Raw genomic sequence first — 72,089 nt, forward strand, 5'->3', positions numbered from 1 at the left:
ATTATGACATTTGTATCATGTGTTTCATTTCTTGCTGTGTTGCAATTTTTTTGCTGCATCCCAATTGTACCTCTAGAGATTTAGAGTGCCGAGGTTACTCACTAATTTTATCTATTATTACCTCTGAGCACCTATATACCAGTGAGCAGAGCTTCCTCTACAGTAGTTCTCCTGATTAGGCATGCCCTTACCTCATGAGCAGGGCATTGCAGCTTTGGTAGCAACCATTACGACATGGACTCTGCTGCTGTGGACCCGGGGAGAGTGAGTGCAGATTCATTGCACCCACACTCCTCACATGAAGGGTCCGCACTCCTAGAAAATGGGGGATACATTCCCTGAGTGTCTCCCCCCCATATTCTAGACGGTCCAGAGTCGTCGTGGGACCCCTTTATTTTTTTTCTTACAATAAATTGGTGAAAGAGGAAATGTTTTGGGGACTGTTTTTTCAAATAAATTTCTTTTGTCGATTTTTTTTTATGTTAGTACTGACAGTTTATGATGTTGGGTATCTAATAGACGCCATGACATCACAAACTGCTGGGCTTGATCTCAGGTGACTTTACAGCTAGTATCAACCCGATTTATTACCCCGTTTGCCACTGCACCAGGGCACGGGATGAGCTGGGGTGAAGCGCCAGGATTGGCGCATCTAGTGGATGCGCCACGTCTGGGGTGCCTGCAGCCTGCTATTTTTAGGCTGTGAAGGCCCAATAACTATGGACCTTCCCACCCTGAGAATACCAGACCACAGCTGTCCGCTTTACCTTGGCTGGTGATCCAATTTGGGGGGGACCCTACTTTTATTGTGTAATTATTAATATTTATAAAATAATTATAAAAAAGAGCCTGAGGGAACCTCCACATTGGATCCCCAACCACGGTAAAGCTGCCAGCTGTGGTTTTCAGGCTACAGCCGTCTGCTTTACCCTAGCTGGCTATCAAAAATGGGGGGACCCAACGTCATTTTTTTTTTTAACTATTTTTTAAATAGAAATTAATGGGCTTCCCTGTATTTTGATTGCCAACCAAGGTAACGGCAGGCAGATGGGGGTGGCAACCCATAGCTGTCTGCTTTATCTGCGCTGAGAATCAAATATACCACGGAGCGCTACGTCATTTTTTTAAAGATTTATTTTTACAGCACTGTGATGTCCAGCAATCAAAATACAGGGAAGCCCATTTTGTTTTTAGTTATTTAAATAAATAATTAAAAAAAATATATATGGGCTCCCGCTGCATTTTTTGTATTGCTAGCTAAGGGTAATCCAAGCAACTACTGGCTGCTAACCCCCACTGCTTGGTGTTACCTTCACTGGCAATGGAAAATCCAGGGAAGCATTTTTTATTTTTTTTGCCAAAAAACTACAAAAAAAGGACGTGAGCTTCGCCATATTTTTGTATGCTAGCCAGGTATAGCAGGCAGGTGCTGGAAGAGTTGGATACAGCGCCAGAAGATGGCGCTTCTATGAAAGTGCCATTTTCTGAGGCGGCTGCAGACTGAAATTCGCAGCAGTGGGGCCCAGAAAGCTCAGGCCAACCTGTGCTGCGGATTCCAATCCCCAGTTGCCTAGTTGTACCTGGTTGGACACAAAAATGGGGCGAAGCCTACGTCATTTGTTTTCTAATTATTTCATGAAATTCATGAAATAATAAAAAGAGGGCTTCCCTTTATTTTTGGTTCCCAGCCGGGTACAAATAGGCAACTGGGGGTTGGGGGCAGCCGTACCTGCCTGCTGTACCTGGCTAGCAAATATGGCGAAGCCCACATAATTTTTTCAGGGGGCAAAAAACTTCTGCATACAGTCCTGGATGGAGTATGCTGAGCCTTGTAGTTCTGCAGCTGCTGTCTGTCTGTATGGAGAAGAGCAGACAGCAGCTGCAGAACTACAAGGCTCAGCATACTCCATCCAGGACTGTATGCAGAAGTTTTTTGCCCACCAAAAAAATGACGTGGGCTTCGCCATATTTTTGTATGCTAGCCAGGTACAGCAGGCAGCCACGGGCTGCCTCCAACCCCCAGTTGCCTATTTGTAGCCGGCTGTGAACCAAAAATATAGGGAATCCCGTTTTTTTTAATTATTTCACTTATTTGATGAAATAATTAAAAAACAAATGACGTGGGCTTCGCCCCATTTTTGTGTCCAGCCAGGTACAACTAGGCAGCTGGGGATTGGAATCCGCAGCACAGGCTAGCCCGAGGTTTCTGGGCGCCTCTGCTGTGAATTGCAGTCCGCAGCCGCCCCAGAAAATGGCGCTCTCATAGAAGCGCCATCATCTGGCGCTGTATCCAACTCTTCCAACAGCCCTGGAGCCGGGTGGCTTGTTGGGTAATCATGAGTTAATACTGGCTTTGTTTTACTAGCCAGTATTAAGCCAGAGATTCTTAATGTCAGGCACGTTTGACCCGGCCATTAAGAATCTCCAATAAAGGGTTAAAAAAAAGACACCACACAGAGAAAAAATACTTTAATAGAAATAAATACACAGACACCTTAGAGACTCCATCTTTATTACCCCCTGTCAGCCCTCCACGATCCTGCTCTTCTGTCTTTCTCGTTCAACAAATGCAGCTCTGCTACGTCACTGCTGCATGGGGGAAGACGCTGCTTCCCGTGGAGCATTCACTCCGTGAAAGCTGCACGAGAAGCAGCGTGCAGCCTTCACTCCGTGAGTGATCAGTGCTGCTAGCGGTAACAACGGTAACGCTGACAGACGCGTTACCATAGCAACGGTGCTCCCGGAGCCGCGGTTAGCGGTGACGTCACCGCTAACTGCGTTGCTATGGCAACGGTGATCTCCGTTAATGACCGGCTGTGTCACGGGGAGTCGATTGTGTGCTAGAGCATGTTGCCGGTACACGACGATACACAAATGTGCACCATGTACCGGAGAGATGCACTCGCAGGTCCTACATGACGCGTCATAGTCATGTGACCAGTCTGTAGCCAATGAGATAATAGCCACGTGACTGGTCACATGGCTATTTTGACGTCACGATAAGTCCTGCATCTCTGCTGGCAGTGCCGGTCACCGGGAGGATTCAGCGATAATCGGATGGAATAGCGGCAGGAGACAGAGTGCAGGAGGGATCGCGGGGACCGGTAAGTGTTATGGCAATGTTTATTAACTGTATGTGTACATTTATAATGCATTTTTATGTGTTTGTGATTGCCTCCCATTATAGCCTATTGGTTCGAGTTCGGTTCGTCGAACGTTCGACGAACCGAACTCAAATAGGAGCTCCGTTCGGCGAACCGACCTCGAGCCGAACCGCGACCGGTTCGCTCATCTCTACTGCTGATCACTTCCAGAGATGGTCAATGGACTAAGAAATGAGCAGTAAAGTATTGAGTTAAAATGTACTTTGTTTTTGAGCATAGAGAAGATTTTGCGAATTGCACAAATGATGATTTTTAGAAGTATTTTGGAATTTTCCGGTAACTATTTTTCACACTGAGACAACCTTGTTAATATACATGATTCTTTTTTGTTTTCAGTGGGTGAGCGCATATACATTAGTTAATTGGCTGATCCTTCAAAAATCATCGGGTTTTCATCAAACCTAGTTAGAGAACATTTCTCAGTTGCTGTCCATCTGTTTCCTTTTGTGTGAATAAGTCAAGGGAAGCCTAAAAGTACCACCTTGAAGAATTTTTAGGCTGGTCTTGACTGGAGATGAGCGATGTTCGAGGTTAGAGGTTTGCCAATTTCATGTTCGAGTGATTTTGGGGGGTGCTTGAGATCGAACTCGAACTCGAGCTTTTTGCTAAAATCTCGATAGCTCGAGTTACGTTCGAGAACGGTTCGATCAGCAAAAAGCCTAGCTATTTACTAGCTGGCTTTTCACTGTAATAGTGTGAGTCACTGTGATTCACACTATTATCAAATTTCAGTGTATAGTGTGCGTGGGGGACGGGATTTAGATCTGTGATGCTGATAGAATGCCGATCGCCATTTTTTTTTTTCCTAAGTGCGCGTGCAGTGGGGCGAGCCAGGATGTCAGACAATCACAGACACACACACAGCTAAGTGTACTTTTTGCCAGACAAGCAAGGGCATGTGTCATAGGCTGTGAATGTCAAATGTCCTTGCCTTATAAGTACGGCCATTTTCCCTCACGCCGCCAATATCTGCTTGGTGCGTGTGGGTGACAGTCACCGCTCACGCTACTCCTGCTGCCACTCCTGCTGTGTACGCTATACACACAGCGCTGTACAGATTAGGGACTACAGTTTTCTTCAGCCCTTTCCAGGGCTTATTTCCAGGCGCGCAGAGCCATAGCTGACAGGCTGGTCTGTGCAAACGCTGTATACAGCTTCAGATAATAGCAAGCATCTGTGTACCTCAGCTCAGGGAATTCCTTACTGCAATTCATCATTAGGAGGGATAGAAAGTGAGGCTTCCTTTCCTGTCCTGGTACCCACAGAAGCCGGGCACTGTACCCAGCTGACCATTTTTGCTACGCTATTTTTATAGCAAACAGTGCTGACACTTAGTGGCATCCAAAAAGTGTCTGCTATACTAATTTTGTGTCCCACTAGTGCAAGCAAGTTCCACCACCTCTGCATTCTACCCTCCAGCACATTTTACTACGCTATTTTTATAGCAAACAGTGCTGACACTTAGTGACATCCAAAAAGTGTCTGCTATACTAATTTTGTGTCCCACTAGTGCAAGCAAGTTCCACCACCTCTGCATTCTACCCTCCAGCACATTTTACTACGCTATTTTTATAGCAAACAGTGCTGACACTTAGTGGCATCCAAAAAGTGTCTGCTATACTAATTTTGTGTCCCACTAGTGCAAGCAAGTTCCACCACCTCTGCATTCTACCCTCCAGCACATTTTACTACGCTATTTTTATAGCAAACAGTGCTGACACTTAGTGGCATCCAAAAAAGTCTGCTATACTAATTTTGTGTCCCACTAGTGGCAAGCAAGTTCCACCACCTCTACATTCTACCCTCCAGCACATTTTGCTATGCTATTTTTATAGCAAATGTTGCTGAACATAAGTGGCATCCACAAAGTGTCTGCTATACTAATTTTGTGTCCCACTAGTGGCAAGCAAGTTCCACCACCTCTGCATTCTACCCTCCTGCACATTTTTGCCAAGCTATTTTTATAGCAAACGTTGCTGAACATAAGTGGCATCCACAAGGTGTCTGCTATACTAATTTTGTATCCCACTAGTGCCAAGCAAGTTCCACCACCTCTGCATTCTACCCTCCAGCACATTTTGCTACGCTATTTTTATAGCAAACAGTGCTGAACATAAATGGCATCCACAAAGTGTCTGCTATACTAATTTTGTGTCCCACTAGTGGCAAGCAAGTTCCACCACCTCTGCATTCTACCCTCCTGCACATTTTTGCCAAGCTATTTTTATAGCAAACGTTGCTGAACATAAGTGGCATCCACAAGGTGTCTGCTATACTAATTTTGTATCCCACTAGTGCCAAGCAAGTTCCACCACCTCTGCATTCTACCCTCCAGCACATTTTGCTACACTATTTTTATAGCAAACAGTGCTGACACTTAATGGCATCCAAAAAGTGTCTGGTATACTAATTTTGTGTCCCACTAGTGCCAAGCAAGTTCCACCACCTCTGCATTCTACCCTCCAGCACATTTTGCTACGCTATTTTTATAGCAAACAGTGCTGAACATAAGTGGCTTCCACAAAGTGTCTGCTATACTAATTTTGTCTCCCACTAGTGCCAAGCAAGTTCCACCACCTCTGCATTCTACCCTCCAGCACATTTTGCTACACTATTTTTATAGCAAACAGTGCTGACACTTAGTGGCATCCAAAAAGTGTCTGCTATACTAATTTTGTGTTCCACTAGTGCCAAGCAAGTTCCACCACCTCTGCATTCTACCCTCCAGCACATTTTGCTACGCTATTTTTATAGCAAACAGTGATGAACATAAGTGGCATCCACAAATTGTCTGCTATACTAATTTTGTGTCCCACTAGTGCCAAGCAAGTTCCACCACCTCTGCATTCTACCCTCCAGCACATTTTGCTACGATATTTTTATAGCAAACAGTGCTGCCAGTTTTAAGGCCATAGTTGCATTGTCAGGGATAGTCAGTGTTGGTTCTTCAGCTGACAATAAAGCTAGACCACCTCTGCAATCTACACCACCTCTCAATTTTTGCTACCACATTTTAAGTGACCAATCTTGTCGCTAACAAAATGAGTGGCAAAAGGACAGATGCTGGTGGAAAGGGGAACAGGCGTGTTGGAAAAGGAAAAAAGTTTGTGTCCGTGGGGAAGGTGGGAAAGCTACATTAACATCTGCTGAAGATAGGCCATCTTCCAGAAAAAGTAAGATGTCTACTACTTTCCGTGGACAATCCGATGTGCTCCCTTTTCTACAGAACAAAACAACTGGAACAAAGGTAGACGATGCACAAAAAAAACACATGCTTGAATGGATCTCAAGTGCTCCAGCGAGTAGCCTCTCCTCCAGCTCAACTTCAAAATCAAAAAAACAACAGTCCTCTGAGTTGTCATCCCAATCGCACTTGCTTTCTCCCAGCTCTCAAGTCTCCACCCGCCCTGCAGAGTATGGTGTAACAGAGATGGCTGAGTCTGCAGAGCTGTTCAGTCACACTATAGGCTGGGAATCAGAAGTCATCTCCCAAGCTACAGTGAGTACAGACCAGGAAATGGTCTGTAGTGATGCCCAGAAGCTTTGTGAATCAGATTCAGGCCCTTATGACCAAGATTCTGAGCATAATGTAGAGCCTCATTCCCAAACTGTAACACCTGTTGGTGGAGACAATGAGGAACATACTGATGACGATGAGACGCAGATACCAGATTGGGATGACAACTTAACTATTCAATCAGGGCAGGAAGAGGTTAGGTCTGAGGGCAAGGGGAGTGCAAACACAACGCTTGATGATAAAGTTCTAGATCCCACATACTGTCAACCCTCAGTCGGGCACTCGAGGAGGTCACCAGAGGCGGTGGAGGAGGATGCAACTGACGCCGAAGTTTCCTTGCACCTTCCTGGACAGAGTCGGAGTACTCGAAGCACGTCAACAAGTGCATCCTCAGCCACCACTCTGCCTCTGAGCACAAGTCGGAGTGGCTCTGCAGGTCGCATGTCCTCTAAGCCTTGCCTAGTCTGGTCCTTTTTTGACCTTGCAAAGGATCTCCCAAATCATGTGATCTGTAAAATTTGTCGGCAATCTATAAGTAGAGGCCAAAACCTCACCAGTTTGACAACTTCTTCCATGAATCGTCATATGAATAACAAGCATAAGTCCCAGTGGGAAGCTCACCGTGCTGCAATGCGTCCTAGCGGAGCGGGCCATCCACCGCCTGCCCCTTCCAGTGCATCCGCGCACTCTTCATCTTCTATGACTGTGGGGACAGCTGTCAGAACTGTTCTTCCACGCAGACTTTCCACTACTTTAACCTCAACAGGCAGTTTGCTTGGTAGGTTGTCAGTTGGTTTGGAAAGGAAAACAAGTGCTGGTGTACAGCTCTCTCAGACATCGAGAGCACCAACTATGGATGAAGGCAACATCATGTCTCCGCCTGCACTTTCCTCACAGACCTGCAGTTTTTCAGGGACACCCTACTCACCACCGTCTCCACACAGCAGCCAGATCTCGGTCCCTCAGATGTGGACAAATAAAATGCCATTTCCTCCGAGCCATGACAAAGTTAAGAGGTTGACTTTATCCCTCTGTAAGCTCTTGACTACCGAAATGCTGCTTTTCCGCCTGGTGGACACAGCGGATTTTCGAGACCTTATGTCCGTCGCAGTGCCCCAGTACCAGATGCCTAGTCGCCACTACTTCTCCAAGAAAGGTGTGCCTGCACTACACCAGCATGTAGCACACAACATCACCGCTTCCTTGAGAAACTCTGTGTGTGACCGGGTGCATTTCACCACCGATACTTGGACCAGTAAGCATGGATTGGTGCATTACATGTCGCTGACTGGGCACTGGGTAACTATGGTGATAGATGGAGAAAGGTCTGCTCAACAAGTCTTGCCGTCCCCACGACTTGTGCGTCAATCCTCTGTATGTCGAAGTTCCTCCACTGCTTCTGCCTCCTCCACCTCATCTGGGTCCTCCACCTCCGACCCAGGCCTGCCTTGTCAGGCCACCTGCTTTGCAACTGCGCACAAGGAATCCTGCACACCTCCTTACTATGCTGGCAGCAGAGCTCAACGGCATCAGGCGGTCTTTAGCTTGAAATGTCTTGGAAATAAGAGTGACACAGCGGAGGAGTTGTGGGCAGCTTTGCTGTCCGAGTTTCATAAATGGTTGTCTCCACTCAACTTGCAGCCAGGGAAGGCCGTGTGCGACAATGCTGCAAACCTGGGTGCGGCCCTTTGCCGGGGCAAGGTAACACACGTGCCTTGTATGGCTCATGTGTTGAACATTGTTGTCCAGCAATTTTTAACCCACTGTCCCGACCTAGATGGGCTTCTGCACAGGGCACGGTCACTCTCTGCTCACTTCCGCCATTCAACCGCCGCAGCTGACCGACTTGCATCACTCCAGAAGTCATTCGGCCTGCCGGTTCATCGCCTGAAATGCGATGTGGCGACACGCTAGAATTTGACTCTCCACATGTTACAGCGACTGTGGCAGCACCGCCGAGCCCTGGTGCAATAAGTTATGACGTATAGCCTGGGCCAACGAGATGCAGAGGTGGGGCAGATCACGCTGATGGAGTGGTCTCAGATCAAGGACCTATGCACCCTTCTGCACAGTTTCGACATGGCGACGAATATGTTTAGCGCTGACAATGCCATTATCAGCAAAACAATTCCAGTCATTTACATGCTGGAGCACATGCTAAACACTATTCGGAGTCAGGGGGTGGGACAAGAGGAAGGGGAGGAAGTACAGGAGGATTCATATGCGCAAGGGATACCAACATCTACAAGGTCCAGATGTTCATCATCACCAAGGCTGCAGGCATGGGACAATGGGGGAGAGGGATTAACAAGGGCACATGGTAGCAGCCAAAATGTTGAGGAAGGTGCAGGAGACCATGAAGAAATAGAGGACGGACTCTTGATGAACATGGAAGACTCAGCAGATGAGGGTGACCTTGGTCAAATTTCAGTTGAAAGAGGTTGGGGGGAGATGTCAGAGTAAGAAAGAATGGTTAGCACCTCTATGCCACAAACACAGCGCGGACTTGGTCCTCCTGGATGCGCAAGACACATGAGCGCCTTCTTGCTGCACTACCTACAACATGACCTTCGTATTGTCAAAATTAGAAGTAATGATGACTACTGGGTTGCCACACTATTAGATCCCCGGTACAAGTCCAAATTTTGTGATATAATTCCAGCCATAGAAAGGGACGCACGTATGCAGGAGTATCAGCAGAAGCTGTTACTCAATCTTAGCTCGATTTTTCCACCAAACAACAGTGGTGCACACAGTGAATCTCCCAGTTGTAACTTGACAAACATGGGACTGTCTCGTCATCAACAGTCTAACCGTAACAGCAGCACCGTATCTGGTGCTGGTAACAGCAATTTTATTGAATCGTTTCATAATTTTTTTAGACCATCCTTTGCAAGGCCACCAGAGACAAGAAGTCTGACACATAGTCAATGGCTGGAGAGGATGATACAGGAGTATCTCCAAATGAACATCGATGCCATGACTTTGCAACTGGAGCCTTGCTCCTTTTGGGCTTCAAATCTTGAAAAATGGCCTGAGCTCGCCACTTACGCCTTGGAGATCTTGTCGTGTCCAGCTGTCAGCGTTGTCTCTGAACGTGTCTTCAGTGCTGCTGGTTGTGTGCTGACAGATAAGCGCACGCGTCTGTCCAGTGACAATGTGGACAGACTAACATTCATCAAGATGAACAAGTCATGGATCCGCAAGGACTTTACTACCCCTGTGTCATCCTGGGGAGAGTAAAGGCTTGTGGATTTGGAATGTGCTTGATGCAAATGTGCCTGTCAAGTTTGCAACTAGGGCACAAGTGATGCCACTGAAGGGGTGTCTGTGTGGCCCAATTTTTGGAAAAAAGGGAGACTCTGCTTGGAGTCCGCTTACTGTGTTTTTAAAAATGAGCCAAGATGAACAAGTCATGGTTCCGCAAAGACTTTGCTACCTACCCCGGTGTCATCCTGGGGACAGTTAAGGCTGGCATATTTTGGAATGTGCTTGATGCAAATCAACCTGTCCAGTTTGCAACTAGGGCACAAGTGATGCCACTGAAGTGGTGTCTGTGTGGCCCAATTTTTGGAAAAAAGGGAGACTCTGCTTGGAGTCCGCTTGCTGTGTTTTTAAAAATGAGCCAAGATGAACAAGTCTTGGTTCAGCAAGGACTTTGCTACCTACCCCGGTGTCATCCTGGGGACAGTGAAGGCTGGCGTATTTTGGAATGTGCTTGATGCAAATCAACCTGTCCAGTTTGCAACTAGGGCACAAGTGATGCCACTGAAGTGGTGTCTGTGGGGCCCAATTTTTGGAAAAAAGGGAGACTCTGCTTGGAGTCCCCTTGCTGTGTTTTTGAAAATGAGCCAAGATGAACAAGTCTTGGTTCAGCAAGGACTTTGCTACCTACCCCGGTGTCATCCTGGGGACAGTGAAGGCTGGCGTATTTTGGAATGTGCTTGATGCAAATCAACCTGTCCAGTTTGCAACTAGGGCACAAGTGATGCCACTGAAGTGGTGTCTGTGGGGCCCAATTTTTGGAAAAAAGGGAGACTCTGCTTGGAGTCCGCTTACTGTGTTTTTAAAAATGAGCCAAGATGAACAAGTCATGGTTCCGCAAAGACTTTGCTACCTACCCCGGTGTCATCCCGGGGACAGTTAAGGCTGGCATATTTTGGAATGTGCTTGATGCAAATCAACCTGTCCAGTTTGCAACTAGGGCACAAGTGATGCCACTGAAGTGGTGTCTGTGTGGCCCAATTTTTGGAAAAAAGGGAGACTCTGCTTGGAGTCCGCTTGCTGTGTTTTTAAAAATGAGCCAAGATGAACAAGTCTTGGTTCAGCAAGGACTTTGCTACCTACCCCGGTTTCATCCTGGGGACAGTTAAGGCTGGCGTATTTTTGAATGTGCTTGATGCAAATCTACCTGTCCAGTTTGCAACTGGGGCACAAGTGATGCCACTGAAGGGGTGTCTGTGGGGCCCAATTTTTGGAAAAAAGGGAGACTCTGCCTGGAGTCCGCTTGCTTGCAGTGTTTTTAAAAATGATCCAAGATGAACAGATCTGGGATCAGCAAAGACTTTGCTACCTACCCCGGTGTCATCCCGGGGACAGTTAAGGTTGGCGTATTTTTGAATGTGCTTGATGCAAATCAACCTGTCCAGTTTGCAACTAGGGCACAAGTGATGCCACTGAAGTGGTGTCTGTGTGGCCCAATTTTTGGAAAAAAGGGAGACTCTGCTTGGAGTCCGCTTGCTGTGTTTTTAAAAATGAGCCAAGATGAACAAGTCTTGGTTCAGCAAGGACTTTGCTACCTACCCCGGTGTCATCCTGGGGACAGTGAAGGCTGGCGTATTTTGGAATGTGCTTGATGCAAATCAACCTGTCCAGTTTGCAACTAGGGCACAAGTGATGCCACTGAAGTGGTGTCTGTGGGGCCCAATTTTTGGAAAAAAGGGAGACTCTGTTTGGAGTCCCCATGCTGTGTTTTACATGATTTTAGAAGGGCATGACATGCCTATATCTGTGTCTCCTCCTCTTTTTCCTCGTCCAGCTTTTTTGTTTTCACATGAGTATTTGTCCTTGTCACTTTCCCATGTGTTTGTGTTGTGTTGTGAGTTGTTTGTCACCTTTTGGACACCTTTGAAGGTGTTTTCTATGTGTTTTTATGTGTTTGTGATTGCCTTCCATTGTTTTCAATGGGATTCGAGAGGTTCGTCGAATGGTTCGCTGAACCGAACTCGAACGCGACCTCTGTTCGACGAAACGAACTCGAGCCTCTAGAGCAGACCTGGGCAAGGGCCTGGCTGAGGGCGTCCTTGCTGGCCGGTCACTGATGAGGGCAATCTGACCTGTTGTCCGGAGCTCCAGGCTCCAGGAGGCCTGTGGTCAGATTGCCCTCCTCACACGCTGCGTGCCGGGTAGGAAACTGTGACCATTATATGCCTTAGTTATTGGTGATTTTTGTTCACCTCTCACACGGCTATTTCTGTAATCTTATATTTTTGGTCACCTCTTCCACGGCTATACATTGTCCATTGTGTCCCATTGTGTGCACCATATATGTACTGGCCCACGTTTACGTACACCTTTTTCCTCTCCCACGGCTATTGAAGGTGGTATTGATTGTTCATCCCCATTTGAACATTTTTAGCACATCATGCGAACTATTTCCACCTCTCCCACGGCTATTGGATATTACATCTGCACCATCATTCTATGCCCCTTTGACCTTATGGTAGTTGTTTTATACTTGCATTATTGCTGTCCTGCTTGTTTGTCATTTAATAAAAAGTACCTCATTGCACAAGATACTCCTTGTCCTCTGTTTTTGCTATAATACAGGTGTGTATATAGTGGTGTAGTGGTGTAGTATAATACAGGTGTATATAGTGGTGTAGGTAGTATAATGCAGGTGTATATAGTGGTGTAGTGGTGTAGTATAATACAGGTGTATATAGTGGTGTAGTATAATACAGGTGTATGTAGTGGTGTAGTATATTACAGGTGTATGTAGTGGTGTAGTATAATACAGGTGTATATAGTGGTGTAGTGGTGTAGTATAATACAGGTGTATATAGTGGTGTAGTATAATACAGGTGTATATAGTGGTGTAGGGGTGTAGTATAATACAGGTGTATATAGTGGTGTAGTATAATACAGGTGTATGTAGTGGTGTAGTATAATACAAGTGTATGTAGTGGTGTAGTATAATACAGGTGTATGTAGGGGTGTAGTATAATACAGGTGTGTATATAGGGGTGTAGGGGTGTAGTATAATACAGGTGTAAATAGGGGTGTAGTGGTGTAGTATAATACAGGTGAAAATAGGGGTGTAGTGGTGTAGTATAATACAGGTGTATATAGGGGTGTAGTGGTGTAGTATAATACAGGTGTATATAGGGGTGTAGTATAATACCGGTGTATATAGGGGTGTAGTATAATACAGGTGTATATAGTGGTGTAGTATAATACAGGTGTATATAGTGGTGTAGTATAATACAGGTGTATATAGGGGTGTAGTATAATACAGGTGTACATAGGGGTGTAGTGATGTAGTATATAGTGGTATAGTATATAGAGGTGTAGTTTATTACAGGTGTAGTGTATAGGGATGTATATTACAGGTGTAGTATGTGGCGGGTGTAGTGATGTAGTATATGGGGATTGTGTGTATGTATGTATACATTGTGTGTATGTGTATATATACTATATACACACACACACAGTATATATGTGTGTATGTGTATATATATGTATATATATATATATATATATATATATATATATATGTATATATATATATATATATATATATATACAGTGCCTACAAGTAGTATTCAACCCCCTGCAGATTTAGCAGGTTTACACATTCAGAATTAACTTGGCATTGTGACATTTGGACTGTAGATCAGCCTGGAAGTGTGATATGCACTGCAGCAAAAAAGAATGTTATTTCTTTTTTTATTTTTTTTTTTTTAAATTGTGAAAAGTTTATTCAGAGGGTCATTTATTATTCAACCCCTCAAACCACAAGAATTATGTTTGGTTCCCCTAAAGTATTAAGAAGTATTTCAGGTACAAAGAACAATGAGCTTCACATGTTTGGATTAATTATCTCTTTTTCCAGCCTTTTCTGACTAATTAAGACCCTCCCCAAACTTGTGAACAGCACTCATACTTGGTCAACATGGGAAAGACAAAGGAGCATTCCAAGGCCATCAGAGACAAGATCGTGGAGGGTCACAAGGCTGGCAAGGGGTACAAAACCCTTTCCAAGGAGTTGGGCCTACCTGTCTCCACTGTTGGGAGCATCATCCGGAAGTGGAAGGCTTATGGAACTACTGTTAGCCTTCCACGGCCTGGACAGCCTTTGAAAGTTTCCACCCGTGCCGAGGCCAGGCTTGTCCGAAGAGTCAAGGCTAACCCAAGGACAACAAGGAAGGAGCTCTGGGAAGATCTCATGGCAGTGGGGACATTGATTTCAGTCAATACCATAAGCAACGTACTCCACCGCAATGGTCTCCGTTCCAGACGAGCCTGTAAGGTACCTTTACTTTCAAAGCGTCATGTCAAGGCTCGTCTACAGTTTGCTCATGATCACTTGGAGGACTCTGAGACGGACTGGTTCAAGGTTCTCTGGTCTGATGAGACCAAGATCGAGATCTTTGGTGCCAACCACACACGTGACGTTTGGAGACTGGATGGCACTGCATACGACCCCAAGAATACCATCCCTACAGTCAAGCATGGTGGTGGCAGCATCATGCTGTGGGGCTGTTTCTCAGCCAAGGGGCCTGGCCATCTGGTCCGCATCCATGGGAAGATGGATAGCACGGCCTACCTGGAGATTTTGGCCAAGAACCTTCGCTCCTCCATCAAGGATCTTGAGATGGGTCGTCATTTCATCTTCCAACAAGACAACGACCCAAAGCACACAGCCAAGAAAACCAAGGCCTGGTTCAAGAGGGAAAAAATCAAGGTGTTGCAGTGGCCTAGTCAGTCTCCTGACCTTAACCCAATTGAAAACTTGTGGAAGGAGCTCAAGATTAAAGTCCACATGAGACACCCAAAGAACCTAGATAACTTGGAGAAGATCTGCATGGATGAGTGGGCCAAGATAACTCCAGAGACCTGTGCCGGCCTTATCAGGTCTTATAAAAGACGATTATTAGCTGTAATTGCAAACAAGGGTTATTCCACAAAATATTAAACCTAGGGGTTGAATAATAATTGACCCACACTTTTATGTTGAAAATTTATTAAAATTTAACTGAGCAACATAACTTGTTGGTTTGTAAGATTTATGCATCTGTTAATAAATCCTGCTCTTGTTTGAAGTTTGCAGGCTCTAAACTTATTTGCATCTTATCAAACCTGCTAAATCTGCAGGGGGTTGAAGACTACTTGCAGGCACTGTATTATAGTAGAACCGAGTTAATTATATTAGTCCGGCCCTCTAAAACCATCCCAACTTCTCATGCGGCCCCATGGGAAAATTAATTGCCCACCCCTGCTCTAGAGGTTCGCTCATCTCTAGTCTTGACTCTTGACCTATAAAAATAAATATATGTTTTCCTCTGCCTAAATATACGTCATACTTCTAAGTCATCAAATACATTTTTTCACATTTTATCATTTGTTCTTTAGAAGTTTATTCTGACAAATAATCTGAATAGCCATGAGTAAGGGTTTATTCTCCAGATTGGCTGTTTCAGTGTGTGTAGGTGTTGTGAGAACTGTAAATTATTGGTTGTTAAAGAAAATTCTTGCCAAAAGAATGTTGGCATTTTACCAAATTAATCATTTATAAGCTGACATGATAAGTTCTGCTCAAAAATTTTGGAAATTCTGCTCTTGATGAACTCTGCAGCTATGACACCACTACATTCCAATGGAATTATTTAGGCGACACAAACACTTAATCTAGACAGAAATAAGTGGCATAGGAGCTGGAAAGAGCAATGCATTGAAAGCCTGCCTGACATTTTAGCAACTTGTCTGTATGAATTCATAATCGCTGCAGGTGAATTTTATTAATTTCCCAGCTGTTTGTAAGTGAATCATAGTACGAGAAATATGCATCATAGATTCTTTCACATACTGACACTTTAGAGCTTGTTAGGGCTTCTTAAGTTCTGGCATTAGTCACTTTACCAATATAATGGAAAAAAAAAATGACAAATGTAATAAGGGTTCTTCTGTTATCTTTGCTATTTATGAAAATTTACTTGTACGTAGAATAAAGGGAATTACTTTTTTCAGAGGAGAAGTATTGAAAAGCTAAATATACTCTTTGTGAGCCTTGCCTCTTTTCTTGCAGTATTTGTCTTTTTCAGACAGGCACTAAATCATGGCAACCTACATTTTTGAGCATGTCTGAAACAGATGAATGTCAGGACAAAGGCCAGTTGTCATGACTATAGCTGGACACTGACGGGGTTAAGTCTGGTGGGAGAGGTCTTCTCAGTTGTGACTCATTTCAGGGCTCACACCTCTTTATCATGGTGTAGATTCCTCTGGAACACCACCAGTAATAGTTCCTGCTCTGCAGAGTGCACAACTGGTGCTTGTGAGTTAGCCCTGATCCGTCCGGCTACCCAGCTTTCCTCTCCCTGACCTCCATTTCCTAGTAGTGTTTGTCCACCCCGTCTACCTGACCCTGGTCCCATTTTGTGTCTCGGTTTCCACCCCCTCATTGTACTTACTTGCTCTCCCGGCCTCTCACCTCGGTAACGTTTCCTGACCTTGGCTCTGCTTCCCCTGTTTGGCTTTTGACGTGACTTTTCGGCTACTGACCCTTTTGCTTTCACCTGTTTACCTTCATTCAAGTAAATAGCTCTACATGTGCTCTATTGGGAAAACAGTTTTTTTCTGACAAAAATCCTGACATGGTGCTCAGCAGAGAGCACTGTATTAATGGGAACCTAGCCTACAATTAGAGAAATGCTGGAGTTCAGGTTGATGAAGGATTCAAATTAAATGGACTTCGTGTTACAAAACTCAAAATCCAAACAAAAACTAAAGTAATCTGTAATAATATGTTCATTACAATCATATTTTTTAAAGGGATTTTCTAACCTTTAAATAAAAGTACCTAAATGACTGAAACACAGACCAAGAGAGATAGGGGCAGAGCAGTCATGGGTCACACAAAGGACCACAGGGTCAAAAATACAGTCAATACAACTTCTTTTGCAAAAATATAACAAATATTTATTTAGATACAATTGTGAGGCAAATCCCGGGATATGAAGATGAATTATGACTCCAGTCATAATCGCTCATCACTCCCTGGCAGTGCCCCCCCCCCTTCTTGTCCTCAGATGTCCAGCATCTGTGAAGCACACACCTCCATGGCCATGTCCTGTGATATGGAAATGAGATGATGTGGGGACAATGGACACAGGATGACTCCCTGCCGTGACCCTGTAGTGGGGGCTGCTAGCTAGTTAGCAAGGCTCTGGAAGTAGCCAGACAGAACGACTCCAGTAAAAAATGGTTCATATCTCGCAAGCCATATTTCCGATAAATATGGCAACCATAAAAATGGTGTCTCCGCATGTGGACGATGCCGGCACCCCCTTTTTATGGGAGCAGGACATTGGGAAATGCCCCAGGCGTGATATCAGCCAATGGGGAACTGGCAGACAGGTCATGAGTCCCCTCGTTCTGTGGCTAAATTCATAACTGTCACAATGAGAGCGTTGGCGTCCGCCTACGACGCTCCCAGGCAAAGTTATGGCCCATATTCCATGTTGGGATATTGTCCATAACTCAAGCCAGGGGTGGAGCAGTGCTCCCTGTGAGGTCACTAAGGTAGGAGGGGACCTGGATCTGCCCAGGTTGATAACCCTACTTCGGCCATTTTTCCAGTGTACTTTCGCTGGGGGCACGTGTAGGAAACATCTGTGGGAGTTCCTGGAAACCTGGGTACAGCGCCCCCCTGTGGCCAGACGCAACAAGGTAACTGCTGGAACTGTGTATGCCTGTTTGTAACCCATGCTTTAATTGTAACTGTACTCTGACATATGTATATTCTGTAGATTCCCTATTGTATATATTGTAGTTTCTAGTGTGCTTTAGGCTGATTAAATTATATAATTAATCTTGGGCTGTTCTGTTATCTCGATCTTGAATCCCACGTCTGTGTGTTCGGCTAATAGTTACCGTAAATCGGTTGGTGGCAGCGAATTGTGCCAAGGATTATTGTGGGGAGGCCAGTGAGATTCGGGGAGATTTTATATATTCCGCCCGAGGAGGTCGGGGGAATATATACCTTACTCTCACCGGGGACCCTTCAATAATCGGCATAAGTAGTATAGCGGCCTCCTTGCTTATGGTCGGGCAATTCCATAATTGGCCTGACTATAAGAGGGGCGCTAGAGAGCGCGTCACGTGCTCTGTCTGTCGGTCGGGAGGTATAAAGGAGGGGTGACCCCCACTTGTTACCCCCCGATTGTGACGTACTGGTAGCCAGCGCGGGGGATTTCTGAGTGACCCCCCCGGTGGTTTGTGACATATTGGTGGCATAGCGGTGGGATCGAGATAATAGTGTGTGTGAGTGTGAGACCCATACTCCCAGACACTAAAGACTGCCTGCAGCAGCTGTGGCTGCTGGGGTCTTCAGACTAGCTCAACACTAGAGTGTCAGAGTGCAGATACTGTAAGGTGTGTGGAGGCATCAGGTGTCAGTTCTGTGTCAGTGACCAAAAGTCTGCAAGAATGGCTGATGGCACCAGGAGCAGAGCTATGCAACTGGCCAATGCTAAGGTAGGAGCCGAAGAGAGGGAGGACGGTGCTGTGGACAGCAATGAGGAGGTTGCCCACGAGTCCTCCAGGAGCTCGACGCCAGAAAACCGTTCTGCCGAGGACATTGCGCAACCTGGCACTGCTGGACAAGATGAGGAGCAGCTCACCCAAGGTTCCTCAACGAGCCAGATGCCAGCCCTCCGCTCTGAAAGGGACAGTGAATCGCCTAGCTCTGCAGCGTGCCGCAGATCACCACGTGCCATTCCACCGAGCCTGGGAGGCTCGGATAGCCTTCTTCAAATGGCTATGGCCCTTCTCCAGGCTGGAGACCAGAAGGGCTACAAGGAACTCCTGGCAGAGCGCAGGGCAGAGCGGCACGCAGAGCGTGAGGCTGCGGAGCGAGAGCGGCAGGCAGCGCGTGAAGAGCGAGAGCGAGAGCGACAGGCAGACCGTGACTACCAGCTGCAGCTAGCTCAGCTCCGGCCCTCATCAGCCACACGTGACCTTCGAGACACCAAACTTCCAAAGGTCCGTGTTGAGGACTTCCCAGTGCTGGAGAAGGATGGAGACTTGGACTCTTTCTTGACTGCTTTTGAACGGACTTGCTTGCAGCACCATCTGGACAAGGACCAGTGGGCCAAATACCTGACCCCCCGTTTAAGGGGTAAGGCCCTGGATGTCCTTGGGGACTTGCCTGCTGAGGCAGATCAGGGCTACGACACCATCAAGCGGGCCCTGATCCAACAGTACAACCTCACTCCAGAGTCCTACCGCAAGAAGTTCCGGAGCCTACAGAAGGGTACAAAGGACTCCTGGGCTGACCACCGGCGGGCACTTGCCCGAGCTGCCGACCACTGGACCCAAGGCCTGCAGCTTTCCACCGGACCGGAGATCCTGGACTTGTTCATCACGGAGCAACTCTTGTGGAACTGCCCTGAGGATCTCCGCCAGTTCATCCGAGACCAGAAGCCAAAGGGGTCCACGGCTACAGCTGCCCTTGCCGATGACTACACCAACAACCGGGCCCCTGAGGCCAGGAGAGCGGCCACCAGCAGCACCTGGAGAGGGGGTAAGATGAACTCTGCGACTGCCCCACCTGCCCCTAGACTGCAGGGGGTGTCCCCCTCAACTCCCCTCTCCAGGCCCGTGGCAGAGCCAAGACGGTGCCACCAGTGCAACCTACCTGGACACTTCAAGGCCATGTGCCCTCAGCGTCCCAAGGCCCCGGCTCCGTCCCCGTCCCAAGGGCCGCCCAAGGTGTATTGTGTGGGTGGGGGTGGTGGTAGGTCCCTGGACAGCTTCCAACCTGTCACCGTCGGCCGGTCTGTGACCATAGGACTGCGAGACAGCGCCTCGGAGGTGACTCTGGTGCGGCCTGAGATGGTGTCCCCCCAAGACTTGATCCCTGGAAAAACCCTCGCTGTCTCCGGGATTGGAGGCACTGACCCGGCGCTGCCTGTTGCTGACATTTATGTGGACTGGGGCGCAGGGCGAGGGGTGAGGGAGGTGGGGGTAACTGATCGGATCCCTGCAAACGTGCTACTTGGGACAGATTTGGGGCAGATAACCTCCCAGTTTGGGCCCCAACCAAGGGCTGAACCTTCAGCCAGTGCTGACAGGCCTCCGGACAATGTTAATGTGTTATCTATGAATGATGTAAGGGAGGAGGGAGTGAACTCTGATATTTCTGCTTGCATAGACACCATAGACACACACACAGCTGCAGCTGTGACAGGGGAGGGGGTCAGAGAAAGGTGTGACAATGCCTCTACAAGTAATCAGCCTGTGAGCTGGGATCTGTTGCCCTCTGCAGGGATAAGCAGAGAGCAGGGTGCTGCAGGGGGAGGACCAGTGTGTGGGGTGGGGGCTACCACAGCAAATGTGGGGTCCCCAGAGATTTCACAGCGGGGTTCTGTTGCTGCAGGAGGGGAACAGGCAGGTGAGATTGGGGCCGGTCCAGGAGCGGAAGTGCTCCCAGGTAAGATCTCGGTGCATGGTTCCCCCACAACCGGGGTGTCAGGAAGCCAGGTAGGTCTGCCTGAACCGGCGACTTGGTCAGGAACGGAGGAGGAGCAGGCACGACCCACGGTCGCAGCGGCTGTGGCCGCTGTCACCCGCAGTGGGAGTGCTGGAAGCCAAGGGGCCTCCCGGAGGTCCGATAGCTCTTCCCCTTCTGACCAAGTGGCAGCCGAGTCAGGTGGAGGCCAGGACACAGGTCCCGGGGTACTGACTGAAGATGTGACAGTCTCGTCGATTCTGGCCACATCTAGTCAGGGGTTTCAGGCAGCGTTAGAAGCTGACGACAGCCTGAAAGCTCTTAAGGAGCAGGCGGCACAGCCTCCCTCGGACTCGGACCCGGAGCGAGTGGTCTGGGACCAAGGACGGCTGTACCGGGCCACGGTCCAGCAGGGTTCACCGGAGGCGTGGCCCAGGGACCGACAGTTGGTGGTACCCTATCCGTTCCGGACGGAGTTGTTGCGGATCGCACATGAGATTCCGATGGCCGGACACCTAGGGATCGCTAAGACCAAGGCCAGGTTAAGCCAGCATTTCTACTGGCCAAAAATGGGGGCCGATGTGGCTGCCTACTGCCGTTCGTGTGAAACCTGTCAGAGAGTGGGGAAGGCGGGGCCACGCCCCAAAGCCCCACTGGTATCTCTGCCCATCATCGATGAGCCTTTCAGGAGGGTGGCTGTGGATCTGGTCGGCCCGCTGGCCATCCCCAGCAGCTCCGGGAAACGCTTCATACTGACGGTAGTGGACTATGCCACCCGGTACCCAGAAGCAGTGGCCTTGTCGTCCATTCGGGCTGACAAGGTGGCCACCGCATTGCTGGAGATTTTCTCCCGAGTGGGTTTTCCCCAGGAAATGCTCACTGACCGGGGGACCCAATTCATGTCCCAGCTGATGGAGGCCCTCTGTAAGCAAGTCCAGGTGCGACATCTGGTGGCCAGCCCGTACCATCCACAGACTAATGGCCTGTGCGAGCGGTTCAATGGCACCTTAAAGCAGATGCTTAGGATGTTGGTCGACTCCCATGGGCGTGACTGGGAGCGGTATCTCCCACACCTGTTATTTGCTTACCGGGAGGTTCCACAGGCCTCAACAGGATTCTCACCGTTTGAGCTCCTGTACGGGCGACGTGTGCGGGGCCCCCTGGCTCTGGTGAAAGAGGCTTGGGAAGGGGATTTGGCCACCCCTGGAGTGTCGGTTATCGAGTATGTCATGCGCTTCCGGGACAAAATGCAGGCCTTGACGCAACTGGTACATGACAATATGGCTCAAGCCCAGGCCGATCAGAAGCGTTGGTACGACCAGAACGCTTGTGAGAGGACCTACCAAGTGGGTCAAGAGGTGTGGGTACTGGTCCCCGTACCACAGGACAAGCTTCAGGCAGCCTGGGAAGGCCCATACCTCGTGTACCAGCAGCTCAACCCTGTGACGTACCTGGTCACCCTGGACCCTGCCCGTGGAAGGCGGAAGCCCTTCCATGTGAACATGATGAAGGCACATCAGGAGCGGGAGGCATGTGCGCTCCCCGTGTGCAACCTGCCCGAGGAGGGAGAAGCGGAAACCCTCTTGGATATGCTAGCCCAGGTTAGGGCAGGCGGATCCATTGAGGATGTGGAGGTTGGCCACCAGCTCTTGGAAGACCAACGGTCCCAGCTGTGGGCCACCCTCCTCCCCTTCCGGGGGTTGTTTACCAACCAGCCCGGAAGGACTGACTTGGCTGTCCATCACGTGGACACTGGGGATCATCCCCCGATCCGGCGTTCAGCATATCGGGTCTCCCTGGAGGTGCAGCAACACATGCGCCAGGAGATTGACGAGATGCTGAAGCTGGGGGTGATCCAGGCATCCAACAGCGCTTGGGCCTCGCCTGTAGTCCTCGTCCCTAAGAAGGACCGAACCACTCGGTTCTGCGTGGACTACAGGGGGCTCAATGCGGTCACGGTCGCCGATGCGTACCCAATGCCACGCATCGATGACCTGCTCGATCAGTTGGCCGGGGCTCAGTACCTGACCATCATGGACCTGAGCCGGGGATATTGGCAGATCCCCCTGACTCGCAAGGCCAGGGAACGCTCTGCCTTTATTACCCCATTTGGACTGTACGAGTCCACGGTGATGCCATTCGGGATGAGGAATGCCCCTGCCACTTTCCAGCGGATGGTCAACACCCTGCTCAAGGGACTTGAAGGGTACGCGGCCGCGTACCTGGATGACATTGCCGTCTTCAGTCCCACCTGGGAGGACCACCTAAAGCATCTAGCACAGGTGCTCAGGCGGATCCACCGGGCAGGTTTGACCATCAAGCCGGGAAAGTGTCAGCTGGCCATGAGCGAGGTCCAGTACCTCGGTCACCGGGTAGGTGAGAGAACACTGAAGCCCGAGCCTGAGAAAGTGGAAGCCATCGCATCCTGGCCCACCCCCAGGACCAAGAAGCAGGTGATGTCCTTCTTGGGGACCGCTGGGTACTATAGGAGGTTTGTTCCATGCTATAGTAGCCTGGCAAAGCCCTTGACGGACCTCACCAAGAAGAAGCTGCCCTCTGCAGTCGATTGGACAATGGACTGCGAGACAGCCTTCCGGGCCCTAAAGGACGCCCTGTCCAGCCCGCCCGTGCTACAGGCAGCCGACTTCACGCGGCCGTTTGTAGTACAGACCGACGCCAGTGACTTCGGCCTCGGTGCGGTGCTCAGCCAGGTGGACTCTGCGAGCCAAGAGCACCCAGTCTTGTACCTGAGCAGGAAGCTGTTACCAAGGGAAGTTGCCTATTCCACGATGGAGAAGGAGTGCCTAGCCATAGTGTGGGCCCTGCAGCGTCTGCAACCCTATCTATACGGGCGCCACTTCATCGTGGAGACGGACCACAATCCCCTCAGCTGGTTGCACACCGTCTCTGGGACGAATGGGTGATTGTTGCGATGGAGCCTTGCGCTCCAGCAATACAACTTCACCATTCGCCACAAAAGGGGCCGTGACCACGGTAACGCAGACGGGCTGTCCCGACAAGGAGAGGTCGCGGACGGGCGCACGGGGGAACACCGGAGTGTGCTGCCCCCTAGCGCCCTCAAAAGGGGGGAGGTGTGAGGCAAATCCCGGGATATGAAGATGAATTATGACTCCAGTCATAATCGCTCATCACTCCCTGACAGTGCCCCCCCCCCTTCTTGTCCTCAGATGTCCAGCATCTGTGAAGCACACACCTCCATGGCCATGTCCTGTGATATGGAAATGAGATGATGTGGGGACAATGGACACAGGATGACTCCCTGCCGTGACCCTGTAGTGGGGGCTGCTAGCTAGTTAGCAAGGCTCTGGAAGTAGCCAGACAGAACGACTCCAGTAAAAAATGGTTCATATCTCGCAAGCCATATTTCCGATAAATATGGCAACCATAAAAATGGTGTCTCCGCATGTGGACGATGCCGGCACCCCCTTTTTATGGGAGCAGGACATTGGGAAATGCCCCAGGCGTGATATCAGCCAATGGGGAACTGGCAGACAGGTCATGAGTCCCCTCGTTCTGTGGCTAAATTCATAACTGTCACAATGAGAGCGTTGGCGTCCGCCTACGACGCTCCCAGGCAAAGTTATGGCCCATATTCCATGTTGGGATATTGTCCATAACTCAAGCCAGGGGTGGAGCAGTGCTCCCTGTGAGGTCACTAAGGTAGGAGGGGACCTGGATCTGCCCAGGTTGATAACCCTACTTCGGCCATTTTTCCAGTGTACTTTCGCTGGGGGCACGTGTAGGAAACATCTGTGGGAGTTCCTGGAAACCTGGGTACAGCGCCCCCCTGTGGCCAGACGCAACAAGGTAACTGCTGGAACTGTGTATGCCTGTTTGTAACCCATGCTTTAATTGTAACTGTACTCTGACATATGTATATTCTGTAGATTCCCTATTGTATATATTGTAGTTTCTAGTGTGCTTTAGGCTGATTAAATTATATAATTAATCTTGGGCTGTTCTGTTATCTCGATCTTGAATCCCACGTCTGTGTGTTCGGCTAATAGTTACCGTAAATCGGTTGGTGGCAGCGAATTGTGCCAAGGATTATTGTGGGGAGGCCAGTGAGATTCGGGGAGATTTTATATATTCCGCCCGCGGAGGTCGGGGGAATATATACCTTACTCTCACCGGGGACCCTTCAATAATCGGCATAAGTAGTATAGCGGCCTCCTTGCTTATGGTCGGGCAATTCCATAATTGGCCTGACTATAAGAGGGGCGCTAGAGAGCGCGTCACGTGCTCTGTCTGTCGGTCGGGAGGTATAAAGGAGGGGTGACCCCCACTTGTTACCCCCCGATTGTGACGTACTGGTAGCCAGCGCGGGGGATTTCTGAGTGACCCCCCCGGTGGTTTGTGACAACAATACATAGCAAAAGAAGTGACAGTACAAAGGCATCATCAAGGAGAATAAATAAAGAACACTGATCAGGCTAAAGTTATGTCACTGATGTAGAGCACGGATCCACGTACCATATAGGGAGTAATGTACAATTATGTCAAATGATGACTCCTCTATGCAACTATGCAAAGACTATAAATTTGCCTCTCATATAATAATATAGCATATGCAAAATTAGGGGGTATTACAATATGTGTCCAACATATTGGGAACTCGTTCAATAGGTAGTTCCCAGTGCTCAGAGGAGCCAGATCCTAGACCAGTATGGGTGAGTTTAAGATGGGAGTTTTATAATTTCCTCTATTATTGTTTACTCCTTTTCTGGTTGTTTATAACATGGTCTAGGATCTGGCTCCTCTGAGCACTGGGAACTACCTATTGAACGAGTTCCCAATATGTTGGACACATATTGTAATACCCCCTAATTTTGCATATGCTATATTATTATATGAGAGGCAAATTTATAGTCTTTGCATAGTTGCATAGAGGAGTCATCATTTGACATAACTGTACATTACTCCCTATATGGTACGTGGATCCGTGCTCTACATCAGTGACATAACTTTAGCCTGATCAGTGTTCTTTATTTATTCTCCTTGATGATGCCTGTGTACTGTCACTTCTTTTGCTATGTATTGTATCTAAATAAATATTTGTTATATTTTTGCAAAAGAAGTTGTATTGACTGTATTTTTGACCCTGTGGTCCTTTGTGTGACCCATGACTGCTCTGCCCCATCTCTCTTGGTCTGTGCTTATGTATCTTGGGTGCAGTCATAATAATATGTTATATTTGGTCGTACATCTTGCCCTTCCTCGTTTGATTCCTAAATGACTGAAAGTATTACCTGCAGGCATTGTAATTACATTAATGAGATTTTCCAAGCCTATTTGATGATTATCCTCAAAATATGTCAATATGAGATCAACGCCTGACACCCCTATGAATCCCTCAATGAAAAAGCTTAGGATGTTAAAGGGAAGGTGCCGCAATTGTAATTTTGTATTAATACTTACTGATTATGGAATTAATTATTTTTAATACAAAATTAAATTAATTGTTTATTTAGTTTTTAATTCTTTTACTCAAACACTGGGGGCTGCCATCTTGGATTTGCTGTGTGTAACGACAGTCGCGACCCCCATTGAAGAAGCCCTCGCGAAACACGTTGGGGTCTGTGGAGCTGCACCCCTCTTTGGCTGATTCGGTTATTATGGGTATGTGTCCTAATTATTCCTCTTGCTGTGCTTTAAGTGTCTGATCACGTTACTCTGGTGCCTTGGGAGAGTTTTAGCTTCTCTCCCCTTTACCATCAGTTTCTAGTATTTTATGCTATGTATGACGTCAAAGGAAAACTGGAGAAAAAACAGGTTTTTTGCCGCGCTTGAAGACCACAGACATTGATGTCAAAACAGATGATTCTTTTTATTATTTCATTCCATCAGGTGAGTGCATCACTTCTATATGATTTTGCCCAATATATCGGGTAAGACCCTATTGCGCCTTTTCTCTCCTATTTAGTTTTATGCTATGTATGAGGCATTTGATCTTAGTGCCTATCATTAATTTATAGCTGGTATTTTTTTTTTTTTTGTTTTCTTTCCACAAACTATGGAGCACTCCCTCTAGAGAGGTAAACTTGTTATAGTATTGCCGTAGACACTTTTTGTTCCCAGCCATAGTATGATGTGTATATTACACATACTCAGCCAGTGGGGTGCATGCTTCTCCTTTTTGTATCTCCGCCATCACTCCTTGAATTGTTTTTAAGTGTGTTTCTTATGCTATTGATTAATAAAATTTTGTACACATTTTGCATTAAGGTAGTATTAATGACTCGTTTTTCTGGTTTATGACAGTTACACAATGCAAATACAGCAGCTCCTGTGCATAGGGGCTAATAGTCGGTATCTGATCTTATCTACTGCACTGTGTCTGCTTCCTGCTCCTGGACTGTCCACCTCACAGCTCTAGGAGAAGATCAGCACCATCTCTATGGAGCCCACAGCATAGACTATGCGCATTGTAGCGGCAGCAAGCGGGAATCTACAGCCTTAACCTGGTATTGTACTATAGATGGTAGGCTGCAATCACCGCTCCCTGCCGCATGTACTCACCTCAGATCTCCACACAGTATTATGGAGGCACAATACTATGGAGCACAGTAATATGGGGGCACAGTATTATTGGGCACAGTAATATGGTGGCAAAGTATATGGGGCACAATATACAGTGGGGCACATTATACAGCGGAGCACTATGCCAGCGGTCCTCAGTGACATTTTCCACAGTTCAGGATCATTTTGCAGTCACCAACAAAATGGCTCTGCACTGAGATCCTAAATTTCATCCTCCATTATCCTTTTGCAAACACCCAGAAGGGGAGGGGATATGTGACATCAGACACATGAGAGTAGATTCCACCCACTTTTTCTGCAGTTGTAATGTGAGCTAGTTATACAGTAGGTTTTCAGCTCCCCCTAGTGTTTAAGAATGGAAAATATCAAACTTTTTAAATTATGTTCTATATTTCGCTCAATTAAAAACAAATTATAATATTTAACCCCTTCACGACCATGGACGGATATATCCGTCATGGATCGTGTCCCGGTAAGCCCCGCCCCCTGCCGCGGGCAGGCGGCGTGGATCGGCACACATATCAGCTGTTTTCAACAGCTGACAAGTGTGCCTACATGTTCCGAGTGGAATCGCATTCCACCCGGAACATTAACCCCTTAGATCTCGCTGCCAAAGTCTGGCAGCGAGATCTATATGCGCGCGGCCATCTTTTTTTCTTACCGCCGCCCCCTCCGGACGTCACGTGAGTGATCACGTGACGTTCGGTGGTTGCCATCGTAGCACAGGGTCATGTGATGACGCCTGGTGCTACGAAGTTTCACTTTCATTCTTCCTCGGCACGGAGCAGAGGAAGAAAGAAAGTGACTATTTCTGCTGTTTACAGCGGTATAGCTGTAATCAGCAGATAGCAATCAGCAATCGGATTGCTGATCGCTATAGCCCCCTAGGGGGTCTAGTAAAATAAAATAAAAAAAGTAAAAAAAAAGTTTTAAAAAATTAAAAAAAAAACAAAAAACCTAAAAGTTCAAATCACCCCCCTTTCCCCCCATTGAAAATTAAAGGGTTAAAAAATAAATAAATATACACATATTTGGTATCGCCGCGTTCAGAAATGCCCGATCTATCAAAATATAAAATCAATTAATCTGATTGGTAAACGGCGTAGTGGCAAAAAAATTCCAAACGCCAAAATTACGTTTTTTGGTCGCCGCAAGTTTTACGCAAAATGTAATAACAGGCGATCAAAACGTAGCATCTGCGCAAAAATGCTACCATTAGAAACATCAGCTCGAGACGCAAAAAATAAGCCGTCACTGAGCCATAGATCCCAAAAAATAAGAACGCTACGTGTTTCGGAAAATGGCGCAAAACGTGCGCCACTTTTATTGGACAAACTTGTGAATTTTTTTTAACCCCTTAGTTACAAGTAAACCTATACATGTTTGGTGTCTACAAACTCGCACCGACCTCAGGTATCATACCCACACATCAGTTTTACCATATAGTGAACACCGTGAATAAAACATCCCAAAAACTATTGTGCCATCACACTTTTTTTGCAATTTTTCCACACTTGGAATTTTTTTGCTGTTTTCCAGTACACCATATGGTAAAACTTATGGTTTCATTTAAAAGTACAACTTGTCCCGCAAAAAACAAGCCCTCATATGGCAAGATTGATGGAAAAATAAAAAAGTTACGGCTCTTGGAAGAAGGGGAGCAAAAAACAAAAATGCAAAAACGGAAAGTGCCCCGGGGCTGAAGGGGTTAAACAAAACATTAATACTTTACATTTTTTCCATTTTGATGGCACCTTTCCTTTAAAAAAGCTGTATCCTGAAAATGTTAGTAGTATACCTCTAATAAGTATCAGCAATACCCAACTGGTCGAAGTTGACTGCTGTGACCCCCACGATTAGAGATGAACAAACGTGAGGTTCGGTTTTCAAACCGAAAACTAAATTTAAAAATTAAGGTCTAGGTTCGGGGTTCGGATGCTTTATGTGCCAACAAAACTTGTGTGAGCAATGCTGTGCTCAGGTACGCTTGGTGCTCAGCCCTGTGTGAGCCGCTTGCAGTGTTTGAACACTGCACACTGGGGGTAACAACAGCGTGATCACATGTAATGTGCAACAAAAAAAAGTTTGAAAAAGAACGCCCACCCTCCCCCAAAGTGATTAACTTATGCCTGGCTGTATGTGGACGAAGACTCATACTGCCAATCAGTGACTTCATCTGGTGTTCGAGTCCGGACCGAACCTGTGGAGCTAGGCTCGTTTGCTGCCGACGAACCGAGCTTGGATGAAACCGCTCATCTCTACCCATGATCACTGGAATGAAGCGGCAGAGGGCCAAGAAAACACTGTGCAACGTTTTCTACAAGTAGTTATGCTTATATTTTTACAAGCAGCTGCATGAATATCCATCCATGTCCTAATTAAGTAGATTAGAGCCAACAGAAGATCGTATGGTATTTTTGTAGTGATGCTACCATATAATTCTAGGTGGGTTTTTTTGTATCCAGCATCTAAAACAATTCCTAATATTACCATGCTACATGTTATATATGTATATATATATATATATATATATATATATATATATATATATATATGTATATATATATATATATATATGTTACATGCCATATGTTTTTGAGGTCAACAATATTGATATCATAATGGTTACCTGCACAGGTAACATATGTTCAACAATAGAAACTATTTCTCATTGGGAAAAATGTTTACAAAGTCAGGTTAGCATTTTCCATAAGTATATAAATACATACATATACCGTAGTTATGGGAAAGGCTATATATACAGTATATATATATATATATATATATATATATATATATATATAGTACAGACCAAAATCTTGGACACACCTTCTCATTCAAAGAGTTTTCTTTATTGTCATGACTCTAAAAACTGTAGATTCACATTGAATGCATCAAAACTATGAATTAACACATGTGGAATGAAATACTTAACAAACAAGTGTGAAACAACTGAAAATATGTCTTATATTCTAGGTTCTTCAAAGTAGCCACCTTTTGCTTTGATTACTGCTTTGCACACTCTTGGCAGTCTCTTGATGAGCTTCAAGAGGTAGTCACTGGAAATGGTCTTCCAACAATCTTGAAGGAGTTCCCAGAGATGCTTAGCAATTGTTGGCCCTTTTGCCTTCACTCTGCGGTCCAGCTCACCCCAAATCATCTCGATTGGGTTCAGGTCTGGTGACTGTGGAGGCCAGGTCATCTGGCATAGCACCCCATCACTCTCCTTCTTAGTCAAATAGCCCTTACACAGCCTGGAGGTGTGTTTGGGGTCATTGTCCTGTTGAAAAATAAATGATGGTCCAAATAAATGCAAGCCGGATGGAATAGCATGCCGCTGCAAAATGCTGTGGTAGCCATGCTAGTTCAGTATGCCTTCAATTTTGAATAAATCCCCAACAGTGTCACCAGCAAAGCACCCCCACACCATCACACCTCCTCCTCCATGCTTCACGATGGGAACCAGGCATGTAGAGTCCATCCGTTCACCGTTTCTGAGTCGCACAAAGGCATGGTGGTTGGATCCAAAGATCTTAAATTTGGACTCATCAGACCAAAGCACAGATTTCCACTGGTCTAATGTCCATTCCTTGTGTTCTTTAGCCCAAACAGGTCTCTTCTGCTTGTTACCTGTCCTTAGCAGTGGTTTCTTAGCAGCTATTTTACCATGAAGGCCTTCTGCACAAAGTCTCCTCTTAACAGTTGTTCTAGAGATGTGTCTGCTGCTTGAACTCTGTGTGGCATTGACCTGGTCTCTAATCTGAGCTGCTGTTAACCTGCGATTTCTGAGGTGGTGACTCAGATAAACTTATCCTCCGCAGCAGAGGTGACTCTTGGTCTTCCTTTCCTGGGGCAATCCTCATGTGCGCCAGTTTTCACAATTTTTCGGACTGACTGACCTTCATTTCTTAAAGTAATGATGCCACTTGTTTTTCTTTACTTAGAATTTGTATTATGGCAAGAAAAAAGCAGCTAACAGTCTGTTCAGTAGGACTATCAGCTGTGTATCCACCAGACTTCAGCACAACACAACTGATGGTCCCAACCCCATATATGAGGAAAGAAATCCCACTTATTAAACCTGACAGGGCACACCTGTGAAGTGAAAACCATTTCCGGTGACTACCTCTTGAAGCTCATCAAGAGAATGCCAAGAGTGTACAAAGCAGTAATCAAAGCAAAAGGTGGCTACTTTAAAGAACCTAGAATATAAGACATATTTTCAGTTGATTCACATTTTTTTGTTAAGTATTTCATTCCACATGTGTTAATTCATAGTTTTAATGCTCTCAATGTGAATCAATAATTTTCAGAGTCATGAAAATAAAGAAAACTCTTTCAATGAGTAGGTGTGTCCAAACTTTTGGTCTGTACTGTGTATATATATATATATATATATATGTATATATATATATATATATATATATATATATATATATATATATATATATAAAACAACCCACCATCGCTCTCACAGGGTTTATGCTATTTTGTCAAAACTTCTGTATCATTTTTTATCCAGCATTGCAATGATGAGACACCTGCTTCTGGCTAGAAAAATGTACAGTCATGTTGCCAACATCTGTACAACATGCTGATTCTCACAAGCAAAATGATTAGAATTCAATTTAAATTCCAAACACCATCAATGTATTTAGAAAGATGCAATAATTGAAATAATTTGCAATAATACCGTATATTCTCAGTTTCAGTCAGTATTTCTGGGAAAGCAACCTGGGAGGTTCCGAAACGCATCTAGTGTGCTGATCTATTCTATCAGCAATATATCCAATTATCATCTGCATGGGTATCCAAGTCTGTATCAGGACATGGATTCATATAATTGATCCTGCTGGGTTTTCTCCTTGGAGATAGTGGAACTATCTACAGAAGTTGAGAATGCAGATTTTAGTGAAATCTGGTTTTAAATTCTACCTACAAGTGCATTTCAATAAATTAGAACACAGTGGAACCTTGGTTAACGAGAACAATCTGTTCTGGGAGAGTGCTTGTTAATCAAGTTACTCGTTCAGCAAAGCAAGATTTCCCTTAGGAAATCATTGCAATGCAGACAATTCATTCCACAGCCTGTTAAATGTCCCATCCTGGTCCCCTATTGTGCCATTCCACACACGTACAAACACACACAAACACGCACAAACACACACATATTATGCTCACCTTACCTTCCGTTCCCTCGCCAGCTTCCTGTAACTTGTAGTTCGCCCGTACAAGATGTTTATTGGGTAACCATGCGACCAATGGCAGAGCTTCCTCTCCCAGCGCTCTGATGTCAAAGGCAGGAGCCGCTTGCCTCTGATTGGCCAGCGCGCTGCCTTTGAGTAGTGGCTGACAGGGGAAGTTCCTCCCTCGTCGCAATGGTTACTGGATACACATCCTGTAGCGGCGAACTACAAGAACCATGAGGCCGGCGATGGAACGTAAGGTAAGGTGAACATATGTGTACCTTCCTTTCCATCGCTGGCCTCATGGTTCTTGTAGTTCGCCGCTACAGGATGTGTATCGGCAAGCTTCATGATGAGGGTGGACCTTCCCCTGTCCGTCGCTATGCAAAGGCAGCGCGCTGGCCAATCAGAGGCAAGCGGCTCCTGCCTTTGACGTCAGCACACTGGGAGCAGAGGGTCCGGGATCGGTCGCGATGGTTACCCGATACACATCTTGTACGGGTGAACTACAAGTTCCAGGAAGCCAGCGAGGGAATGGAAGGTAAGGTGAGCATAATATGTGTGTGTGCGTGCGTGTTTGTTTGTGTGTGTGTGTTTGTGCGTGCTTGTGTGTGTTTGTGTGGACTGCAAGAGCGGGTTAGAGCGCGGTGGATGTACGGAACCGGAAGTGTGTGCGGTGAGTATTTTGCTCGTACAGCAAAGCTTTCTCGTAAACCGAGTTACAAATTTACAGCAAGCTTTGCTTGTTCAGCGAAATACTCGCTAACTGGGTTACTCGTTAAGCGAAGTTCGACTGTATCATCAAAAAGTTAATTTATTTCAGTAATTCAATACAAAAAGGGAAATGCATACATTATATAGAGTCATTACGCACAGTGATCTATTTCAAGTGTTTATTTCTGTTAATGTTGTTGATTTTTGTATTGAATTACTGAAATAAATTAACTTTTTGATGATATTCTAATTTATTGAGATGCATTTGTATTTTAATTAACAAAGCCGCTTTAAATTGCTATCATAGACAGTTTGGACAACTAATCTGGAGAAAAAACACAAACAATTCTGCTGTTATATGAATTTGACAGTTGTGGGTTTTTGTTATTTCGATATAAGACCACAGTGGTAAGAACTTTAATAAGTACTAAACACTTTATGCAAAAAAAAAAAAAATTATTATTTTGTGTCCAGTTCACATTGAAAAGGGATTTTGTATCAAGCGCTCCCTTTGTTACAACTGAATTACTTGTGTCTAACAGACGTTAGGTGCTGCTTCCCTCTCATATTGCAGTTATGTGATGTATTTAAATAGGTGGTATTGATTTTGATCAATATTTCTACATTTATTTTTGACATCTTAAATTATTGTTTTTTTATTATAATTATATCCACAAAGGCCCCTTGCTAATACTGTTGTATATTATTTTGTATGTAATAAAATTATATCCAGGTTTTCAGGTGCCAGTCTAATTTTTAGTTTTAATATAATTTATTGTTTTTATGCTCTGTTGGATGTTGAAGTAAGACTGCAGCACTGAAATTCTGATTTTATCACTGTTGCTAATTTTTCCCCCCGTTTCTATTTTGTTATTAATTTCTGAGCGAGCATACATAGAAAGTTCGTATGGTAATGTTCAATGTTCAATTTCTCATTATATAATACAACCAAAAATAGTGATGACATTTAGATGTATGTATGACATGCTCCTTATCAATATCCAAGATGTGAATGCTATTAATGTCCTCATAATCATAAAGCCCAGAATTGTCAACCAACACCAGTTATCGATACACTTAAGAAGAAATCTGTTACCGAATTGAAATTCAATAAATTAACATAAAATTTACTTAGGAAATGCCATAAAAGGATTTGCCGATTGTAGAGTAAAATGTTACAATATGTAACTTTCTAAGTATAAGTACATAAACCTCAAAACGGTTAAATAAATAATAGCAATTGAAGAGTAGCTGAGCTGCAGTACCCAGGAACAACCACTACACAATGAACGGCGCTGTGGTGTTCAAGCTTCCTTTACCTGTTTACATCAGATGGTAGGCGGTGCTGAAAACAGCTGGTCTTTGGGGATGTTAAGTGTCAGACTCTCACCAATCTGATATTGGTGATCTATTTTATGGCTAGATCATCAATATCTTAAAGGGGTTGACCACGTTTGGGATTTTTTTTCTTTTAATGCATTTATTCTGGGCTAACCATCACTTTTGCAATTGGGTTTCATTACAAATTTTGCACCATTTACGTTAATAGACTCTTTGTTTTCCTGCACATCCAATTTAAATCAGCTGAGAGTAGCCCAGAAAAAGATAGATAAAGAAGAGTTTGGCTATGTGTCCTTGCTACTTTTATGTGCTTCCTTTCTGCACATAAAAAAGCTAGTTCTAGCAGAAAAAATGCACATTTTTTATTGCATTTTGCGCGTTTTTTCATAAAACTTTTTTCCTGCATCTTTTAGTACTTTATTTTATTTATAGTGATTGCGGGAGTTCAGGCACTGAACCCCAGTGATCGCCGCTGGGTCTCTTGCTGATGTTACAGCCAGAACCCAGCAGTTTAACCCCCTAAATGCTGTGATCAGTGCGATTGCAGAATTAAAGATGCATAGAGAGGGATCCGCTTACCTCTCCCTGACAATCAATTCCCTGTAATGTGATCACAAGGACCCTTTCGCTGCCGTGGTAACCCTGGATTATCACCATAACGACCCCGGGTTCTTGAGGTATGGAGAGCCTCACACACCATGCTGTATGCATGGTGTGTGAGGCAAAGTGCTGTGATATAATCCCCTGTAGTGATAAAGCATTGCAGGGGATTATAGAAATGCAGAAAATAAATGCAGAAACAATTGACATGCTGCTTTATTTTTCATATCAAACCAAAGAGAAATAAACCTCTAAAACATTAAGTTTATTATTTCTTGTTAAAATAGCTGTCAATGAATATAGACACAGGGACCATACTCAATTGTAAGGTCATAGACAAATGTCGTGAAGTGCATAAAAGCTAGGTGAGGTTCTGGATGGGGCAGTGAGCAATAGAATGAGCGATGGTGTCGTTTCTATTCAAGGCACTCTCAGGTTAAATTGATATCACAATGTTCAGGATAAAGGGCCTGATATTCCCTAGAACTAATCCCTTCCTGACAATGGAGGTTTAATTCACCGTAATGTTTTGGGTGCCCCCGTTCCTCGGCGGCTGACCCTATTTGCCCCTGTCACTATCACATAACCTAAAACCACCACCCAGTGCAATGTGCTGAGATAATTACACAGTCATATGTCATTACATGGAGATGTCTGTGGTCAGACCCTGGTCCCACAGAAGAGATGTCAATTCCCAATTGCACAGGATACTATCTGGCTACAGTGTATAGGGGATACGTATGATTAGGGTCCTACCCCATATGTATAGATTATAGGCCTAAAAGGTCCCAAAAGTGATTATACAGCTACTGGAACGGTGACACGCTGCCACTGCAGGTATCTACTGCTGACAGGGCCTCCATGATCGCACATTGTGGTGATCTGGAAGGACGAATCGCCACACAGCCTGCAATTGGCATGGGGATCTGGAACATCAGCTGGACCCCAATACAGCTACCCAGGTCTATTTACCTGTTTTGAGGGCAAACATGAGGATGATGAGATTGATGGCCTCATCAATCGTACACATCTTGCTTTCTATACATCCCCTGATGAATCATGGCACGCCAGGGGGAAACGCATCGGGATCAACATCAGTCCCAGCAAATAAGTACTGGGACCTTTTAGGCCTATAATCTACTGTATACATGTGGGGTAGGACCCTAATCATACATATCCCCTATACACTGTAGCCAGATGGTACTCTGTGCAATTGGGGATTAACATCTCTTGTGTGGGACCAGGGTCTGACCACAGACATCTCCATGTAATGACATATGACTGTTTAATTATCTCAGCACATTGCACCTGGTGGTGGTTTTAGGTTATGTGATAGTGACAGGGGCAAATAGGGTCAGGTTGGAGCACCCAAAACATTACAGTGAATTAAACCTCTGTTGTCAGGAAGGGATTAGCTGTAGGGAATATCAGGACCTTTATCTTGAACATCGTGATATCAATTTAACCTGAGAGTGCCTTGAAAAGAAATGACACCATCGCTCACTCTATTGCTCACTGCCCCATCCAGAACCTCACCTAGCTTAACGGCATTTGTCTGTGACCTTACAATTGGGTATGGTCCCTGTGTCTATATTAATTGACGGCTATTTTAACTAGAAATAATAAACGTAATGTTTTAGAGGTTTTTTTCTCTTTGGTTTGATATAGTTGATCCTCTTTGATTAGATTATTTATGGTTTTGATGCTTCATTTTTCAGCAACAAAATCTGCATGGAAAAAAGAAGCAGCGTGCGCACAACAAGTCACGATTCTCATAAACTTTGCTGGGATGCTTCGTCCTTGCTTTTATTGGTTAAAAGAAGCAAGGGAAAATGCATCACATGAAAAAACGGATAAAAAAACGCCACATGGGCACATAGCCTTACAAATTCCTGTTAGACTGTCAGAAGGAGCTCACTGATGGAAGCTCAGTTAAAGGGGTCGGCCCATTTCTCTAGTGCAGCTTTCTTCACACACTGGTCAGCACTTCTGTCCATAGAATAGGTGAAGGAGCAGGTGACCTGACCTTGCCATCAGCCTCCTCCTACAGAAATGAAGCTTTCCACTCAAGTGGAGGAGGATGGACTGGTCTGGTTACATGTTCTTCCACCAGCAAAAGTGCTGGCTAATTTGTGAGGAAAGATGTAATAATGAGGAAGTGGACAACATCTTTACCTGAGAATCTGTCAGTGAGTTTGCTCTGACAGTCTATCATGAAAGCTCTGAAGCTTTCATCTTTTTTTTTACCTCCTCTTGGCTGACTTATGACCACAGACCACATTAAGGTTGAGTGTGCCAGGAAATTATGAGCTTGTGAAAAAATAAAACTTATAATGAAACCCAACTACAAAAAGTTATTTTTAGCCTAAAATACAGGTATTTATGTAGGTAAAAAAAGGTGACCAACTTCTTTAAGCTAAAAAAAAAACAATTTTAGAAAAAAAAAAATGCTGACACAATTTTTGGGGTTTTATATTTACCATGTTCATTATATGGTAAAACCGACATGTCATTATGATTCTCCAGGTCAGTACGAGTTCGTAGATACCAAACATGGAGGGTTTTACTTTTATCTAAGTAGTGAAAACAAAATTCTGAAGCTTGTAAAAAAAAGAATTTCGCTTTTGTCGCCATTTTACAGGACTCCGCAATACCAAATATGTTTTTTTTTTATTGTCATCTGACCCTGTGCCCTCATGACAAGCCATTCGCACCCCATGACTGCGTCAGTGGAAACTGATGGCGACAGGGAACAGTGCGATCCCCGACAGAGCACGTTAGATCACGCTGTCAGACTTTGATAATGCAATCTAAGAGGTTAACAGAGGCGGGTGGATCTCCGATCCATTAATGCCTATTAACTGCATATGTCTGCTGATAAGATCAGCCAACATGTGCAGGGAATAATGCAGGCTCGCCACGTGAGCCCGCATTAAAGAGACAGAGGCGGCCAAGAACGTATTGTGAAGAGGTTAAATAATTTAAACTGTTTACCTTCTATTTGAATTGAATCAATGTTAAAATATTTTGTTGAATCATCGTGTACTCAAAGTATTGCCGTGGTGAGACTAAGTAGTCATATTTTTGTGTTGTGTACTAGAAATGTTAAGAATGGTTGTGACTAGAGGTGAGCAGAATGTTTGAAAGTTGTTTTTGATAAATCTTCCCTCAAAATTTGATTTGCAGCAAATAAATTCAGGCAAATCTCAATACTGGAAAGCTTGTAATTGCTTGAAAAATACACATGAGGAAGAAGACAGAAAGAACCTGGCTGATCATAAGAGCCTACACTTTACAAGAAAGACTGAGGACATTGACCATAAAGCTGACAGTTTACAGGAAAGAGAGTACCCTGACGATACGAGTTTACACTTTAAAGGAGTGAGAGAGGGAGCCTAACTCACCATAAAAGCTTATCGTCTACAGGAGAGAGAGAGACTTGCTCAGTGACTCTGGAGATGAAAAATGATTCTGCAATACAAACTGTACTCCACTATGAAATGCGGATCTTTGATGACCCAGGTACTGAACACCACTTTGCAAGATATGATAATCCGCTAGGTGTTATAGCTGCAGGGCATTATAGGGAATCCTACATGGCCATGCAAAAAGTAATTAACCCAGTCTTTGATGTTTCAGCAGTGTGGGGAATGGTGCTGAGCAAGTTATTTTTTTGTAAGCCGCAAATCGAAGCTCGAAATTTTTGAATTCGCATTACTCAATTCAAACTCCAGTGGATTGTTTTGCTCATCTTTACTTATGATTACAAAGCAGCAGGATTGTGTACTATGTATAACCATGTAATTGTCACCTGTAAGAATCAGAAGCTGAAGGTGCCCATACATCAGAGATAACGGTCAACCAAGCAATAAGCTACCTGACAGTTGTCCCATCTTACTTCTCCATACAAATGTACACTCAGATCAGTTGAGCATTCGTCTGTTTTACTCCTTGGGCATTTGAATTTAAACTTCTCGATCCTTCCATCCCTTGGCATCATCTTTTGGGGGTCAGGAGACCCTCAGACATATTTAGTGGGTGTCCAGTCCTTACAAATTCAGCTGATTTATCTAATGTGTGGGGGCCTTTTTTCACACTCGCATCTGGTCTAACTTATACATTACATCAGTTTTTCAGGCTGGTTTTGATGGATTAAAACAAAATTCCAAACAAACATGGCTAAGTTAAATACCATGCAAAATAATAAAGCTAATATATACAGAGCATAACTCCAGAACAATTAATGAAATGCAGGACAAAATGGAGTAAAAAATTGCACATCAATAAACAATGTTTAATAGAAAATTACAATTTTTTATTAATAACAATATTAAAATAAGAATCCACAACCATAGAACAACCAATGTCCATATTTAACAGTAAGTGATCCGTATACAGCAATACATAGATAAGGCAAAAGATACCAATAAAATAAACGGACCAGAAATACAGTCAGATGGTAATGACTGAATACCCCACGTAGAGAGTAAAATGGGGACAATCTGATCGAAGGTCAGAAAAATTATTGAAGGTACACCAAAATATTACAGCAGCGAACCTTAACTAGCATCATAGAGGTTCAGGAAAACAGACAATATAACCAAATAACCGTCTGTGATTAATCATATATGACCAAGTAAATGTAGAGAGCCCCATACATGTGACCTCTAAAGAATTCTTGTACTTGATTATTTTTAAGAAGCGAAATGTACGTTAGGTCTCCTGTCTTCTTTTGCTCTGGATAACCTTTGTCCTTTGACTGCCCAACACTGTGAGTATATGGGTGATGTATATCTGATCACGGTCAACCATTTTTTCTACACCGCAACATATTTATACCTAATTGGTTAGCATGCACGAGGGTCTCTGCATTTACTTGGTCATATTTGATTAATCACAGACGGTTATTTGGTTATATTGTCTGTTTTCCTGAACCTCTATGATGCTAGTTAAGGTTCGCTGCTGTAATGTTTTGGTGTACCTACAATAATTTTTCTGACCTTTGATCAGATTGTCCCTCTTTTACTATCTACATGGGGTATTCAGTCATTACCATCTGACTGTATTTCTGGTCCATTTATTTTATTGGCATCTTTTACCTTATCTATGTATTGCTATATTTGGATTACTTACAGTTAAATATGGACATTGGTTGTTCTATGGTTGTGGATTCTTATTTTAATATTGTTATTAATAAAAATTTGTAATTTTCTATTGAACATTGTTTATTGATGTGCATTTTTTAGTCCATTTTCTCCTGTATTTCATTGGTTTCGATGGATACTGGATGGAAAGATGTTAGTTGCTCAGTGAACTTCACATGTTACTGACAGAGTGTCTGCTATCACTAGAATCCCTCCTGAAGCACATCCTAAGCCAGGCTGAACCAGGCAAGTAATGCTAGAGCATCAGTATACCTACTGTTGACAGAAAGAAGCAGCTGGGAATAAAACGCCTGCCTCCCATCAATAGCCCATTGAGAGGATAAGTAATAACAGCTAAGTACAGAAAAGACAATTTCGATTTCTAGGTCCATATGGCTAATGCTTTTACTAAGCCCATCAAAATTGGCTCCAGATATTTACTGGGAGACAGGAGTGGAGCTGCTGCTCCTCGGAATATACCTGAATGTGGTAGACTGGACATTCCCATGGTCGTGAGAATACTGACAAAAGATGCTTCAACCAGACATCCAGAACTGTTTAACATTTATCTGCTGTTTCCATAAAAAAACTATTTGTCAGGCAAATCCAGATTGTAAATTTCCAGGACCATGGCGTACCAGATTATTAGAGTATTACTGTAACTATAAATCATAAAATGATTTAATTAAACAGCATGTTTTAATTAATTAAAATTAGAATTCATTGACATGATAACAAATCATTAAATATCATTTACTATTTATACTCACCATTACTTGAAAAAAAGTTCCATCATTTTATGAGTAGAGTTCATGTCATATTACCTAAATCATAACAAATATCTGCATAAATGACTTACTAATTTGGCCAAGAGCATACTCATACGGGCTCATTTTTACAAAATCACAAACAGGAAGAATATTGCATTTGGTTTGATGAAATAGCCCATCTGCAACTTTTTCCATGATATACTATACACGAATACAACTCCAAATACACCAATATGATTCCTGTAGGATTCTGCCAAGAGGCCAGATGCTAGTGTCAGAAGAATATATTCCATAGTTTGGCATTTGAGCTTTAATACTGCCCTCAGCAAAGAGATGAGATGAGCTGAAACCAAATATCAAAGACATAAAAAATTAAACAGATATTTTGTATATACCTCAGTCTAAGCATGTGACTGCAAAGAAGAACGCCAGTTTATTAAACTAATTGTGCTCTCTGATCATAATTAGAGGGGCCATAATTAATACTGTCAATATGAACAACATGCTCATCACTATTTGTATTCCACATTTGGCACTGCTGTTTGGGGGATATAATTCTAATCTGCTTCAGTAATATTTTATTTATATAAAGGGCAAGGGAGGGGGGTAATTGGCAAATATGCAAAAACTGAAAAAAGTACAAGAACACATGGATAGTCAGTACGGACAGAGAGCACCTGCTTGCTAACACAGAGAATTAGTAGCCACAATATTTCAATAGAATGGGAGCAAAGAAGGCACAATTATTACATTTCTTAATATATAACGTAACAAAAAAGGGACAGCTGCAATTTGCTAAGATATGTGGGCCAATGAATATGGGAATATAGACATGCCATACTGCTATGGAAAACATGTAAAAAATAAGATTCTTAGCACACAAAATTGGACAGTTTTATGTGAGCCCAACAGCCAACGCCTAGGCGAGCTCTTATTGTTGGGTTACTGCATACTCTAATGCCTTTCTTTGGGTTACAAAAACCCTCCAATTTATGAGTGGACAGGAATCTGCAAATAAAGAATTAAAATCCCCTAAGGCTGAAGAGCAGGAGTGCTCAATCAGAAGGTATGACACTATAATCTAAGAAAAAGACTGATGGAACTTCCTAAATTTCTAATGTTTGCATACTGAGCATGAAACATAATAACAAAAGGAGACAGTTGCGCACTGCAGTGTTAAGATATGTGGAATAATGAATATAGAAATATAGGCATGAAATACTGCTATGGAAAACATGTAAAAATTGAGATACTTGGCATACAAAATTGGCTAGTTTTACGTGAGCCCAACAGCCAATGCCAAGGCGAGCTCTTATTGTTGGGTCTGTACCTACTCTAATGCCTCTCTTTGGGTTAAAAAAAACCTTCAATTCATGGGTGGACAGGTACTTGAAAATTAAGAATTAAAATCACCTAAGGCTTAAGAGCAGGAGTGTGCAATAAGAAGGCATGACACTATAATCTAAAAAAAAGACTGATGGAACTTCCTAACTTTCTAATGTGAACAGGTACATACTGAGCATGAAACATAGTAACAACAAAGACACAGTCGCACTCTGTAGTGCTAAGATATGTGTAACAATAAAAATAGGAATATAGACATGCCATAATGCTATGCAAAACATGTAAAAATTGAGATACTTAGCACACAAAAATGGACAGTTTAATGTCAGCCCAACAGCCAATGTCAAGGCGACCTCTTAGTGTTGGGTCCCTGCCTTTGTTGTTACTATTTTTCATGCTCAGTATGCACCTGTTCCCATTAGGAAGTTAGTAGGTGCCATCAATCTTTTTCTTTAATATACATTGTGTTACCATTTTGATGCAATCTGAAATGAGAGGGGAGATTAATCGCTTATATTTATATTTATTCATCTAATAAAATGATTAACATTCTCTTTTTATTATTATGATTCAGTAGATGCATATATGAACAGTAGAGACAAACAATGTATTTTGCCTCATTTATTAAAAAGCACATACGTTATGTTAAAGCAGTTCTCCTGGGAAAAATATATCTCTATCCAAAGGATAAATGAAAACTTTTACATCGGTGGGGGTCTGATTGCTAGGACCCTCAGCAATCAGCAGAACAGAGAAATGTTATCCCCATTAGAATGGCACTGCAGAATGCAAGTGTGATCTGAGCTCCACTTATTGCCTATGAAGCTGCTGAGCTGATGAATTCGACTTTCTATGGGAAAGAGAATAAATGGAGTGGCGGTTGGGCATGTGTACTGACGCTTCATTCTAAGAGGGTTAAAACTTCCTCATTCTGATGATCCGTAAAGGCCTCAGCATATATGTTAGGTCCAGGTGGTGGATCCACTGGACCGAGCACCCCACCGGAGGCCTGGGTGCACGGTAGCCGGAGCACTAGCATGGCAAGGACAGCGTCCCACAGGGGACGGGTAGAACAGAGTCACTGGGGCATCAGAGTTCCTGGAAACAGTGCAGGAATCTGGCACAGGTGCCGGGTAGGAATGTCAGGCAATAGTATTGATAACAGGACATGGCACCAGGGGACCTGAGCATCTAGCTTTCAAGACAAGGCTTACAAGACACATTGATCACATGGAAAGGCCAGTCCTATATACCCAGCACAGCCTCATGTCATTTCCTGCTTCAGCAGTACTGGGCACATAAGACCAGGTGAGTGGGCACGGCCCGACCCTATACAGAAGCATGAGTCTAAGACTCAGAGTCAGACTCATGTGACTGGGGACAGGGCACAGGAGAGCATGAGCGGGAGCGGCAGCCGTGACCGGTGGACACATAGACTGGATCAGTGGTTAAGGAGCAGTGCAATGACGGTAAGGCCGGATCAGTGGGTACGGAGCGGCGCCGAGGCATCGGGAGCGTGACAATATACCATCCTTCCCGGGATGGACATACTATTTGGTTAACCTGTGTAGTTGCACAAGGGCCAAAGAGGTAAAGGGGCTAATTTTCACCTCCAAATAACATGGATTTGTGCATTATGATGATTTATTGGACTGCAGAGAACCCATTATATTCTTTTTACACAGGGGTCCTCATCTGTATGCGTCTGCCACTGGATTATATGAACAATAAGTTATCCTTGATCCTCAGGATAAGTGATAACCTTTTTTTACCAGCGAACCCCTTTAAAGGGGTTTATGTAATCAATCTCATTTACAGGTGCATCTCAATAACTTAAAATATCATCAAAAAGTTTATTTGTTTCAGTAATTCAATGCAAAAGTAAAACGCACATATTATATAGAGTCATTACAGAGTGATCTATTTCAAGTGTTTATTTTTGTTAATGTTGATGATTATGGCTTACAGTCATTATCTCAGAAAATTAGAATATTATATAAGACAAACTGAAAAAATGATTTTAAGCTCAGATATGTTGGCGCCTAATGAAAAGTCTGTACAATAAATGCACTCAATACTTGGTCGGGGCCTCTGTTGCATGAATTACTGCATCAATGCGGTGTGGCACGGAGGCGATCAGCCTGTGGCACTGCTGAGATGTTATGGAAGCCCAGGTTACTTTGATAGCAACCTTCAGCTCGTCTGCATTGTTGGGTCTAATGTCTCTCATCTTCCTCTTCCCAATACCCCATAGATTCTTTATGGGGTTTAGGTCAGGTGAATTTGCTGGCCAATCACGCACAGTGATACTGTGGTTATTAAACCAGGTATTGGTACTTTTGGCAGTATGGACAGGTGCCAAGTCTTGCTAGAAAATGACATTTCCTTCTCCAAAAAGCTTGTCGGCAGAGGGAGGCATGAAGTGCTCTAAAATTTCCTGGTAGACGGCTGCGCTGACTTTGGTCTTGATAAAGCATAGTGGACCTACACCAGCAGATGACATAGCTCCCCACACCATCACTAAATGTGGAAACTTCATACTAGACCTCAAAAAGCTTGGACTGTGGCCTCTCCACTCTTCCTCCAGGCTCTGGGACCTTCATTTCCAAATGAGATACAAAATTTACTTTAATCTGAAAACAACACCTTGGATCACCAAGCAACAGTCCAGTTATTTTTCTCCTTGGCCCAGGTAAGACGCTTCTGGCATTGTCTATTGGTCATGAGTGTCTTGACACAAGGAATGCGACAGTTGTATCCCATGTCCTTAATATGTCTGTGTGTGGTGGCTCTTGGAGCACTAACTATAGCAGCAGTCTACTCCTTGTGAATCTCACCCAAATTTTTGAATGGCCATTTCTTAACAGTCCTATCAAGCCTGCGGCTATCTCGGTTGTTTGTGCACCTTTTTCTACCACACTTTTTCCTTCCACTCAACTTTCCATTAATATGCTTGGATACATCATTTTGTATGCAGCCAGCTTCTTTAGCAATGACCTTTTGTGGCTTACCCTCCTTGTGGAGTGTGTCAGTGACGGCCTTCTCGACATCTGTCCAGTAAGCAGTCATCCCCATGATTGGGTAGCCTACTGAATCAGACTAAAGGACCATTTTAAATGCTTAGGAAGCATTTGCAGGTGTTTTATGGTAATTATTGTTGAATTACTGAAATAAATGAACTTTTTGATGATATTCTAAATTATTGAGATGCACCTGTAGGTCTTATCCTGAGAACAGGGGTCTCATGTGACCCATGTATATGGCGAGCTAGCGCATCACCAGTGCTGAATTCACTTCAATGGGTCAATGGGCAGTCTGATTGTGAGGCAACTGCTTTCATAAACAGTGAATAGAGTGGTGATAATGGAACTGCACCACTGCCCCATCACTAATTTTACTACTTCAAGTGCATTTGAACAATGTTTTCTGTGCACTGTAAACCTAATTGTATTTTTTTTTCTTTTATTACATTTGAAAAATAACTTTATTACAATTTATTTTCATTGTCATGAAATTCAATTCTTGTTCCCTTAGCTGATTAAATTCTTTAAATGTGTAATTCCATATAGACAACTGATATATCAGACAATATTCTGACGGGTAAATACATGTCTGTTCCATGTCTGAAACATTTTGTTGCTAAGGGAACCAAGACCTTAACAACCAGATAAACCAGCTCTAGACAGATATTATCTGTGTAATATGATGGAATGAGGTACACGTTAAATGAATGTTCACAAATCCTTTATTTATTTTCCTATTAAAGAAAAATCAATCACATTTTGTAACTAAGATGTGAATCAAGTGCGGTGGAGACAGAGATGGCCATTATATGGAGAGAAGGTATGCACACCAGTGACCATGCAAGGGGAATACATGTAATAGCAGCAGTTTCTGCTGTTACATGGATTCCCCTTGCATAGTCACTGGTGTGCATACCTTCTCTCAATATAGTGATGTTTTTTTAGGTTTTTGCACCCAGTTCAGACTTACCATGGTGTTCCAAACATTATTTTTTTATTTGTTAGTAGTCTTTCGTTTGTGAACCCGACCCCACCCATACCTATTGCCGGTCCACATTATACGCATATATAGCCTGGGTCTCAGCTTCCCATACATGGTAAGTTTTTTAACTGCATGAGAGGACACACATTAGCTAGGGGCCCCAAAAATAAGAGAATACTATGAAGAGGTTTTGGGGCTCTGTTGCAATAATCAATTCAATAGCTAAATTTATCTTTATTCATAATTCATGGCAGTAATGCAGATTCCACTCTCATTTTTTCATTTTTGCATATAGCTATTGTATTTTTCAGGCCAGTATTCACACAGCAGTTTCTGCTATTACTATTCCCCTTGCATAGTTACTGGTGTGCATACCTTTTCTCCATATAGTGATGTTTTTTTAGGTTTTTGCACCCAGTTCAGACATAGAGATGGCTATGGCGCTGCCAAGGTACAGCAGGGTAGTATCCATTAGTACAAAAGAAGCCTATTGTATCCTGGATTAAAAAAAAAGGAAATAAATTAATCATTGTTGAGTTAGGAGGTCTGGTCTGGGGTCTGCATTTGTGTTTGTTAGAAAGCTAGAAATGTCTACAGAAGTGAAGGTTGAAAGTAAAGGGCCGATACTATCATAAAGATGTCACTGGTATCCCTTCAAAGGTCAGTATGTTACCTGCATAGAACTATTGTCTACTACTCTACTAGTTGCTCACTGGTATACTGGTATAATGCAAAACTTTACCATAGTCCCAAGTTGCAGAATCAATTTCTATTTTATATACAAATTCATTTTAATGAGCCCACCCACAAAAATTACTCTAACATGATCATTGTTTAGTAGATTTTCCTGGTTGGAACTTGGGAACACTTTATGTGAATAAGAAGAAGAAAGTTACCAGCAGGACACATACCTACCTGCAACAAAAATCTGTTGCTAACTTCATAGACCAAAAATATATTGGCCGAAATTTCTCAATGCGATTAACTAGAATAACATAAAATGATTCAGAAAGTTGCTAAATTTTTGTGCAAAGTGGAATTGCGCAAAGAGTTTGTGACTTTTGGCAGTTTCTGCCAGATTTGGCTAACTAAACAAAAATATGTGTGGCGCTAGGGTGCAACGGACCATGACGACACCCACTCAAATAATTCATGTTGAGCTGTGGAATGTCGTACACCACAAGTCTTTTCTTACTTCAGCCTTTGACTGGAGTACGATTTATGGCGAGGAGTAAAATTTGTGCCTTCATCTAACTTCATAATGAATAGAATGCCTCTGACTTTAACACATCCCCTCATCAAAACTGCCATGAACAATGACAATGAGAACAATTGCTATTTGTTTCAAATTAAAATTTCCAACTCAATAGTAAAATGTCTCAGTGTACAAAGGCTAGTAAGACGTAGTACAGCGTAATCCCCACTAGGTGGCAGCAGAGTAGTGAATGATAGACAAAAAAAACACTGTAACGGAAAGGCAGCTGAAGTACAGCAAAGTAACTTCAGCAGGCAGTAAACAGGCAAGCCACCAGGGGGCAATAGAGTAGTCAAACAGTCAGGGTCTAGCCAGGAAAGTCGAGTCACTGCAAAGGGAGGATCAATATCAAAGTCAGAAAACAGAACGGAGTCGGAAGCCGAGAGATCAAGTATGCAGAGGGAAACACAAACAGACAGGAGCGGGAAGTCAGGGACCAGGACAGGCAGACGAATGGGGGAGGGTACAAGTCAGGACACAGTAGCAGGGAGGCAGGACAAATCGGGAACACTCACCAGAACCAATATACAAGCTGCAAGGCAGAAATATCACTGGCACTGACCCATAGGTAAAGGCAATATATAGCATCCTGGGATCCAGAATGAGTCAAGGGAAGTTAACCCTTGACATGACCAGGCCTGAGCTGGGTGTAACCAGCAGCAGGGAAAAGCCAACCTGGATTATGACAAAATCTTACACACTTTTATTTTTTTGCTTTTGCAATTTCATATAACTATTTGGTAGTCATTCTATTTATTCCACATTAATGTTTATCTCTGACCAGCATGAACAGTGGAATCTTTCATTTCCATACCTACGTGCTACATAAAAAATAAAATAACACATGGATTCTGGATATTTATCCTCTTCCCACATTGATTGTATCAAGTATTTTGTCTATTTACTCAACTCCCTTTTCAATTCCTCATTTTATCAATACATCAAGGTATTGCAGCTGATTAGGATGAAGTCAAAGAAACAAGAAAAGAAAATGATGATGTAGTTATATAATTACTTATGTTAGAAAAAGATACATCTATCAATGTCAATTTTAATAAGAGCAACGATACATAACTTAATGCTTACTTATTTGGAATCCTCAATGCCATTAAAGGAGATGCAATATGTGAAATGAGGATTATTTATGGGATTCACACAAATCAAAACACAAATTGTTTGAATTCACTAACACCTGCGATCATCATTTTCACATTCAAGTTAAAACAAAGTCATAACTGAAATTGCTGTGTAGGATGTGTAGGGGAGTGCAGCCCTTACTAAGGACATTGTTTTACTGTGACTTTAAGACTGTGCTGTACTGTGGCTTTAAGAAACAGGGCTTCCCTGTAGAGGACAATGGAATGGCCCATGTCTCCCCTGGTGTTTTGTGTTTTGTTTGTTCTGCCCCAGTGTGAAAGTGCGGGAAGAAGAAGCAGGAAGTGAGGGAGAGAGAGTTCTGAGAGGCCCAGAGACAGACACATCTGTGAGAGTCAGTATCCGGCCTATGAAAAGACCTCGCCTGATGAGCCCAGCTGCACAGTGTATCAAGGAAAGAAAAGTCCGGCCTCATCTTCCTCGAGTCAAGTGCGTACCACCGCATCGTCAAGCCTCAGAGTGGACCGGTCCTGCGAACAGTGCCATGAGTGTACGCCCGGGTACAGCTGTTAGGGAACTATATTAGGTCTCTGTAGTCAGAATGTGGTAGTCGCATGGTCCCTTCAGGGAGACCAGTTAGGATAGAGGGCTGAGCAGGATTGTTGAATGTTGAATATATGCATATTGCAGTACTGCTGTTAAAACTATATTGTATGTTGTTCTAGTTCTGGCAACCTGGGCAGTTGCTGCAGCTAAAGAGTATACTTTTGTACTGTGGGTTGTTTTTCCACCTTGATTCCTTTTTATCCCCTCCCACTGCTCGGCAGCTTGCAGTTGTTACTGCCTGTAAATAAACTTTCTCCCTGGTTTATCTGTCAATCCGTCTGATCCCGTGACTTGCTCTGCATAGCTGAGGACCCTCGCTTCATCACTTCATATGATTAAAACTGGGTAAGCAACAGTCAAACTCTGCGACAAAAGTGAAGTTGTGGAAGACAGTTTCATTTCATAGATCATAAAATAGCAATACTGAGCACAGCAACAAGACAAAAGGTGGTTATACTGCATCAGCAAGTTCTCTCCCGAGCACTCGTTAGAACAGACTGGGATTTCAATATGTGCTGTTAAAGAAGCACCCAAAAAAAGGGGCAACAATGAGGACTGTAAAAACAGTGGTTGTTCACGGAATAAATTAAGCAGTTAAGCAGACCAACTACTCAGTTCAATGGATGAAGCCTGATGATATGGGGTTGTTTCACATCCAAAGGTGTTGGATACTTGACCAGGATCAATGATGATCTTAATGCTGAGCTATATTTGAGTATCCTACAAGATAAATTACTTGGTACGCTTGAGTACTATGAGTATGAAGAAGACAACATAGTGTTTCAGCAAAAATAAATTACGTGACGCATGCATCAAGATTGGCGAAGAAACAGTTCAATAAAAAATGAAGTAGAGGTGCTAGATTGGCCTCAATAGTCCGCATATCTCAACTCAATAAAACACTTGTGAATAAAGTTGAAGAAAAAGCTATATACATACCCAAGTTAAATTGAACAGTATTCACCAACATTAGGACCATGTAGAACAGACTCTGGATCAGATTTTAGACGAGATTTGTTTGATTCTGATCAAGAGCATGCCTAGAAGGATTCAGGTTATGTTGAAAACCAAAGTACATTTACAAAATACTAACAAAATAATAAAAATAAGCATTTTTGTTTTTAGGCGCAAAACAGTAATAATGCATTGACATGACAAGAATCTGCATAACTAATCATATGCTAAATATTTGCTAGTCAAATTTATGTATGAGATAGCCAAGATGATTTTTTTTAAAAATGAATGTAGTCTCACGCTGAAAGCTGTAGTGGATGGTGAGATATGGAGCCTGAAATTCAAAAGTTCCAAATATTGTTTCCCATTTGCTTGTCACTGTAATTCTCCCCTTGCTCAAAGTCATTTTACTTCCAAGATCGAGAATGTATGCATAAAGGTGGGAACATTACAGACAGAATCCATTTTGCTCATGGTTCTTCCTTCTTTACCTGTTAAACTAGTGTTAAGCATGTCCTGATTGGTTAAACACAACCCTATCATCAATTGGGAGACTCAGGAAATTAAGTCTTGGGGGACTTTTGTTCCTCCAGTTGCTTATCCAAGTCCTTGGTGTGGCGCCCTGGACTAGCCAGGGGCCACAGGTAACAACACACACACACACCCACCCTCAGCAGTTCCCAGCAGTCATCCCCAGTGAGAACTGATTTCTTCCCTCGGGTTCAGACAGACACACCAGGTGGGCGGAGTCAGGCAGATAGGCACGCCCATCGAGTTCCCGCTCAAGCGTCTTCCCGAGCAGTAGAGGCGCGAAAGCCAAAGCTCCGCCCCTGAAGAGGAGGTGCCAGAGAGACACCAAGGGGGCACGGATGGCGTCCGGCCACATGTGAACCGCGGCTGTGGAAGCAGGGACGCCAGGACTCTGCAAGTATTTGGTTCCTGGAGCACCGCTGCGCAAGATGTCCCGTCCGTCCGGCACCGCTGAAACCTCAGTGCCCATGCCCGCAGCCGACGCCCCGACCGACCCGTTACACCTGTCACCGGTAGCAGAGCTCGCAGCGTCTGTGAGGGAGGGCCCAGACCTGGGGTCCCCAGGCCTTACCTTTGCCACCGGTCCCGGCTTCCATCCCGGCCACACCGCTGATGACGATGGCCCCAGCAGTCCGCCCGGCCGCAACGGAGATGACGACGGCTCCGGCAGTCCACCCGGCCGCAACGGCAGCGAAGTACCCATCCCGTTAACAAATCTGGGCCCGTTCCTGGACTGGGCTCAAGGGGTGCTGCCCACTTCTTAGGGGCAGCATCAGGGCCAGGTTGTTTGGGTGGGTGACTGAAGGACCCGTTCCGTTGTTATTATTAAAAGTGTTTTATTGTTGTTGCAACGGTGGAAGTGATATGCCTCCCGTAAGGGAAGATTTCTGAACATGCTTGTTTATTTTCTTTTTTTCAGTTGTGAAAATAAAACCGGTGATGGACGGGCAGCCCGCGGACGGTCTGCATTTAACCAAGGGGGAATGTGGCACCCTGGACTAGCCAGGGGCCACAGGTAACAACATACACACACACACACACACACACCCAGCAGTTCACAGCAGTCATCCCCAGTGAGACCTGATTTCTTCCCTCGGGTTCAGACAGACACATCAGGTGGGCGGAGTCAGGCAGATAGGCATGCCCACCGAAGGGTCTAGCTGGTCTGAGGCAGGAAACTAGTGCAGACAAGTCCAGGCAGAGGAAGAGAGAGGAGGTGTGCAGAGTGGCAGAAGCAGACGGGGGCCTAGGTTGAAGCCTAGGGCCCTTGTGTAGCAGTCAGGCAGATGGTAGTGGCCATCTGCGGGAGTCGGGAAGACAGTTTTGGTGGAATCGTAGGTAGCTGGGGTTGCGCGGTGGCCCACCGGTACCGAACCGGGGAGCCAGCTGGAAACCGGAGAACAGGAGGAGCGTATAAGAAGGTGCAGGAAAGGACTTACACTACCAACTTGGGGTCAAGGGAAAAACACTGCAGCCATCTGTGGGACTCGTCTATCCAGCCGTTTGTTTTACCAGAGACTCCATGTGCTTTACTGGCTGAGTAAGTACCACCGTGCCGTCTGGCACTGCGCTGCCCCGCGACCCTGCACCTGGCCAGGCCCTGCAATCCACCAAACAGACAATAACTCTGGGCCCCAGGACTAGAGTTGAGCGCGGTTCGTGGTTCGAGGTTCTCCAGTTCTAGGCTCGAGTGATTTTGGGGCCTGTTCTAGATCGAACTAGAACTCGAGCTTTTTGCAAAAGCTCGATAGTTTTAGAAACGTTCGAGAACGGTTCTAGCAGCAAAAAAACAGCTAAATCCTAGCTTGGTTTCTGCTGTAATAGTGTAAGTCACTCTGTGAATCACACTATTATGACATTTCAGTGTATAGTGTGCGTGAACAGCGCCTTCAGATCACTGCTGTTTCTATAGTGGCGATCGCCATTTTTTTTTTTTTTTCCTTGTCTTCCTTCCCTAAGCGCGCGTGTAGTGGGGCGGGCCAGCATGTCAGCCAATCCCAGACACACACACAGCTAAGTGGACTTTTAGCCAGAGAAGCAACGGCATGTGTGATAGGATGTCCATGTCACATGTCCCTGCATTATAAAACCGGACATTTTCCTCCAGGACGCCATTATCTCTTCTGCGTCTTTGGTGTCAGACATCACTGTCGCAGCTCCGTCCTCCTGAGTCCTATCGCCGATACAGCTGTATGCGCTCCATACACAGCGTTAGACAGCTTAGGGAGAGCACTTTCTAGCAGTCCTTTTAAGGGCTCAAACCGGCAGGGTCAGAGTTAAGGTGACAGGTCCTGAAAACAGCGACAGCGTCTGTGTAGCCAAGGTCAGGGATTTCCTCCCTGCATTTCCCTATTAGGAGGGAATAGAAAGGCAGGCTTCCATTCCTCTACCCAGAGCCCCACAATCCTGGCACTGTACCCTCCTGTCCTCTGCACACTCCAACTCATTATAACTAAGCCATTATACTAGCAAACACTCAGTGTACCTAGTGGCATCCTATACGTGGCTATTGGACTTTGCTATAGTCCCACTAGTGCAAAGACATTTGCAGAGCGCGTCTGCCTGCATTGCACACTCCAACTCATTATAACTAAGCCATTATACTAGCAAACACTCAGTGTACCTAGTGGCATCCCATACGTGGCTATTGGACTTTGCTATAGTCCCACTAGTGCAAAGACATTTGCAGAGCGCCTCTGCCTGCATTGCACACTCCAACTCATTATAACTAAGCCATTATACTAGCAAACACTCAGTGTACCTAGTGGCATCCTATACGTGGCTATTGGACTTTGCTATAGTCCCACTAGTGCAAAGACATTTGCAGAGCGCGTCTGCCTGCATTGCACACTCCAACTCATTATAACTAAGCCATTATACTAGCAAACACTCAGTGTACCTAGTGGCATCCTATACGTGGCTATTGGACTTTGCTATAGTCCCACTAGTGCAAAGACATTTGCAGAGCGCCTCTACCTGCATTGCACACTCCAACTCATTATAACTAAGCCATTATACTAGCAAACACTCAGTGTACCTAGTGGCATCCTATACGTGGCTATTGGACTTTGCTATAGTCCCACTAGTGCAAAGACATTTGCAGAGCGCCTCTGCCTGCATTGCACACTCCAACTCATTATAACTAAGCCATTATACTAGCAAACACTCAGTGTACCTAGTGGCATCCTATACGTGGCTATTGGACTTTGCTATAGTCCCACTAGTGCAAAGACATTTGCAGAGCGCGTCTGCCTGCATTGCACACTCCAACTCATTATAACTAAGCCATTATACTAGCAAACACTCAGTGTACCTAGTGGCATCCTATACGTGGCTATTGGACTTTGCTATAGTCCCACTAGTGCAAAGACATTTGCAGAGCGCCTCTGCCTGCATTGCACACTCCAACTCATTATAACTAAGCCATTATACTAGCAAACACTCAGTGTACCTAGTGGCATCCTATACGTGGCTATTGGACTTTGCTATAGTCCCACTAGTGCAAAGACATTTGCAGAGCGCGTCTGCCTGCATTGCACACTCCAACTCATTATAACTAAGCCATTATACTAGCAAACACTCAGTGTACCTAGTGGCATCCTATACGTGGCTATTGGACTTTGCTATAGTCCCACTAGTGCAAAGACATTTGCAGAGCGCGTCTGCCTGCATTGCACACTCCAACTGATTATAACTAAGCCATTATACTAGCAAACACTCAGTGTACCTAGTGGCATCCTATACGTGGCTATTGGACTTTGCTATAGTCCCACTACTGCAAAGACATTTGCAGAGCGCCTCTGCCTGCATTGCACACTCCAACTCATTATAACTAAGCCATTATACTAGCAAACACTCAGTGTACCTAGTGGCATCCTATACGTGGCTATTGGACTTTGCTATAGTCCCACTAGTGCAAAGACATTTGCAGAGCGCCTCTGCCTGCATTGCACACTCTAACTCATTATAACTAAGCCATTATACTAGCAAACACTCAGTGTACCTAGTGGCATCCTATACGTGGCTATTGGACTTTGCTATAGTCCCACTAGTGCAAAGACATTTGCAGAGCGCCTCTACCTGCATTGCACACTCCAACTCATTATAACTAAGCCATTATACTAGCAAACACTCAGTGTACCTAGTGGCATCCTATATGTGGCTATTGGACTTTGCTATAGTCCCACTAGTGCAAAGACATTTGCAGAGCGCCTCTGCCTGCATTGCACACTCCAACTCATTATAACTAAGCCATTATACTAGCAAACACTCAGTGTACCTAGTGGCATCCTATACGTGGCTATTGGACTTTGCTATAGTCCCACTAGTGCAAAGACATTTGCAGAGCGCGTCTGCCTGCATTGCACACTCCAACTCATTATAACTAAGCCATTATACTAGCAAACACTCAGTGTACCTAGTGGCATCCTATACGTGGCTATTGGACTTTGCTATAGTCCCACTAGTGCAAAGACATTTGCAGAGCGCCTCTACCTGCATTGCACACTCCAACTCATTATAACTAAGCCATTATACTAGCAAACACTCAGTGTACCTAGTGGCATCCTATACGTGGCTATTGGACTTTGCTATAGTCCCACTAGTGCAAAGACATTTGCAGAGCGCCTCTGCCTGCATTGCACACTCCAACTCATTATAACTAAGCCATTATACTAGCAAACACTCAGTGTACCTAGTGGCATCCTATACGTGGCTATTGGACTTTGCTATAGTCCCACTAGTGCAAAGACATTTGCAGAGCGCGTCTGCCTGCATTGCACACTCCAACTCATTATAACTAAGCCATTATACTAGCAAACACTCAGTGTACCTAGTGGCATCCTATACGTGGCTATTGGACTTTGCTATAGTCCCACTAGTGCAAAGACATTTGCAGAGCGTGTCTGCCTGCATTGCACACTCCAACTCATTATAACTAAGCCATTATACTAGCAAACACTCAGTGTACCTAGTGGCATCCTATACGTGGCTATTGGACTTTGCTATAGTCCCACTAGTGCAAAGATATTTGCAGAGCGCGTCTGCCTGCATTGCACACTCCAACTCATTATAACTAAACCATTATACTAGCAAACACTCAGTGTACCTAGTGGCATCCTATACGTGGCTATTGGACTTTGCTATAGTCCCACTAGTGCAAAGACATTTGCAGAGCGCCTCTGCCTGCATTGCACACTCCAACTCATTATAACTAAGCCATTATACTAGCAAACACTCAGTGTACCTAGTGGCATCCTATACGTGGCTATTGGACTTTGCTATAGTCCCACTAGTGCAAAGACATTTGCAGAGATCCTCTGCCTGCATTGCACACTCCAACTCATTATAACTAAGCCATTATACTAGCAAATACTCAGTGTACCTAGTGGCATCCTATACGTGGCTATTGGACTTTGCTATAGTCCCACTAGTGCAAAGACATTTGCAGAGCGCCTCTGCCTGCATTGCACACTCCAACTCATTATAACTAAGCCATTATACTAGCAAACACTCAGTGTACCTAGTGGCATCCTATACGTGGATATTGGACTTTGCTATAGTCCCACTAGTGCAAAGACATTTGCAGAGCGCGTCTGCCTGCATTGCACACTCCAACTCATTATAACTAAGCCATTATACTAGCAAACACTCAGTGTACCTAGTGGCATCCTATACGTGGCTATTGGACTTTGCTATAGTCCCACTAGTGCAAAGACATTTGCAGAGCGCGTCTGCCTGCATTGCACACTCCAACTCATTATAACTAAGCCATTATACTAGCAAACACTCAGTGTACCTAGTGGCATCCTATACGTGGCTATTGGACTTTGCTATAGTCCCACTAGTGCAAAGACATTTGCAGAGCGCGTCTGCCTGCATTGCACACTCCAACTCATTATAACTAAGCCATTATACTAGCAAACACTCAGTGTACCTAGTGGCATCCTATACGTGGCTATTGGACTTTGCTATAGTCCCACTAGTGCAAAGACATTTGCAGAGCGCCTCTACCTGCATTGCACACTCCAACTCATTATAACTAAGCCATTATACTAGCAAACACTCAGTGTACCTAGTGGCATCCTATACGTGGCTATTGGACTTTGCTATAGTCCCACTAGTGCAAAGACATTTGCAGAGCGCCTCTGCCTGCATTGCACACTCCAACTCATTATAACTAAGCCATTATACTAGCAAACACTCAGTGTACCTAGTGGCATCCTATACGTGGCTATTGGACTTTGCTATAGTCCCACTAGTGCAAAGACATTTGCAGAGCGCGTCTGCCTGCATTGCACACTCCAACTCATTATAACTAAGCCATTATACTAGCAAACACTCAGTGTACCTAGTGGCATCCTATACGTGGCTATTGGACTTTGCTATAGTCCCACTAGTGCAAAGACATTTGCAGAGCGCCTCTGCCTGCATTGCACACTCCAACTCATTATAACTAAGCCATTATACTAGCAAACACTCAGTGTACCTAGTGGCATCCTATACGTGGCTATTGGACTTTGCTATAGTCCCACTAGTGCAAAGACATTTGCAGAGCGCGTCTGCCTGCATTGCACACTCCAACTCATTATAACTAAGCCATTATACTAGCAAACACTCAGTGTACCTAGTGGCATCCTATACGTGGCTATTGGACTTTGCTATAGTCCCACTAGTGCAAAGACATTTGCAGAGCGCCTCTGCCTGCATTGCACACTCCAACTCATTATAACTAAGCCATTATACTAGCAAACACTCAGTGTACCTAGTGGCATCCTATACGTGGCTATTGGACTTTGCTATAGTCCCACTAGTGCAAAGACATTTGCAGAGCGCCTCTGCCTGCATTGCACACTCCAACTCATTATAACTAAGCCATTATACTAGCAAACACTCAGTGTACCTAGTGGTATCCTATACGTGGCTATTGGACTTTGCTATAGTCCCACTAGTGCAAAGACATTTGCAGAGCGCCTCTACCTGCATTGCACACTCCAACTCATTATAACTAAGCCATTATACTAGCAAACACTCAGTGTACCTAGTGGCATCCTATATGTGGCTATTGGACTTTGCTATAGTCCCACTAGTGCAAAGACATTTGCAGATCGCCTCTGCCTGCATTGCACACTCCAACTCATTATAACTAAGCCATTATACTAGCAAACACTCAGTGTACCTAGTGGCATCCTATACGTGGCTATTGGACTTTGCTGTAGTCCCACTAGTGCAAAGACATTTGCAGAGCGCCTCTACCTGCATTGCACACTCCAACTCATTATAACTAAGCCATTATACTAGCAAACACTCAGTGTACCTAGTGGCATCCTATACGTGGCTATTGGACTTTGCTATAGTCCCACTAGTGCAAAGACATTTGCAGAGCGCCTCTGCCTGCATTGCACACTCCAACTGATTATAACTAAGCCATTATACTAGCAAACACTCAGTGTACCTAGTGGCATCCTATACGTGGCTATTGGACTTTGCTATAGTCCCACTAGTGCAAAGACATTTGCAGAGCGCCTCTGCCTGCATTGCACACTCCAACTCATTATAACTAAGCCATTATACTAGCAAACACTCAGTGTACCTAGTGGCATCCTATACGTGGCTATTGGACTTTGCTATAGTCCCACTAGTGCAAAGACATTTGCAGAGCGCCTCTGCCTGCATTGCACACTCCAACTCATTATAACTAAGCCATTATACTAGCAAACACTCAGTGTACCTAGTGGCATCCTATACGTGGCTATTGGACTTTGCTATAGTCCCACTAGTGCAAAGACATTTGCAGAGCGCCTCTACCTGCATTGCACACTCCAACTCATTATAACTAAGCCATTATACTAGCAAACACTCAGTGTACCTAGTGGCATCCTATATGTGGCTATTGGACTTTGCTATAGTCCCACTAGTGCAAAGACATTTGCAGATCGCCTCTGCCTGCATTGCACACTCCAACTCATTATAACTAAGCCATTATACTAGCAAACACTCAGTGTACCTAGTGGCATCCTATACGTGGCTATTGGACTTTGCTATAGTCCCACTAGTGCAAAGACATTTGCAGAGCGCGTCTGCCTGCATTGCACACTCCAACTCATTATAACTAAGCCATTATACTAGCAAACACTCAGTGTACCTAGTGGCATCCTATACGTGGCTATTGGACTTTGCTATAGTCCCACTAGTGCAAAGACATTTGCAGAGCGCCTCTACCTGCATTGCACACTCCAACTCATTATAACTAAGCCATTATACTAGCAAACACTCAGTGTATCTAGTGGCATCCTATACGTGGCTATTGGACTTTGCTATAGTCCCACTAGTGCAAAGACATTTGCAGAGCGCCTCTGCCTGCATTGCACACTCCAACTCATTATAACTAAGCCATTATACTAGCAAACACTCAGTGTACCTAGTGGCATCCTATACGTGGCTATTGGACTTTGCTATAGTCCCACTAGTGCAAAGACATTTGCAGAGCGCCTCTGCCTGCATTGCACACTCCAACTCATTATAACTAAGCCATTATACTAGCAAACACTCAGTGTACCTAGTGGCATCCTATACGTGGCTATTGGACTTTGCTATAGTCCCACTAGTGCAAAGACATTTGCAGAGCGCCTCTGCCTGCATTGCACACTCCAACTCATTATAACTAAGCCATTATACTAGCAAACACTCAGTGTACCTAGTGGCATCCTATACGTGGCTATTGGACTTTGCTATAGTCCCACTAGTGCAAAGACATTTGCAGAGCGCCTCTACCTGCATTGCACACTCCAACTCATTATAACTAAGCCATTATACTAGCAAACACTCAGTGTACCTAGTGGCATCCTATATGTGGCTATTGGACTTTGCTATAGTCCCACTAGTGCAAAGACATTTGCAGATCGCCTCTGCCTGCATTGCACACTCCAACTCATTATAACTAAGCCATTATACTAGCAAACACTCAGTGTACCTAGTGGCATCCTATACGTGGCTATTGGACTTTGCTATAGTCCCACTAGTGCAAAGACATTTGCAGAGCGCGTCTGCCTGCATTGCACACTCCAACTCATTATAACTAAGCCATTATACTAGCAAACACTCAGTGTACCTAGTGGCATCCTATACGTGGCTATTGGACTTTGCTATAGTCCCACTAGTGCAAAGACATTTGCAGAGCGCCTCTACCTGCATTGCACACTCCAACTCATTATAACTAAGCCATTATACTAGCAAACACTCAGTGTACCTAGTGGCATCCTATACGTGGCTATTGGACTTTGCTATAGTCCCACTAGTGCAAAGACATTTGCAGAGCGCCTCTGCCTGCATTGCACACTCCAACTCATTATAACTAAGCCATTATACTAGCAAACACTCAGTGTACCTAGTGGCATCCTATACGTGGCTATTGGACTTTGCTATAGTCCCACTAGTGCAAAGACATTTGCAGAGCGCGTCTGCCTGCATTGCACACTCCAACTCATTATAACTAAGCCATTATACTAGCAAACACTCAGTGTACCTAGTGGCATCCTATACGTGGCTATTGGACTTTGCTATAGTCCCACTAGTGCAAAGACATTTGCAGAGCGTGTCTGCCTGCATTGCACACTCCAACTCATTATAACTAAGCCATTATACTAGCAAACACTCAGTGTACCTAGTGGCATCCTATACGTGGCTATTGGACTTTGCTATAGTCCCACTAGTGCAAAGACATTTGCAGAGCGCGTCTGCCTGCATTGCACACTCCAACTCATTATAACTAAACCATTATACTAGCAAACACTCAGTGTACCTAGTGGCATCCTATACGTGGCTATTGGACTTTGCTATAGTCCCACTAGTGCAAAGACATTTGCAGAGCGCCTCTGCCTGCATTTCACACTCCAACTCATTATAACTAAGCCATTATACTAGCAAACACTCAGTGTACCTAGTGGCATCCTATACGTGGCTATTGGACTTTGCTATAGTCCCACTAGTGCAAAGACATTTGCAGAGATCCTCTGCCTGCATTGCACACTCCAACTCATTATAACTAAGCCATTATACTAGCAAACACTCAGTGTACCTAGTGGCATCCTATACGTGGCTATTGGACTTTGCTATAGTCCCACTAGTGCAAAGACATTTGCAGAGCGCCTCTGCCTGCATTGCACACTCCAACTCATTATAACTAAGCCATTATACTAGCAAACACTCAGTGTACCTAGTGGCATCCTATACGTGGCTATTGGACTTTGCTATAGTCCCACTAGTGCAAAGACATTTGCAGAGCGCGTCTGCCTGCATTGCACACTCCAACTCATTATAACTAAGCCATTATACTAGCAAACACTCAGTGTACCTAGTGGCATCCTATACGTGGCTATTGGACTTTGCTATAGTCCCACTAGTGCAAAGACATTTGCAGAGCGCGTCTGCCTGCATTGCACACTCCAACTCATTATAACTAAGCCATTATACTAGCAAACACTCAGTGTACCTAGTGGCATCCTATACGTGGCTATTGGACTTTGCTATAGTTCCACTAGTGCAAAGACATTTGCAGAGCGCGTCTGCCTGCATTGCACACTCCAACTCATTATAACTAAGCCATTATACTAGCAATTTTTGCTGCCAGTTTAAGGGCCGTAGTTGCATTGTCAGGGATATTTATTCTTTATTATTCTGCTGTTAATAAAGCTAGACCACCACTGCAATCTTCACCACCTCTCAATTTTTACTACCACATTTTCAGTCCACAATCTTGTCGCAATCAACATGAGTGGCAAAATGACAGATGCTGGTGGAAAGGGGAAGAGGCGTGGTGGAAAAGGAAAAAAAGGTTTTGTCCGTGGGGAAGGTGGCAAAGCTCCATTATCATCTGCTGAAGATAGACCATCTACCAGCAAAAGTAAGATGTCTACTACTTACCGTGGACAATCCGATGTGCTCCCTTTTTTACGGACACGAACAACAGGAACAAAGGTAGATGATGGGCAAAAAAGGAAAATGCTTGAATGGATCTCAAGTGGTCCAACAAGTGCCCTCTCAGCCACTTCAAGTACCGCATCCAAAAAACACCAGTCCTCTGAGTTGTCATCCCAATCAAACTTGATTTCTCCCAGCTCTGAAGTCTCCATCAGCCCTGCACAGTATGGTGGAACTGAGATGGCTGAGTCTGCAGAGCTGTTCAGTCACACTATAGCCTGGGAATCAGAGGTCTGCTTCCAAGCTACAGTGAGTACAGAACAGGAAATGGTCTGCAGTGATGCCCAGAACCTTTGTGACTCTGATTCAGGCCGTGAGGACCAAGTTTCATAGCATAATGTTGACCCTTTGTCACAAACTGTAACACCTGTGGTTATAGACAATGAGGAACATACTGATGAAGATGAGACTCAGATACCCGATTGGGATGACAACTTAAATATTCGGTCAGGGCAAGAAGAGGCTCGGTCAGAGGGGGAGGGGAGTGCAAACACAACAATTGATGATGAAGTTCTAGATCCCACCTACTGTCAACCCACAGTCAGGCACTCGAGGAGGTCAACAGAGGTGGTGGAGGAGGATGCAACTGATGACGAAGTTACCTTGCGCCTTCCTGGACAGAGTCGGAGTACTGGTAGCACGTCTACAACTGCATCCTCAGCCACCACTCTGCCTCTGAGCATTATTCGGGGTGGATCATCAGGTCGCATGGCCTCTAAGCCTTGCCTAGCCTGGTCCTTTTTTGACATAGCAAAAGATCGCCCAAATTATGTGATCTGTAAAATTTGTCATGGTTCTCTTAGTAGAGGTCAAAACCTCAGCAGTTTGACAACTTCTTCCATGAATCGTCACATGAATAAATATCATATGGCCCGGTGGGAAGCTCACCGTGCTGCAATGCGTCCTAGCGGAGCAAACCATCCACCGCCTGCCCCTTCCAGTGCATCCGCGCGCTCGTCGTCTTCTAGGACTGTGGGGACAGCTGTCACACCTGTTTTTCCACCCACAACTTCCACCACTGTAACCGCAACAGGCAGTTTGCTTGGTAGGTCGTCAGTTGTTTTGGAAGGGGAAACAAGTGAGTGTGTACAGCTGTCTCAGACATCGATAGCACCAACTTTGGATGAAGGCAACATCATGTCTCCGCCTGCACTTTCCTCACAAACCTGCATTTTTCCAGGGACACCCTACTCAACACCGTCTACACACAGCAGCCAGATCTCTGTCCCTCAGATGTGGACAAATAAAAGGCCATTTCCTGCGACCCATGACAAAGCTAAGAGGTTGACTCTATCCCTCTGTAAGCTGTTGGCTACAGAAATGCTGCCTTTCCGCCTAGTGGACACACAGGATTTTAGAGACCTTATGTCTGTCGCTGTGCCCCAGTACCAGATGCCTAGTCGCCACTACTTCTCTAAGAAAGGTGTGCCCGCGCTACACCAGCATATCGCACACAACATCACCGCTTCCTTGAGAAACTCTGTGTGTGAAGGGGTGCATTTCACCACCGATTCTTGGACCCGTAAGCATGGATAGGGACGTTACATGTCGCTGACTGGGCACTGGGTAACTATGGTGATAGATGGTGAAGGGTCTGCTGCACAAGTCTTGCCGTCCCCACGACTTGTGTGTCAATCCTCTGTCTGTCCAAGTTCCGCCACTGCTTCTGCATCCTCCACCTCATCTGGGTCCTCCACCTCCGCCCCAAGCCTGCCTGGTCAGGCCACCAGCGTTCTCACTGCGCAGAAGGAATCACGCACCCCTCATTACTATGCTGGCAGCAGAGCGCAACGGCATCAGGCGGTCTTTAGCTTAACATGTCTTGGGAATAAGACTCACACAGCTGAGGAGTTGTGGTCAGCTCTGCGGTCCGAGTTTAATAAATGGTTGTCTCCACTCAACCTGCAGCCTGGTAAGGCCGTGTGCGACAATGCTGCAAACCTGGGTGCGGCCCTTCGCCTGGGCAAGGTGACACACGTACCTTGTATGGCTCACGTGTTGAACCTTGTCGTGCAGCAATTTTTAACACAGTATCCCGGCCTAGATGGCCTTCTGAACAGGGCACGAAAACTGTCAGCTCACTTCCGCCGTTCAAGCGCCGCAGCTGAGCGACTTGCATCGCTCCAGAAGTCTTTCGGCCTGCCGGTTCATCGCCTGAAATGCGATGTGGCGACACGCTGGAATTCAACTCTCCACATGTTACAGCGACTGTGGCAGCACCGCCGTGCCCTGGTGCAATACGTCATGACGTATAGCCTGGGCCAACGAGATGCAGAGGTGGGTCAGATCACCCTGATGGAGTGGTCTCAGATCAAGGACCTATGCACCCTTCTGCACAGTTTCGACATGGCGACGAATATGTTTAGCGCTGACAATGCCATTATCAGCATGACGATTCCAGTCATTTACATGCTGGAACACACGCTAAACACTATTCGGAGTCAGGGGGTGGGACAACAGGAAGGGGATGAACTACAGGAGGATTCATATACGCAAGACACAACAACATCACCAAGGTCCAGACGTTCATCATCACCAAGGCGCCAGGCATGGGAGCATGGGGTACAGGGATCAACAAGGGCGCATGGTAGCAGGCGAGATGTTGAGGAAGGTGCAGGAGGACATGAAGAAATGGAGGACGAACTGTCCATGGACATGGAAGACTCAGCAGATGGGGGAGACCTTGGTCAAATTTCAGTTGAAAGAGGTTGGGGGGAGATGTCAGAGGAAGAAAGAACGGTTAGCACCTCTATGCCACAAACACAGCGTGGACTTGGTCCGCATGGCTGCGCAAGACACATGAGTGCCTTCTTGTTGCACTACCTCCAACATGACCCTCGTATTGTCAAAATTAGAAGTGATGATGACTACTGGCTTGCCACACTATTAGATCCCCGGTACAAGTCCAAATTTTGTGACATAATTCCAGCCATAGAAAGGGACGCACGTATGCAGGAGTATCAGCAGAAGCTGTTACTCGATCTTAGATCCGCTTTTCCACCAAACAACCGTGCAGGTGCAGGGAGTGAATCTCCCAGTTGTAACTTGACAAACATGGGACGGTCTCGTCATCTTCAACAGTCTACACGTACCAGTAGGACCGTATCTGGTGCTGGTAACAGCAATTTTATGGAATCTTTTCATAATTTTTTTAGACCCTCCTTTGCAAGGCCACCAGAGACAACAAGTCTGACACATAGTCAAAGGCTGGAGAGGATGATACAGGAGTATCTCCAAATGAACATCGATGCCATGACTGTGCAACTGGAGCCTTGCTCCTTTTGGGCTTCAAACCTAGAAAAATGGCCAGAGCTCGCAACTTACGCCTTGGAGATTTTGTCGTGTCCCAGCTGCCAGCGTTGTCTCTGAACGTGTCTTCAGTGATGCTGGGTGTGTGCTGACAGATAAGCGCACGCGTCTGTCCAGTGACAATGTGGACAGACTGACGTTCATCAAAATGAACAAGTCATGGATCCAGAAGGAATTTACAACCCCTGTGTCATCCTGGGGAGAGTAAATGCTTGTGGATTTGGAATGTGCTTGATGCAAATCTAGCTGTGAAGTGTACAACTAGGGCACAAGTGCTGCCACTGAATGGGTGGGTGTGTGTGGGGCACAATTTTTGGAAAAAAGGGAGACTCCGCTTGGAGTAACCCTTGCTTACATTGTTTTTAAAAGAAGCCAAGATGAACAGAGCTGGGATCAGGAAAGACTTTGCTACCTACCCCGGTGTCATCCTGGGGACGGTTAATTATGGCGTATTTTTGAATGTGCTTGATGCAAATCTAGCTGTGAAGTGTACAACTAGGGCACAAGTGCTGCCACTGAAGGGGTGGGTGTGTGTGGGGCACAATTTTTGGAAAAAAGGGAGACTCCGCTTGGAGTAACCCTTGCTTACATTGTTTTTAAAAGAAGCCAAGATGAACAGAGCTGGGATCAGGAAAGACTTTGCTACCTACCCCGGTGTCATCCTGGGGACGGTTAATTATGGCGTATTTTTGAATGTGCTTGATGCAAATCTAGCTGTGAAGTGTACAACTAGGGCACAAGTGCTGCCACTGAAGGGGTGGGTGTGTGTGGGGCACAATTTTTGGAAAAAAGGGAGACTCCGCTTGGAGTAACCCTTGCTTACATTGTTTTTAAAAGAAGCCAAGATGAACAAGTCATGGTTCAGCAAAGACTTTATCTACCTACCCCGGTGTCATGCTGGGGATGGTTAATTATGGCGTATTTTTGAATGTGCTTGATGCAAATCTAGCTGTGAAGTGTACAACTAGGGCACAAGTGCTGCCACTGAATGGGTGGGTGTGTGTGGGGCACAATTTTTGGAAAAAAGGGAGACTCCGCTTGGAGTAACCCTTGCTTACATTGTTTTTAAAAGAAGCCAAGATGAACAGAGCTGTGATCAGGAAAGACTTTGCTACCTACCCCGGTGTCATCCTGGGGACGGTTAATTATGGCGTATTTTTGAATGTGCTTGATGCAAATCTAGCTGTGAAGTGTACAACTAGGGCACAAGTGCTGCCACTGAAGGGGTGGGTGTGTGTGGGGCACAATTTTTGGAAAAAAGGGAGACTCCGCTTGGAGTAACCCTTGCTTACCTTGTTTTTAAAAGAAGCCAAGATGAACAGAGCTGGGATCAGGAAAGACTTTGCTACCTACCCCGGTGTCATCCTGGGGACGGTTAATTATGGCGTATTTTTGAATGTGCTTGATGCAAATCTAGCTGTGAAGTGTACAACTAGGGCACAAGTGCTGCCACTGAAGGGGTGGGTGTGTGTGGGGCACAATTTTTGGAAAAAAGGGAGACTCCGCTTGGAGTAACCCTTGCTTACATTGTTTTTAAAAGAAGCCAAGATGAACAAGTCATGGTTCAGCAAAGACTTTATCTACCTACCCCGGTGTCATGCTGGGGACGGTTAATTATGGCGTATTTTTGAATGTGCTTGATGCAAATCTAGCTGTGAAGTGTACAACTAGGGCACAAGTGCTGCCACTGAATGGGTGGGTGTGTGTGGGGCACAATTTTTGGAAAAAAGGGAGACTCCGCTTGGAGTAACCCTTGCTTACATTGTTTTTAAAAGAAGCCAAGATGAACAGAGCTGGGATCAGGAAAGACTTTGCTACCTACCCTGGTGTCATGCTGGGGACGGTTAATTATGGCGTATTTTTGAATGTGCTTGATGCAAATCTAGCTGTGAAGTGTACAACTAGGGCACAAGTGCTGCCACTGAATGGGTGGGTGTGTGTGGGGCACAATTTTTGGGAAAAAGGGAGACTCCGCTTGGAGTAACCCTTGCTTACATTGTTTTTAAAAGAAGCCAAGATGAACAGAGCTGTGATCAGGAAAGACTTTGCTACCTACCCCGGTGTCATCCTGGGGACGGTTAATTATGGCGTATTTTTGAATGTGCTTGATGCAAATCTAGCTGTGAAGTGTACAACTAGGGCACAAGTGCTGCCACTGAAGGGGTGGGTGTGTGTGGGGCACAATTTTTGGAAAAAAGGGAGACTCCGCTTGGAGTAACCCTTGCTTACCTTGTTTTTAAAAGAAGCCAAGATGAACAGAGCTGGGATCAGGAAAGACTTTGCTACCTACCCCGGTGTCATCCTGGGGACGGTTAATTATGGCGTATTTTTGAATGTGCTTGATGCAAATCTAGCTGTGAAGTGTACAACTAGGGCACAAGTGCTGCCACTGAAGGGGTGGGTGTGTGTGGGGCACAATTTTTGGAAAAAAGGGAGACTCCGCTTGGAGTAACCCTTGCTTACATTGTTTTTAAAAGAAGCCAAGATGAACAAGTCATGGTTCAGCAAAGACTTTATCTACCTACCCCGGTGTCATGCTGGGGACGGTTAATTATGGCGTATTTTTGAATGTGCTTGATGTAAATCTAGCTGTGAAGTGTACAACTAGGGCACAAGTGCTGCCACTTAATGGGTGGGTGTGTGTGGGGCACAATTTTTGGAAAAAAGGGAGACTCCGCTTGGAGTAACCCTTGCTTACATTGTTTTTAAAAGAAGCCAAGATGAACAGAGCTGGGATCAGGAAAGACTTTGCTACCTACCCTGGTGTCATGCTGGGGACGGTTAATTATGGCGTATTTTTGAATGTGCTTGATGCAAATCTAGCTGTGAAGTGTACAACTAGGGCACAAGTGCTGCCACTGAATGGGTGGGTGTGTGTGGGGCACAATTTTTGGAAAAAAAGGGAGACTACGCTTGGAGTAACCCTTGCTTACATTGTTTTTAAAAGAAGCCAAGATGAACAGAGCTGGTATCAGGAAAGACTTTGCTACCTACCCCGGTGTCATCCTGGGGACGGTTAATTATGGCGTATTTTTGAATGTGCTTGATGCAAATCTAGCTGTGAAGTGTACAACTAGGGCACAAGTGCTGCCACTGAATGGGTGGGTGTGTGTGGGGCACAATTTTTGGGAAAAAGGGAGACTCCGCTTGGAGCAACCCTTGCTTACATTGTTTTTAAAAGAAGCCAAGATGAACAGAGCTGGGATCAGGAAAGACTTTGCTACCTACCCCGGTGTCATCCTGGGGACGGTTAATTATGGCGTATTTTTGAATGTGCTTGATGCAAATCTAGCTGTGAAGTGTACAACTAGGGCACAAGTGCTGCCACTGAAGGGGTGGGTGTGTGTGGGGCACAATTTTTGGAAAAAAGGGAGACTCCGCTTGGAGTAACCCTTGCTTACCTTGTTTTTAAAAGAAGCCAAGATGAACAGAGCTGGGATCAGGAAAGACTTTGCTACCTACCCCGGTGTCATCCTGGGGACGGTTAATTATGGCGTATTTTTGAATGTGCTTGATGCAAATCTAGCTGTGAAGTGTACAACTAGGGCACAAGTGCTGCCACTGAAGGGGTGGGTGTGTGTGGGGCACAATTTTTGGAAAAAAGGGAGACTCCGCTTGGAGTAACCCTTGCTTACATTGTTTTTAAAAGAAGCCAAGATGAACAAGTCATGGTTCAGCAAAGACTTTATCTACCTACCCCGGTGTCATGCTGGGGACGGTTAATTATGGCGTATTTTTGAATGTGCTTGATGCAAATCTAGCTGTGAAGTGTACAACTAGGGCACAAGTGCTGCCACTGAATGGGTGGGTGTGTGTGGGGCACAATTTTTGGAAAAAAAGGGAGACTACGCTTGGAGTAACCCTTGCTTACATTGTTTTTAAAAGAAGCCAAGATGAACAGAGCTGGTATCAGGAAAGACTTTGCTACCTACCCCGGTGTCATCCTGGGGACGGTTAATTATGGCGTATTTTTGAATGTGCTTGATGCAAATCTAGCTGTGAAGTGTACAACTAGGGCACAAGTGCTGCCACTGAATGGGTGGGTGTGTGTGGGGCACAATTTTTGGGAAAAAGGGAGACTCCGCTTGGAGTAACCCTTGCTTACATTGTTTTTAAAAGAAGCCAAGATGAACAGAGCTGGGATCAGGAAAGACTTTGCTACCTACCCCGGTGTCATCCTGGGGACGGTTAATTATGGCGTATTTTTGAATGTGCTTGATGCAAATCTAGCTGTGAAGTGTACAACTAGGGCACAAGTGCTGCCACTGAATGGGTGGGTGTGTGTGGGGCACAATTTTTGGAAAAAAAGGGAGACTACGCTTGGAGTCACCTTGCGGTGTTTTACATGACTTTAGAAGGGCGTGCCATGCCTATATCTGTGTCTCCTCCTCTTTTTCTTTGTCCAGCTCTTTTGTTTTTGCATAAGTATATGTCCTTGTCACTTTCCCATGTGTTTGTGTTGTGTTGTGAGTTGTTTGTCACCTTTTGGACACCTTTGAGGGTGTTTTCTAGGTGTTTTTCTGTGTTTGTGATTGCCTGCCATTGTTTCCTATTGGCTCGAGTTCGGTTCGTCGAACGTTCGACGAGCCGAACTCGAACGGGACCTCCGTTCGGCGAACCGACCTCGAGCCGAACCGGGACCGGTTCGCTCATCTCTACCCGGGACTACTAAAATCCCCCTACCCACGGAGGGGAGAGAAACATCCCAGCTGCTCCCTGTCATCGCTCCCGGGATCCCCGTACAGAGCAGCGGTGGTGCCCCAACCTCACCACACACCGTGGGTGGCGTCACGAACCGACATCCCAAACCCCAACAAACCACCCTTTTCACTCACAGGCGAGGAGTGCCGCTCGAGTCCCCGGATCCAGCCCACCTCTCGAGCCACCGAGCAGCAGCAGAGCCGGACCCGAGCAGTGGGTGAGCGCAGCATCCCCTCCTCTGCCCGCGACATTGGCATCTGTGAGATCTCATCTTCTTCAATTTATTCAGGATTTGTGAATTTGAGAATGTGTTTTCTGAAACTAAGTGTGAAGTTCTTCCTCCTCATACTTAATATGATTGCACAATCAATTTCATACCAGGTGCCAAAATGCTTAAGTCCCATTTGTTCAACCTCTCTCTCTTCCACAAAGAGATGCATTAAAGGAGTATATCCAAAATAGTCTGGTTAAGGGGCATATACAGCCATCCACCTCGCCAGTAGCCATGAGGTTTTTCTTTGTTAAGAAACAAGATGGAGGTTTACATCCATGCTTGAATTTCAGAGTGATTAATAAGATCACGGTTCGCAATACATGTCCTTGATGTCTTATACCTGACCTGTTTAATGAACTAGCTGGAGCCAAATGGTTTTGTGGTTGATTTATCTTCTGTGGGGATGGATGTGGTTGTCTCACAAAAGAAAAATAGTTACCTTCATCCTTATGCTTTTTTTCTCACATGCTCTCACAAGCCAAGTCTAAATGTGTGGTATTGGGGACCAACAGCTTCTGGCAGGTAAGAGAGCATTTGGGGAGTGGAGACATTGGTTAGAGGGGGGCTAAGCATAAAGTGACAGTGTTTACTAACCATAAAAACATGCTGTATGTTGATGCCGACAAATGTGTAAATGCAAGACAGACCCATTGGTGGTGGTGGTGGGGGGAGTTTGCCCGGTTTGCCTTTTCTGTGACTTATCTCCCTGGATCACAGAGTTTTAATGCTGATGCTTAGTCAAGGGACAAAAATCTAGTTAAAATTGTTAGTGAAGGGGTGGTGCTGGTTGCTTTTGTGATTGATCTCATACAGTGCAGTCAGGAGGCTCAGCATAGAGCACTAGAGAGATTGCCTGTGAACAAACTTTATGTACCATCCTTTTTACACACAGATCTTCTTAATGAACTGCATGATTCCATGTTGGCAAGTTACCTGGGTTCTTGTGTTACTGTGGAGCTATTTTGAGGGCCTTTTGGTGGCAGAATGCTCATAAGAATGTTGATGAATATGTCCAGAACTGCAGCGTTTGTGCCAGGGCTAAAGCTTCTTGCCAGTCCCTAGTGGGTTTTCCCTTACCCAACGAGGTCTTGTCGCAGCCTTAGATTTACTTATACATGGATTTCTTCACTGATCTACCTATTTCTGGTGGTAAAACTGTAGTGTTGGTGGTGGTGGGCCATTTCAGCAAGAAGGTTAATTTGGTTCCTCCTCAAAGATTACTTATGGCTTAGATTCTAGCAAAAGTACAATGAGTGCTTAAGAACATTTTTTCTGATAGAGGGGCTTCGTTTTTAGCAGTTTTTGGGGCAGTTTTTTGCTGCAGATTGGGTATTAAACATTCCTTCTCCTCAGGTTATCAAACCAAGACTAATGGATAGATCAAAATGATGAACCAAGAGGTAGAACAGTATTTAAGATGTTTTGTTTTGCCTAATCAGGAAGACTGGGTGGATTTTCTGCCTCTTGCTGAGTTCATTCTCAATAATTACAACTTCTACAAAGTAACGATACCTCACCTTTATTCTGCTACAAGGGTTTTCATCATGTTGTTGGAACTTTTTCCAGTTTTCAGTTCTCCGTACTAGATTAAGAGAGATTTTCCTCACATTTGATTAAGGCATGGAGGGAGGTTGAAAAAAGTCTTATGGTAACTTGTGACTGGACCAAAAGAACTGCGAACAACAGACATAGGAGATTTCTTGTCTTCAGGGTGGAATAATTGGTTTGGTTATCCTAAAAAAATATATGCCTTAAAGTACTATGTAAGAAATTTGCTCCCAAATTTGTTTGTCCATATAAGGTAATTAAAATCCTTAATCCTGTGACGGTTAAATTCCAACTCCCAGTGGCATGGAAGATCAATAATTCCTTCCATTTTTCTCTCCTTAAAAGGTTTGAAGGGATGCCTGATCCTCCATAATTGAGGTGGATTTGGAGGAAGATCAGGAGTATGAGGTGGTTGCAAGACACGTCAGATTGCGGTTGCAGTATTTTGTTAAATGGAAGGGTTATGGTCCGGAGAATAACTCCTGGGTTAATGTGGAAGATGTGCATGATGATCATCTGATAAAAGAGTTTATTCAGCCACGTCGGAGGCTAAATGTTTTGAAGGGTCCAATGGCCTCGTGGAAGGGGGGGTACTGTCATACCTCAGATTTGATCTGGCAGTCTGCCGTTCTGTGGTCCTTTTTATTCTACATTGAGCCACAGTTAGGTTCTGTCCCTGTCCTGGTTCTGAACACTTTGTGTTCATTGCCCTACTTCCAGATATTTCAAATACAGTAATTCAGTTGTCTGTCATATCACCC

Source organism: Anomaloglossus baeobatrachus, chromosome 6 (genome assembly GCF_048569485.1).
Source record: "Anomaloglossus baeobatrachus isolate aAnoBae1 chromosome 6, aAnoBae1.hap1, whole genome shotgun sequence".
NCBI classification, from domain to species: Eukaryota; Metazoa; Chordata; class Amphibia; order Anura; family Aromobatidae; genus Anomaloglossus; species Anomaloglossus baeobatrachus.